This window comes from Accipiter gentilis, chromosome Z, assembly GCF_929443795.1.
Source record: "Accipiter gentilis chromosome Z, bAccGen1.1, whole genome shotgun sequence".
Lineage (NCBI taxonomy): Eukaryota > Metazoa > Chordata > Aves > Accipitriformes > Accipitridae > Astur > Astur gentilis.
Genome location: NC_064919.1, coordinates 81,655,280 through 81,727,368, shown reverse-complemented (window position 1 = coordinate 81,727,368; position 72,089 = coordinate 81,655,280).

Below are 72,089 nucleotides of genomic sequence, written 5' to 3'. Positions count from 1 at the left end.
ATAACTTCTTAGGTCTCTGGACTCTTTTTTCAGCTACTGAGTTCATTCTACTGACATTGTCCACTTGTCCTTCTGTATTTTATAATCCTATTTCCTCTTGGCAGTAAAATGGGCTGCCTAGAACTTTTCTTCCATTTTCATAGCTCGCTTTGACCTAAATTTTCACATTCTTAACCACTTCTTTTTTCCCCATGACTTCTGCAAATTGCCTAGTAGAAAGCTTGGGGTATTTTTCTTTTCCCAGTGAACATCTATCAATCTTATTTTCATCTCTTCAGATATAGCTAAAGTTAATGCAAAATTTTTCAGACTTTTCATAGAGGTTCAATGATTTGCCTAGGTAACCAGCATATGATCGTCTTCTGACTGGCCTGAAAATGCCCCAGTACATTGCAACCTCCTGCAGTGCTGAATGAACCAGGTACATCCCCATGTTTCAGAGATTTCAAAGGAAAGTTAATGGTTGATGGTAACACAGCAGGAGTGGCAAAGGAACTGTGAACCTTTCTATAAATACCAAGGCAAACAATTGAAGCACTAACAGTGTTGGAAACAAAAAGGTTCTTTAACAGATCCTGAGTCATCCATTATTTCTGCATGTTTTGTATTATGGCCCCCTGCACCCTACATATCAACAGCAAGATGACCCCATCGCAGAGATGGAAGGGAAAGTTTAAGGGCCATTGAACACTGTGATTTTTCCCACTGTATCACGATTACAGAAAACCTGTGCTAAATAACATGATGTTGGTTTGCTGTGAAAATTCACAGTATTTGTGTGCTAGCCACATTTCTTGCTGTCATTCTCTTTTGGTGCTTACGGTTTGGCTTGTGCTACCCATTTGTGTACAGCGAGGGTCAGACTTACAGACCGAAGGTTCCTATCATGCACCAACATACTTTATTGTCTTTTGCATTGCACTAGACATGAGCCCAAAGCAACTCCACAGACACAAGCCTCCTTGAATGCCTGGGCGCTTAATATCCAGAACCAAGTATGAACTTCATGGTTGACTGACCATGCACTGAATTAAGCCTCTGTATCTAAATGTGATAGATGCTATCTTGGCCAAGACACTGAGGTCTGAACTAGGAACTTCCAGTTCCCAATAAAAGCACAAGATGTTGCAGCTTAAGCAAAAACCTCTTTTTTTTCCTATATTGTGTCTTGTAACACACTGCTGGGTGGCAGATGCCTCCAAAATTAAATGCCAGTAAGCTCGGGTTTATCTGTGTTTTATCTTGATTTCACAAGCATTTTAACTTGTGTATCATCTAAAAATCATATTAGACTGTATAGCAGAAAATACTGCAGAAATTCTCACTTCAGAAAATCACTGTTAGGAGACTTAACTATGGCTGGATGTTACAGAAGACTCCCTAGTTCTCCCCATAAGGTGGCCAGGCACTCGTGTAAATCTTTTAAGGTAGCTGCTATAAAAATTAGGATTTTTAAATTCTTAAATGTCAGTATATTCTGAAAGAAGAGCCTAGGAACCTCTGCATCAATGGCACAGAATCAAAAAGAGAAGCAGAACTCATTCATTCTATGCAGATGGATTTATAAGAACAGAAAATAGTGTTATCATGATGTAGTTTAACCAATGAATTTCATTCATTTGCTTGTACAGCAAATACTTATCTGGTGGATGAATTATAACAAGTCCTTCATAGCGTGGAGGGAAATGAAATCTTGATGAAGTGACATTAGGTAATGGTGAGCCCATTACGACTCAAAGTTACTCTAGTTCTGCTGTTGCAAATGTGCTTTATACTAGGGAGGTCTTCCAGCCCCTGAAACTTGTTATGCTATGATTTCTAGCTCACAGCAGCCTCTGTGAGAAATTTTCTGTATGTATTGACTACAATCAAATCACCTCTTAGCCTTCTCTTTAATAAGCTAGGTAGACAGAGCTGCCTATAAGCCATGTTTAGAAGGCATGACTTATCCTTTTAGCCCTTTTTCTGAACCCTTTCCAATTTTCTCTCCATCTGTATAGCAAGAATAATAATGCTTTCCATATCGCATAAGATCAGGCCCTATTATTTCCTCCTAATTGCTAATCTCTAGGATTATGTTCAAACAGAAACATGAAATAAGTATATTGTTATTGACAAGCATTTAAAAAAGCAAATGCCCCATTTGTCAGATTTAATTGTCAGCTATTTATTTTCCCTCTTAGAGAAAGCTGGGGTCGGTGAGAAGCTGTGAGGATGGCATTGATGGTGAAAAACTTTTGTCAGTGCCCTCTGGATGACAACCAAATGTGCCCCAACAAGCATTGCTATCTGGGCAGTTAAACTGATACGTCTCCTCCCATTCCAGTGCCATTTGTTGTAACTCAGCAGGCACTTTGGGGAGTCTTTACAGCCAGCATGCAGGTGTAGGACATTACACGAATGAAGTGAGGACAGTTTGCGTGATGATCGCAGCTGCAACAGTGACAGTCATTGACCCTGGTTGTTGAGAGTTATTTGCTTTGCATTAATCGGTAAAGCACTTCAGCTATTTATTTTTCTCCACTTTGCAATCCAAAGACATTGACACCGGCTTTGGAATGATTGCCAGAATAGGCCATTTCACTTGTCTTTTCCACCTTCTCACCGGGATATTATTCTAAGTTAAATATATCTTTTGCTATGAGCCGCATGGAAGGGGCAGTGTCGCGGCTTTGCTGCAGGAGTGGGCTCGAAACCAGCTGCAATTTGAAAGCTGCCGATGACACAGCCTTCTGCCAGCACAGCTCTGTCAGTGAAGGAGTGTCAGAGATGCTGTTTTACTGGGAAAAGGGGAAATACACTTGTACCAGTATAAAGCATTTCACCCCTGGGGCTTCATCCTCTACCTTGCTGTAAGGACTGGTTTCGTGAGCAGGGCTATATCAGAACTTGGCCAGTCGAACACTATGCGAGGAAAATACACCAGCTGAGGCATAGTTAGAAAGTCACAAAATGAAACAGGGGCTTCTGAGTCCTCTCAAAGTTTGCTCCGTTCCTGTGATGAAGCTGGCAGCGACTAATTCCTTGCTAGGAAAGGCCAATATGGTGTGTAAGTCTCTGGTGCGTTCATGTTGCAAGTATCTCTGGGTTGGTCTGCAGGGCCCTGAATGTATTGGACCTTCACCAAATCTTCGTTTATTTCTATTCTTAAGAGCTCTAGTTTAACTTCAGGTGTCTAAACAAGATTATGGTGAAAACTACTGAGCTCTCTCTCCTGCCCCCTCCAAAAAAACAACTAGAAAAACACAACCTGTTTAAAATTTCTCTTTTACTGATGCAACGTTTAAGAGACAATTCTTTTTCCTGAAGTATCAAAATGAAGTTAAGCTTGGCTGCTACTAGGCTTTTTTTTTTAAGAAAGGCAACAACTAATAAATAGCAGAACTTACATATACACAGAGTTACTTTCCTCATAGAATTCAAGTTATTCTGCATAGTTTGGTAAGGTTTTTTTTATCAACATGAAAAATTAAAGAAAAAAACAGATATGAAATGGTTTGGATGAGTTCACACAGCTAGTGACAGTCTTTCTGGGTTACATAGTGTTTGACTCACCAAGTTCCGATATAGCCCTACTCGCAAAACTGGTCCTTACAGCAATGTAAGAGGATGAAGTCCAGGGCTGAAACACTTTATACTGGTAAAAGTATATTTCCCTTCCTTTCCCAGTGAGAACAGGTCATGATTTTTCTACAGCAAGCATCTTTGACTGGAAACCACTAATATCTCAAATCAACTTTTTTTTTTTTTTTTTTTTTTAATGTCTGTATAATGCTGATTTTGTGAAATTTTGTCAGACCCAGGATACAATTGCTGGCCAGAAACACAAAAAAGGGCAAACATCCATTTGCAATAGCACAGTGTGAAAAAAGTATCCCAAGCTCATGTATTCCCAGGGTCAATTTTCTCCACTGCATCTCCTTCTCTTTCTGTTTTTCTTCTTGCTTTCCCCACCTACCCCCTGAAAAAAAAAAAAAAAAAAAAAAAAAGAAAAAGAAAAAGGGGTGTGTGTCTCAAAAGTAGGGAAAAAAAAAGAAAAAAATCCTGAAATTTTCTTCTCCTTTGATGAAATAATGGTCTTGTTTTCTGGGCAGAGTCATATGGAACTGCAGTTGTGTTTATTTGGAACAGGGGAAAACGAGACTGGTACACCAGGAACCCTTCACAAGTGCATCATCTAGACCTCCAGGTTCTGAATTATTGGTAAAGAAGGAGCACAAAGCACAATTCTGCTAAAATCTCATGCAAATCTTCTAAAAATCTTGGAAGAGCAATAATAAATTGCTGGCACTGCCATAGTTTCATGCACACCGTATTTTCTGCTGAACTGATGTAATAAGAGCAAGAAATGAACTTCACAGGAATGGTATTTCATATCTGCTCTTTTGTATCTTGCAATATCCTTTCTGATCAAGTGCCCTATCTCTGGAGCATGTATTGATTTTCACAGCTGAAATACAATGTCTCAGCATGCTAACCCCCATTCACACACACTTCCCTGTTCCAACACTTTCTGCCTGTCTTATAATTACAAAATGTTAAAGGAACAGCTGTGCATTTTCTTTAAAGTGAAGACATTTTTTAAAACAAAAGCTAAAACAAAATGAAAAAAAAAAAAGACCCAACCTTTAAGGTTTTCAAGATTTTTGGTATATTCCAGATATCAACAAAACCATTTTATACCTTTCTAGTGGGGATTATTTCTCTCCTTTCTGAGGGAGTCTTTTGAATTTTCTCCAGTTGTTATATTTCAGATATCTCAATTGTGTATGTAGTTGTATGTTAATATATATACCTTTCATGGATTGTTAGGGATGTGAAGTAGATGATGTGTGTGCAATGTGAACTATACATATGTCTTCTACTTATGCCATTAAAGAAACAGACATAAGGCATTCTCCTATAGAAAGGCAACTAATTTATGCCTGTAGAATTACTATGTGAATGAGTTACGTATTTGGAATTCATATGCAGCCTTCAGCCCTGTTTCTTCCACTGTAAGCAAATCTGTAGATGTGATGAATTTTGCACATCTGTCTTAGGCCTATAAGTCCTATTGATCTGCATGATGCTAATGACAAATTTCAGTGAGAAAGAATTTGGCTTTCAGTAGGGTTAGTCTTTTGCAGTATCAATGGCAGCTGGAAGTGTTTAACACTAGATCCATTCAACCAACTCTCTTTAAAGACAATGAAAAAAATCCCTTTATCTTTCAAGGTACTTCATCAGGCAACAATAATTAGGCAGCCCAGAGGATAAAGCTCATTGAATTAAATCCTGAACCAACTTAAACTGTGAGTATTCAATGGTGTTGTGTTTTCACCTATTCTTTGTACTGGATCCTACTGTGTTCCTCATTACATCACTGTAAATCCAAAGGGACATCACAGAAGTAACAACTGTTACTCTGTTTCTCAGTGAAAAAAAAAAAGTGACCCAGACTTCATTATTATAGAGCTAAGGTGGCCCAGTGGTACCTAATGGCCTTCCAGAATGTAGAGAGTGCCTAAAATTAATCTTCTGAAAACCAAGTAATGAAGCGTTAAGGTACACGCCAATCCGACCTTAATTCTTCCCTCCTTGAGCGATGACCCAATACACTCCTAATACACAGACTTATTCTCTGCCTTTTTGGATAGTGCAGAACTTTCAGGGAACAGGGCTGCATAGGGGAGGATGGGATATGAAACCTTCCTTCTGCTAACTAAAACTGGCACTTCTGTGTAAGGACTGAAAACAAGTTCTCTCCTCTTGCTCTACCCAAAGCCGCACAGCCCCCCAGGATACTTGCACAACTCCTCTTTGTGCTTGTGTCTGACATGGTGTGTCTATATGGCCCTCATGAAACCTCTGCATGAATTCTGTTTCCCCTTTCATTGCTGACTTTCCCTGCAGGAAGCAAAGACATGGATTTTTTGACTACGGCATGACTCAGCAGACCACAGCCTTTCAAGTACAGATTTAGCATACTCATGGGGTGTAGGAAAAGCTGGAACTCACAGATCCCCAGACTACAAAAGCAAATCTGCTTTACTTCTCCAGCTAATCTCTCCTCCACTTAATACAGCTTTACTGAATTCAGCTGGAAAACAGATAATTCCCAGGGGCCGGTAACAGCACCCAGGAACTGCAGTTGTGTTTCTCCGCTTTTGGCCTGACTCTTCTTTCCTTCCTCCTCTTTTTCTACCCCTCTCCCTAGTCTCTCTCTCCTCGAATTTTACAGCAGTGCTTCTGCCTACCTCTAATTTATCCAACCACCCTTATGCCAATATATTCTTCTTCATAACTGGTATTAAGACAGTGTTACTCTGTCCAAAAATGTTGTTTTTCCTACTGAGGGACTGCATATTAGCAATGCTTGACCTTAAGCACATTTGGGTCCGCTGTTCAGCAAACATGATTATATTATCCTCACTGTCTTTCATCTTCTCCTCTAGTTAACCAGAGCTCTGCTATAATAATTCCCCATGTGGAAAGGAAGCAACATGGCCAGCAGCCTTTCTCATATACCCACCTTGAGAATGTGTAATTTATCACCTTTCAGAAATAGTTAAAGACCCTTCTAAATTAGTTCTACAAAATTAGCAAGACACCTTTCCAGAAGTCTTTTATTGTTGTTTTCTTTTTCTTTTTTTCTTTTTTTTTCTTTTTTTTTTTCTTTTTAAGAAGAAGAATGCAGCTCCTGTGAGACAGACAAGAGCAAGGGGATAAGATGTCCATCTCTAGAGGTCTCTAAGAGCACTTTGCGAGCAGCTAAGAGAAATGGCTGTGAGGAATTACTTCGTTAGACTGCCTTGTGGAGGAGAGGGATGACTTCATGTGCTCCCCTTCAGTCTTATTCTAACATGCCTATGTGTGGTTCTTACATTTTAACCAAGGAACAGATTCAAATTCAAAGTTTTAGTGTATAAGATCACCTCAGGGCTTAAGCAAAGCAGAGATTTCTTCTAGACAATAAACTATAAGGAGCAGTAGAAAAAAACATGGTTTCCCTGCTGTGTTTCTTCTGCTAGAGTGTGTGAATATGATTTGGTTTCAATGACATCAGCTTGCCCCTTGGAATCACCAAGTGGTTGCCACTACACACTGTCAGCAAACCTGCTACTTAGTCTTGCTATTTCTGCATATGCTTTTACAGAGAACTGAACACATCTTCTGATAACTTCTCCAACATTTTTTTGTTTTCTTCCTAGGAGTAGGACGAGCTATACTCCAGGTGAGATAAATGGAAAAGTAATCAGAAATGGAGCCATTGTTCTGAGTTTCAAACGTGTCAGGAAAAAACGCACAAACCAACCCAACCCTCAAAACCCTTTTAAGAAGCAGCTGATCTAAAACGCTAGGGCTGCAGTCCCATGTCTAAAATACCAAATATCAGAGTACTGAAATGTTTCCCCAGAGGCACAGCAAATTTCAGCCTGACAAAGCATATGGATTTTATATAGATACAAAGTCTACTAGAAGTGCCAGGGGGAAGAAGGATCTGAGAAGGAGAGGGACTGTTCAGCCACATGTTTTCCATGATGGTCTGTGATGCTTTTAAATAGAAAGTGGGTCTCAAAAGTAAACACAGGAGATTTGAGCTTCCCCTAAAGTAACAAGAGACTAATTTACTCATAGTTGTATTATTTTTGTATTCTGTTTTATCATTCGGTTACACATTTTGTTTTCATCAGTTTGCACAAGGACATATTTTAACCCCTTTAAATAGGTTTCGATGGTCTCAAACTCCTAGTGCATCGGAGGGTGCTGCCAGGTTTATTTCAGCTTGAACTGGGCAGATTCCATGAAATCAAGAGATATATTAAAATAGTTCACCTTTAAAACATAGTAAGTTCAATAAACAAAGCAAAGTATTACAACCCACTCTTTATTTAATGGATTTTCAATCAAGAACTAGAAATACCTTTGGAGTTAGAGAAATATGTACATGAAACTTAACTGCTAATTCTCCAGCCCTGCTCCTTTTTTGTTTTCCAGTTACATCTGTCAAATTTACTCATGGAAAAAAGAAAAAAAAAGAAAAAAGAAAAGGCTTTTTTTATAAACTTCCCATTGCAGAATCAATACAAGTCTGGACAAGAGTGCTGGATTCTTCTCTGCCTCATGCATCATCAACAAAATTGTCAGCAGCTAAGCTCTCTTTGCAAGATCCTCATTGCTGGCAATGGCGCAATGACAGAAGAACACGGCTTGATTTTCATATCCCAACTTGCAGCTGTACTACTGGCAGTCAAGGGGAAAAAAAAATCATGTTTTGACATGAATCAGGCACATTTGATCTGAAAGTCACTGTGAGAGTCTAAAAATGGCATTTTCTAGACACTTTTCAGATACTTTTTTTTTTTTTTAGTTTAAAACTACAGTTTAAGAGAATTCATGCTTAAACTTTCTATGATGTTTGATAAAATTACCAGTGATGGGTTGGGTTTGTTTTTTTTTGTTTTGTTTTGTTTTTCTTTCCATTGCTGTATTAGTAAAATTTTATTACTATTTTCTTAATATTAAGGGAACACTGCTGCTAGGGTGAACACCTCTCTCCCCTCTGACATTAATTTCATCGCTTAATATGATTATTCCAAGAAATTGAATAGGAAGCTTATCTCTTTGAAAGTAGTTAGCTTTATATATATATATAAACACACTGTAAGCATAGAAGTTATTAATTTGCTACAGTAAATAAAAAATTGATATGTTAGGATAAAAGTCAGGAAAAATCCTCTGCCAGCATGTTCATAATCTTATTATTAAACATTTGTGATATGTGATGGGGAATTATCCGTTAATCCAAAATATCCATGGAGTGCTTGCAATACCTGCTCTCCCCCAGATCAGATATATCCTTTCAAAGCAGGTCTTTGTTCTGAATGTAATTCATCATAGTTATCACATGTCACAAAGTGTTACACTGTGTCATTTTACATTGCAACGTGACATGACATGGTGTAATTAAGGGAACACAATGCAATAGCTCCTATTACCAAAAAAAAAAAGAAAAAAAAGAAAAAGAGGAAAAAGGGAAGTTATTTCCCGTATCAGTTAATGAGTTTCACTTCCAAAACTCTGTGTGGAGAAGAAAATCATGCTGATTAAAACTGAATAAGGGCCTGAGCCAATTCCCACTGAAGACAATAGGTATCTGCACATCAGGAAAGCATTTGTGATTATATTTTTATTAAAGCACAACTGTAAGATCTAAATTTTAAATCTGGATTCATAGGGCTAAAGAAAGGAATTACCAGCAGGATCTCTTCATTCTCATGACAAAAACTGATGTACCATTGGTATTTATTATTAAGACAGTTCTACAAGGACACAGCACTATCCGGTGCACTGGTTTGGTTCAGAAGAGAAGGGTAAAATAAACAAGCTTCATTGGTCCCCACAGTAAAAGAGCTTATAGGCTAAAGATACAACTATGAATTGCAATTCCTTTGTCTTTGACATTTATTAATCTTTGAAGGGGTGGATTTTCACCCAGTGTCTAATGTATTTCCAGCTTAACAGATATTTTAACAGTTCAATATACATCAGGGAGAGAGAAGAGCTTTTTAAACTAAAGGCCAATATTGGCACAAGAACAAATGGGTATAAACAGCCCATGAATAAATTTAGCCTTGAAATTAGAAGGAGGCTTTTACCATCAGAGGAGTGGAGTTCTGGAACAGTCCTTCAATGGGAGTAGTGAGATCAAACAACATAACTAGTTTAAAAATGGAGCTTGATAAATTTCTAAATGAGATTATACACCATGGTTGCCTACAGGAGGAGGCAGCTTGATTTTAATGGTCCAGGAAGAACCTTCCAGTCTTACAAACGCATGTAGGAGAAGGAGTGGCTACATTTGAAATGGAGAACTCCCAAGTGTTCAGCTCATAGCCATGCAGAGATGCAAATTTTCTGGATTTCAAATGTAGAGATGTTGCTCCAATCACCTTCAGTGACATGCCAGTTTAAGGAGCACCTTCTTTACCCTTTCTAACAAGGATATATGAACTTCCACCTTCATTGGGAGTACCGTAATACATGTAGGGCTCAGAATAACAAATTTGAGCAGATGCTAGGGCCGGGTTTGGTGGTTGGTTTTTTGTTTGTTTGTTTTTAAAAAGAACATATTTTTAGTTTGACATTACAGGGATTATTTAAATCCATTGCAGGGCTATCAGGACTTCAGATATAATAATTTAGATAAGATATTCTGAAGCCTTTAAAGTTTTTACAGAAAAGGTAAATAAGGCATAGTGTTAACTTTAAGCTAATGTAACATTTATGATTTCTTTGCTTCTCTCATCGTTTCACTTCAGAACTTTGGTCTCAGAAATGACTTTTCTTTCAGATTAAAACCTGAACAGAAATTATTTTTGTGGGAAATGTCATCCTGTGGGAATGATATTGACTGGGGAGTTAGAGGATCTGGGTTTTGCTCCCAACTCTGTTGCGTAGTTGTTCTATTTTGAATCATAGCTTCATCCCAGTTTTCCAGCTTTTCATACCCAAGAGCTGAGCTGTTTGGATAAAGCTTTCTTTTCACTATCTATTTCATAGGTACCTTGTATTGTACCTGTTACAGGTGGAAGTAGGAGAAAGCAAAGTATCTGACTAGAAGTAATGAAATCAAATATTATAAAAAAAGTTACAAACTTTCAGCAGAGGTACAACAATTGCATGCGTGTGAAGCTAGTCCACTACAGTTGCAAAGCAGAAGAAATTAGTTTACTCCATTTTTTCTTATGAAGACTTAATAAGATCCTTGGAAGTGGTTTAAACTAATCAACTTTTTTAATATGTATTTCCAATGGACACTGATCAATTCTTGCATCTCATGTGATAAGAAGTAACTCCTAAGTAATATTAACTCTATCCCTTGGTATCATTAGAAATGCAATGGATTTCAAATGACCAACACAAGAAAAATGTGGAATTTGTAGTTAGCTCAAGCCAAATGGAGTTGAATTGTTGCTATATTTTGAGCTATAACATGAGATTATTTTTTAACTAGGTTCTTGGCTCATCTTCCATTTTTTATTGTTCACATTTTTATTGTATGCCAGCTTCTAAGATCTTAAAAAAATCTAAAATATTATTACATAGAAACAAAATCAGAACATCTTTGGGGTATTTATGACACCCTCTTATAATGCTTAAACTTGACTAGAGTTTAAATATTTTTTTTTTTCTCTACCACTTTCTGCATCTTGACCTCAGACAACAACCACACAGTGGCACTAATTTAATCTGACTGCAAAAGATCTACTCCAGGTGTAAGCAGCTGTAATTGAGAGACACTCTAAGGAATGAAAATATCCCAGTACTGGTTTGATAGCACAGTTTTCTCACTGTTCCTATGTATAACAAGAAGGAAGGATGATCTGATGGCTAACCTGGAGACTGGTAAAACTGTTATATCAGATTCCTTATGTTCATCAGTTGTATCTAAGTTGAAAAGAAAGATAAGTGTTGCAGAATTAGACTTAACCATATCTAGCTAAGCAAATATGCTCACATTCATCTAAGGTATCTGACTTTGTCATGCCTACTCAATTGACAGTATAACACTGGACAAATTCATTAGGTTTCATAGTTCTTATATAGGTCTGTCAGGAGTGTCTTGCATGTGGTTTTGATTTTTCTTATTGTTATTATTTTTAATATCAGCTTCCAAATCTGAAATACAGGGATGCAAGCATTTCCTCACCAGGCAGGAATGTTCTCAACTTAAATACATTAACACTTACAATTTATTCAAATATTGTGAGAACAGAGACTGCAATTCTGTTGTGACAACCCTCCTCAGACTGCTGGCACTTAGCATCCTTATTGCAGCCATGAAAATAGACGACCTTTACACACAACAACAGCAAAACCACAGCATATCAGTATTGTTGTAGCCTCAGTTTCTGGCTGGATATAGAAGTCACTGCAGAAGTCCTGTTCTCTGAGCAGCTTGTGTGAGGATTGCATGAATTTTTTCTGGGTTTGATTTTAATGTGATGTCATTTTAGATCCCTTTTCCCCATACTCATGTATAGAAAACTGTCCCACACACAGTTTCTAATTGCAACTAAGGAGAGAATGGACTTCTGACTAAAGAGCAGCAAGAGGAAGAAGTATTTATTTTTGCAAAATCCTAGCTAAGGGCTCAGAATGCATCTTTACTTTTCAGGAAACAGGAACCCTTGCCATATTCAATCTGTCTTTTTTGTTGCCACTCTGTCCCCCCTGGCAGGAGATGTAGAAACACAGAAGCCACACTTTATATTATGGTTTCTTTTATAGCTTCTAAATGGTTAATAAATGATTAATAGAGGTTTTGATAAATGGTTAGAATAGGTTTTGGAGGCTAAAAGGTCAATAGTTGGCTTATAACAATCTATAACACATTCCACTCGTGTCCCTCCAGCCATCCATAACACAGATTTCTTATGTCTGTAGCTTCTAGCAATCATGTTTTAGTTCTTTGTAAACTGTTTATAGGTGGGGCCCTAGTATAAAATGTGTCAGGGAATTGGATACTATTTGCTGAAGTGCCTCAGGCCAAGTCCAATGAGGCCTCTCTGCATGGTGCCTAAATATTTTGATCATTACAGTCTGCAGGACTTTGGAGCTCTTTGAGTAACATTTATTGATTTGGGATTCCAAGCTCCCTTTTATTTGGGTTTGGGTTTTTTTAGAGTTAGGACAGCAGTTAGAGGCTTAGTTCTTACTTGCACTATAGGTAGATTGCAACTGTGATAGGCAAGAATTGCATTGGAATATATGCTCTGACATCAGGGTCAACTAAATGCTCTTGAAAACATTACTCAGAGGCAAAGATTTTGAGACTGAACTGCTTAATAAGAAGAGATGCACTAGGGATACTCAACTCATAAGGATTTTTTTTTTTTTTTTCCCTAGGAATGAGACACTGCAAGGATCTTGCCCTGCCACCATCACTATTAAAACAAATAAACAAACAAACAAAAAACACACACACAAAAAAAAACCAAAAACCCAAAACAAATTTTAAAAATAAATAAATAAATAAATAAATAAATAAAGATACAGAGGGAGATCTTATTTTCCTCTCACCACCACCCCAGACAGAGCTTTAGTATTTGATACATAAGAATTTTCGTACTCATCCACCATACTTAGCCTGTAGCCCAGAAATCATCAGACATTGTGCAGGAGGAGAAATATCTTCTCAAAAAGACTAATAAATTAAAGCGTACTTTCTGTCATTGGGATTACTTAGTATTCTGTTGTCTCTCCCAATTTTGTATTGCCTGTGTTGACAAGAAAAGCTTCCCACTGTCTGTATTTACAAGAAAAGCTTCTAAAGGTACATGAGTGATAAAAGGAAGACTAGGGAAAATGTGAGCCCTCTGCAGAAGAAAACGGGAGACCTGATTACCAAGGACATGGAGAAGGCTGAGGTACTCAACAACTTGTTTGCCTCAGTCTTCACTGGCAAGTGCTCCAACCACACCACCCAAGACACAGAAGCTAAAAGCAGGGACTGGGAGACCTAAGAACTGCCCACTATAAGAGAAGATCAGGTTCGACACCATCTAAGAAACCTGAAGGTGCACAAGTCCATGAGACCTGATGAGATGCACCTGCAGGTCCTGAGAGAACTGGCAGTTGAGGTGGCTAAGCCACTATCCATCCTATTTGAGAAGTCATGGCAGTCTGGGGAAGTTCCCACTGACTGGACAAGGGGAAAGACAATGCCCATTTTTAAAAAGGGAAAAAAGGAAGACCCAGGGAACTACAGGCCAGTCAGTCTCACCTCTGTGCCTGGCAAGGTCATGGAGCAGATCCTCCTGGAAACTGTGCTAAGGCACATGGAAAATACGGAGGTGGTTGGTGACGGCCAACATGGCTTCACTAAGGGCAAATTGTGCCTGACAAATTTGGTGGCCTTCTGCAACGGGGTTACAGCGTTGGTGGATGGGGGAAGAGCAACAGACGTCACCTACCTGGACTTGTGCAAAGCATTTGACACTGTCCTGCACAACATCCTTGTCTCTAAATTGGAGAGACATGGATTTGATGGATGGAACACTCACTGGATAAGGAATTGGCTGGATTGTCACACTGAAATAGTTGTGGTCAATGGCTCAATGTCCAAGTGGAGAGCAGTGATGAGTGGTGTTCCTCAGGGGTCAGTATTGGGACTGGTTCTGTTTGACATCTTTGTTGGTGACATGGACAGTGGGGATCAAGTGCACCCTCAGCAAGTTTGCCGATGACACCAAGCTGCGTGGTGTGGTCACCACTCTGGAGGGAAGGGATGCCATCCAGAGGGACCTTGACAGGCTTGAGAGATGGGTCTGTGCAAACCTCATGAAGTTCAACAAGGCCAAGTGCAAGGTCCTGCACATGGGTCAGGGCAGTGCCAAGCACAGATACAGGCTGGGTGATGAGTGGACTCAGAGGATCTGTGTGGAGAAGGGCTTAAGGGTATTGGTTGATGAAAATCTCACCATGACCTGGCAATTTGTGTTAGCAGCCCAGAAAGCCAACTGTATCCTGGGCTGCATCAAAAGAAGTGTGACCAGCAGGTTGAGGGAGGGGATTGTCCCCCTATACTCCACTCTCGTGAGACCCCACCTGGAGTACTGCATTCAGCTCTGGGCCTCCCAACATAAGAAGGGCATGGACCTGTTGGAGTGAGTCCAGAGGGGGGCCAAAAAGATGATCAGAAGGCTGGAACACCTCCTGTATAAGGACAGGCTGAGAGAGTTGGGGGTGCTCAGCCTGGAGAAGAGAAGGCTGCAGGGAGACCTTCTAGCAGCCTTCCAATAGATAAAGGGAGCCTACAAGAAAGCTGGAGAGGGACTTTTTACAAGGGCATGTAGTGATAGGACAAGGGGTAATGCCTTTAAACTGAAAGAGGGTAGATTTAGATTAGAAGCAAGGAAGAAATCCTTCACTGTGAGGGTGGTGAGGCACTGGAACAGGTTGCCCAGAGAAGTTGTGGCTGCCCCATCCCTGGCAGTGCTCAAGGCCAGGCTGGATGTGGCTTGGAGCAACCTGGTCTAGTGGAAGGTGTCCCTGCCCATGGCAAAGGTGTTAGAACTAGATAGCCTTTAAGGTCTGTTCCAACCCAAACCATTCTATGGTTCTATGATTAGACATGCACCAAAAGTGAAGCAGAGTATTCTGCAGAAAACTGGAAATTGAAAAGAAAATCTCAAGCTGTCCAAAAAAAAAGCTAAGCTTCATTTGTTGAACTAGGATCACAAGTGCTAAAAACATCATAAACTTGTTGCAACAAGTGGCTTGGAATGTTAACTTGTGCTTGTGGATCGTCACCAAAGTCAGACAGACTGAAATGTATTATTATTTATATTTCACGAGTTTCCCAGTAGCAGATGAGATCAATGTCCCACCGTGCCAGATTTGTAAAAGGGCTTACTGCTCTGAAGGCCTGAAATGATAAAAAGTCAGGCAGGCGAATCATAGGAAGGACAAATTTCCCTACCTCAGCAGACTCCCATCTGCAGTCTCAGTTTTGGAGTTCTGAGATGGAAATTTGCATCTCAGACAGACCAGCCACCCACCAGCCCCCAAGTCTTATTCTCATGCTTTTGTTACAAAAGCAATCTTTTTTGCCCAGTCTTTTCCAAATATAAATGCATTGGATCCCATTCCCTTTTGACTTGGTCGTGTAAAAAAGATTTAAAAAAACCCACTTGCCTGTAGTTATGTGCTTGATAATTAATTTTAGGTACAACAGTTTGCCAAAGTGTTTATAGCTCCTTCTTCTAGAGAAAGGTACCATACTGACACTAATGTAACTCAAACCAGGATCAGCCTCAGAACACATTTTTCTGTCTGAGCCTCAAGGAAGGACATCATTATAACTTAAAGAAGAAGCATGTTTACATGTTTTGGGGTGATCAGACTTCAGATATTGTAGTGTTCTGGTTATATTTCCTAGAGCTGCTCCTGCTGTTTATACTTGTCAACCAAAGAGAAAGGTAGAAAATGGTGGCAAAGGTGAGAAAGAAAGAAAAATAACACCAAATTAAGAGTAAATAAAATTATTTCCAAATCCTCCCCGCAGGGTCAGTAGTAGTCTACAACCCTAACAATGTAAGAAGCAGAAAGAAATTGGGGGGAAAAAAAGGGACGTGAGATGGGAAAGAAGGCTCTATAAAAATTCAGCTTCATTAATGGGAGATACTGCAAGAAGGGAGTTCAGGGATTCATTATCTCAAAAATAGCAGTCCAAACTGACAGGAGTGGGTGAAAACTTCCTGACCCCATGGACTAGTGGATTTCATAGTTCCTTGTATTTGTCTTTTAAAAAGATAGGAGGTGGGGGAAAGAAAAAGAAAAGGAATAGCCTGTTCTCTGAAGCCTTGGGGCTTTTCTGTTACCGTGGAAAGGAAGTAGACGGAAAAAGAAGCATAAACAAACTAGAGCTCCTGCCCGCAAATAACCAATAGAGACTAAAAATACTATTACAACTGTACAATAGTTTAAGGTCAATGTATTCCCTTTTCTAAGCCTGTGAAAACCTGACCCACGTAAGGTATTAAAATTCATAACACATGAAAATTAGGAACTCCTGGAAGCAGTTTCTCCTTCTATAAGTACAAATTTTCACTGCCTACATCTAGCATTTAAAGGAAACCATCCAGATAATTAAAATGCCTATAAATGAAATGTCAAAGTTAAATGTTTTTCTTCTTTTCTTTGCCTTTTTTTAAAAAAAAAAAAAAAAAAAAAAAAAAGTCCTAATGCTTAGGGAAAGTGAAACCTTTATTCTAAAATAATATGCCTTAAATACCAGTATCTTTGTAAAAGAACAGAATAATTAAGGTTTGCCAAGTAAAATGGGTCTATAGGTCTAAGCATTTCACTGCTCAGTATGTAACCTTTATGAAGGAGGGGAGGTTTATAATAAGTGTATATATTGTTTTAAATACTGCCATCATTTCATTATTTTAAACATGAGTCAGAGTGCATGTAGCTGTCAGTCCAGTGTTCTAGGAAGAAATTAATCATATACACTGAAAAAATTAATAAAAAAGTCAGTATTTGGCAGCCTTCAGATTCCTTTTCATAACTCTCATTTTTCTCTGATAGATGGAGCTGATGAAACAAGGAAATAAATCATGCACAATTAAAATGAGTAAAAGCTGAAAAGACTGTATCAGTGATTGTGTTAAAGAAAATGGGAGGTGGAGGAAAGCTGTACCATTAATAGAATTCAAACATGGGTTGGATTCCCTCATTTGTCATTCATTGACACTCATACCTGAATTTTAATTGAAACCTCCCATGTGGTTGGCATCTGTCAGGATGAAGTAGTTCTTCAGCAGAAAGAGGGGCAAACTTGGTTATGAGCTGGATTTCAAGAGTGACAAGAAGCGATAGGAGCCCTTCTTATCACTTGCCGTCATGGTAGCCTGGGAACGATCCTGGAGGCTTAGGGCGTTCATCTTCCCTTTTCATCATGAATGGGACTCAAGTAACATACAACATTCTGTGTCGCCTCACCTTGTCACTTAAATGGGTATATTACTTTTTTTATCATGGGAGCTGCAATCCATTCATGGAACCACAGCTGTGATGAGGAATGGCAATACAAGTCATCAGCCCAAATACCTCTGAGTTGTTGTGTTACCATTTGAACAAACATATCTAAGATGTAATTTTTTTAATTATTATTTAAAAATTGGGGGGTGAGGTGGGCAAATCAAAATATTTTTTATGACAGACCCATTCTTTTTGCATTCTTTTTCTCCTTATTTATACAATAATTTAATTACTCTCCATAAAGAATGTTGTGCAAAGGAAAAAAAGGGTCTGTTTTTAAAGGAGAATCCTTCCTGTTGCTGGTAAGAACAGGGGCACTGCTAGATTTGTCAATACTATGGTCTTCCACTCAAAAAAACCCCACCCCAAAACAAAATAAAACACTGTAAATTTTGCCAAAGAACTAAGCAATCAGGTTGATAGAGTTTAACAGGTTAATTCCTTCTGTGGGTAAAGAATGGCACTGATTGACCAGTTGGTTTCCTTTGTGTGTGCTCTTGCTTTTCAGTTTGAAAACACTCAAGCCACGCCTGCCTAATTTATTCTTACTTCTGCTTGGTGTTGTAATACTGTGTGGGAAGTAGGTAGGAACTTAATGCTAATTCAGTCAGGTTGTCTTGCACTAATGCCTTTGGGTAGCAAAGTCTAGTAAGGAAATCATTCAACAGAGTACTATAACATTTTCTCATCTACTGAGTGATGGATGAGTTTTACTACCATTTTTCCCCACTTATATCAGAAAGGAGGAAGGATAAATGTGACCGTTATGGTTTTCACAGTATCAAAAGAAAACTCTATCACCTGACTAAAGTGAAAGAGTAATTTATCTGATACTATGCTACAGGTGATACTGAAACAAGTCTCAAGTTACACCCAAGAATACAGAGGGAGGGATTACCAAGGTTGTCTGTTGAGATATGAAAACTCAGTTCTCACCAGAAGCTTAAGGGAATTAAGCTTCAAAGCCAAACACATTCAACGGCTTTAATAATCATCCATCAACTATAAAAGGAAAACTGAGCCAGCTGTTGAGAAACTAAGCTGAAACTCAAAAAATCCAGTTTCCTTGTTTAACTGATACCACTAACTTCAACATTTTCCAAGTTATTTTATCTCTTACTTCTTCAGTATTCCAATGGTAAAATGGGGATAATCTTACTCGTATCTCAAAATAATGTTGGGAGTATAAGTATTCTGTTTTTCTTTTTTTTTTTTTTTTTTTTTTATTATTATTTTAATAAGCTCAGAATCTCTGGTAATGGAAGTGACACAAAAGGATAAGATAAGCAAGACAAGTGAGTATACAGGAAAAAAATATATTTTCCGCAGACTTATGGTATGCTTTCAAAATCTCAACAGAATCCATGAAACAGTTGGGTGTTTCCCAGGTTTGCATGTGACAGAGGGGTAGCTTTCAATCCTCACTTACTTTTTTCATTATTACTAGATGTCTTGACTGGGGGAACATCATTTTTCTCATAAGGAAATTTGGTACAAAGGAGAAAAGACTCTCCTGGGGTGATGAGCAATAAAGAGCATACAGCATTTTGTTTGCACTCTGAAACCTATAGAGGAAGCATCACTGAAAGGCTACACTGTCGCTAACAAGTGATAATATAAAAATTATTGCAGTTTTAGGTAGAAAAATTATTGGAATTTGACATTTCTGATCACCGTCTCAGTATTTCCTTCTATTCTTTTATCAGAGAAAAAGAATAAGAACCAGAAAAAATGAAGCCTTTATGAATAAAAAATGGGAGGGAGTAGCTAGTCTAACATCAACAGAGGAACTATGCATAAAGCATTAACTGATGTGTCATGTCATATGCAGAACTTGGTCTTCATAGACTTGGCAGGGTCAGTTTTGTGGTATCCTACAGTTGGACATTGCACAATGGATATGTTTCACAAAGTCTGGGCATTGCAATTCATTTGAATTAAGATGCCTATGGATAGATTCACAGAGACTAAGAAGACGCTACAGGACTTTAAATTAAAGGTGATGATAAATAGTGGTGTATTGAGTTGTGGGAAAGAGTCTAATGACGTGCCTTAAGGACTAGCACTGGGTCCAGCTTTATCTTCACTAATGATCTGTAAATGAGAGTCAATAGCACAGTTATTAAATTAATGGATGCAACTAAATTGGGAGGTGTTGCAAAGCCGAATGAGGTGAGAAGAGTAATGTAAAAGGATATATGAGGCATGGTGATAAAAGAACAATCCACAGCTCAAAGCTGTAGTAGGCTGAAAAGCAGCTGAATAGGTAATACTGGGGAGAAAGAGAGGGAAACTTGGAAAATAGTACAGCAAAAGGAAAATAAAATAAAAGAAATAACATTGTTTAGCAGAATGGATGCCAGTTTGCAATGCGATATAATACTTAGAGCAGACAGAAAAACAACAGATGCACTTCTGTTTGCATATACCGAGATATTATTTCAGGGACGAGGATGTAGCAAATTACCTTTCTGTTGCACTGTAAAGATAAAAGGTTTTGAGCTGTGCAAGTAAGCAACAAATTTTTACCCAGGTGAAAAGGTGTTAGTAAGCCTTACTTTAGTTCCTCTTCACTTGGTGAAAGACCAAGGATTAGATTCTTCAGAGTATTCAGGTATTTAGATAGATATGTGCCTAGTGAGATTTTCAAAACCATCTATGCATTGATTTTGATGGGAATTAGGCATATGTGAACAGTTGGAATACTCATTTGATGTCTATTTGCCTCTTTATGCATGTTAATAGCTATATAAGTGTTTAAGCTACTTCTGAAAATGGATCTTAGCTATTTAAATGAATTGGGTCTTACGATGCTTAGGCTGAAATAGCTTTAAAAATCTAGGCATTAAAACCTGATTCCTGATATTTCACTTAGAGCTAAACGTAGGACTCATCTCCCCTAACACTGGTTGCCTAAAATTTTAGCCTCCTGTCTAAGCTGCATGTCAAGGCTTTCTCTAATCAATGAAGGCAGTTAGATACCTCCAGAGGGTGATTCATCCTAAAATGGTGCCTAAGAGAGGTGACCCATTTCCACCTCTCTCCATTAACTACAGAGACAAGCTAGACAATGATCCTTGCCCAGAATTTGGCTTTTAGACAGTGTAAATTAGGGAAAATCATCCCCACTGCTATAATCCTCAAAGGTAAACACCCAAAACATTGACTTCAGGTTAACATCACCAATAAAAAAAGAAAAAAGTTTTGATTTCAGCAGAGAGAGGCAGGAGGTCCATTACAAATATCCAGAATTATGAAGGAGAATTTTTTGTCATCGATACTGGTGTATAATTAAGCTGAAAAATAGTAAGACAAAAATTAAGTAGCAAGTGTTATGTGCCCCAGGTAGTATAAAATAATGCTTATTTTAGATTATTTAAATTATTTTCGAAGTAGTCAACCCCATTTGTGGTCTTTTTGGCAAGTACTAACTCCCTTTCTAAGCTAATTTTTAGCACTATTTCTTTTCATTGTCTTCATAATGAAATCCAGAATAATTATGAGAAGTATTTGTTAGGTATGTCTCTCTTTATCATATGAAGTAAATATCACCCCTGTTGTCCCAGACATTTGTTATTCAGCTTTCAGCAGGTAATCCAGGCGAAACAGGATCTTGTTCCCAGATAAAAATAAGTTCCCCAGGCAGAGTTTGGAAAGGGGAGGGAAGCGCATGTGACTGAAAGACAATGCTGCCAGCATGGTGTTGTGTGCTAGCAGACTGCCAAAAATAATAGCAACAGCTTTACCGTTTTTATTTTCTTTTTTAAGGAGCTGGTTACAGAGGACCTTTTATGTTTAGACAAGAAAAAATCTATACTAAATTCTTTTTAAACTTTACTGCTTTGTTGTGTTTCTTTAAGTCTATGTCCACAGGGAGATGTAGTGCCTGTGGTTTATGGAAGATGGCAAAGATATAATTAAATTAGCCCCCCAGTTTCAACAACAACATCAAGAAAATTTGTCACAGTGCAGTAAGGTCTTCCAATAGAATGTGTAGGGGAGGAGTTTTTTGTTGCTGTTGGGTTTGGGTGTTTTTGGTTTTTAAATGATTGAAAACAATCCTTATTCATTAATACTACTTAATTCTTCCATACTAAAGGAGCATTTGTCCAAAGAGCTCAAACTCTTTTACAAGGATACCAGTGACACCAGTGTTTCCTTTTGTGGATATGAATATTGAGGCAGAAAAGATTGTGAGAGTTGTCCAAGGTTGCACAGAAATTCGGGGAAGGGGAAGGCTTAGCAGCGACTTGTATGCACATTGGCTTCACAGAAGAGGAAAGACAGCAAAACTTAGGTTTTGGGAAACCAAAGTGCCTACTATAACTCAGGTTTCATAGCACCACAACGAAGACCTTTGCATGCTCTTTCCTTTCTGCATCGATGTTTTATTGCTGCTTTTTAAGAGAACTGTTTTCCTTCATGTAGCCATGCACTTTCTTTTTCTTTTTTTTTTTTTCACAAATCATACCCTTCACTGTTATTACTCTGAAAGCTAACTTATAGTTGGGCAAGTAAGTCACAGAGCACTTAAAAAAAGTAGCTGCAAGGCTATGTGAGTACTGAGGAGTTGCAAAGGTGAATCTATGCAGCATGGGCCTTCCTTTGGGAAGCTTGAATATTGGACTTATGGTTCTAATCTGCATTAATTCTATGAATTACATTTTTCAGCATAAATCTAAAGTCACAGACAGGTTATGAACAAATAAATGATTGAACAGTGCTTGAATGCTAATAGCTTTGACAGGATATCCAACTGGGGTTATCCGTGACCTAGATGTGGAAACCTGATGTGTTCTGTAGCCCTTCTCTCATCCCTGGGGACAGCCTTCTAAAGGTGTATCTCTACTTATATCTATATCAGGAACATTAATCTGAGGGTTATACCCTTAGGCCATCGAAATTACTTGTTGCTCAGAGGGATGATACTGTCAGATACATGCACAATTACCCAATCTGCATATGCAAATTCAGGCTCTAAATAATGATCTTGACTAAGTGAGCCCTTTTGGGTTAGTCTGATAGGATTTAACATACATGAATAATGTCTATAGAGGTGTTTGAGCATCCTTAATTTTTTTTTTTTTTTCCACAGTTTAAGCTATCTGTGGGAAATTACTAAATTACTTGCCTCTAAATTTGGGGAAACTTCTCAAATATCTTTTTAAGAACAAGAAACACAATGATTCCATCATCCTTTGATGGTGTGCTCCCTGCCCCCCCCCCCCCCCCCCCCAACCTGACCTTTATTTCCCATAATGCTGCTCAAGTGATAACCACCAGTGGCAGTCATAATGGAAGCGTCTGGTCAGTCTGGCTCAGAGTAGATTCAAGGGAGACAGATAACAACACAAAAGACACGGGCTAGTTGAGCATGCACCAACCAAAATACAGCTGGTATGCAAATATGACCGTAAGTCAATCATCTTACTCCGTTAATAGTGGACAGCCCAGGGCCCGTTGAGCTCTCCTGCACGGCAGTGGGCCGCACGCCAGGATCTCCCCCTGAGTAGAGATGCCTCTCAAGGTTACTCCTCAAGGCTGAGAGATTTCTTGCCGCAACAGATTCTCGGTAAGTGATTAATAGCACGCTAATCTTTGAAATCTCAGCTAAGTGATATAAAGGATTGATTGCTCATATACGTTCCTTCAGACTTAAACTGCTGACCAAGTCTGGGACTAGAACTGGATCCAGCCGCCCCTAGACTCCTCTCTGAGAAGGACTTTAGAACACGAGGGGATCCATTCTGAACCTTGTGACCCAATGGGAGGGTCTCCCTCACAGTTGTGTCTGACCCTGTCCTCTGTACAGTAAATACTCAAGTGTACCTTGCTATAGAAGCTTGTTAAACGACAGCCACATTTACTATCAAACTTTGTTAAATTCCTGCTTTATGTCAATAAACATATTGCTACTTCTCTCTTACGAATATAGTGCGTCACTCCATCCGCGACACATACCCCTTCGGTTATGTATTTCCACAAGCAAGCTTTGCACTTAATTACCTTCTTATAATGGAAAGAACGCTGGATTTTGAGAAATGAAAGCCCAAACCATGTAAAACTTATTGAAATGGGCAATTCACTTCAGAAATGAAAAACAATTGCCTTTTACTTAATGTATTAAAGGGCACTCAATTATTATTATTCTGCTTGGAATAAATGCACTTATTTGTAGTAACAACAAATAAATTTACTATTATTTAGATTAAACCTTGTTTCCTCTGTCTGTATGTGCATGTTTTTTTATCAGGATATTATTTAGTCCTTTTTAACGTATAAGCAGCTTCTTTAATTATTTGAGTCTTTCATGTCCTCACAACTGAAAGAAGAAAATTGGAATCAAACAATGAGACCAAAAGGTAAGAATGCAGAACATAAAAAGCTGGAACTGAATTGTTATGGTCATTTCTGAAATCATTGTAGCCTGTTTAATCATTATTATTGACTACCTTCCACATACATGTTTTTAAATGACATACCTTTCCTTCATCATTGTATGGACAGGATAATTTTAGCAAAGAAAGTGCATCCTTGGTTATTAGACACTCTCATGGATTTCAGCTGCACGTTGGGGCAGTCTGTCTTCTAAAATTTGGACTGTAATACGCACCCTAGGGAGGTGAGAAAGGATGAATCAGATATTATTCTTGACAGGAAAGACTTGAGATGACTCTTCAAATGGGAAGGGAATCAGAAGAAATCAGGAGATTTAATTCCTTTCATTGGGTCTCAATCTTTGAATTTTGGAGCTGTTTGAGTGTTGATGGAATAAGTGACTCTTAATTATATAGGTTATACCTTCATGTAAAATTGAAAAACTCTTTGAAGGAGGAAGAGGGGGCACATGTTTGACCTATGCTTACTGTGGCTTTATTCTAACAGAGAGTTAGAGTGAAATAATAAAAGTGGACAAGTAGAGGTGAATATGCACTAACCTGGGAATAATTCAGGATCTCTGACAGTCTTGTACTGTGATTATTACTCTGTGCTAGTCTATACTACAGTGTATTTGCTGTTGTTATCATCTGAGCCAGCTAGACAGAAGCTCATACAGTTATTTGACTCCAGTTTTAAATTAACATTCTTTTTGACAAGCATCACTTAAAATGCTTTTGAAAATCTCAATCTACATCATTAAATAATATCTAAATCCAGTGCCCACTTGAGTTAAGTTTAACAGATATTGGATTAGGCCCTTAAAATGCAGTGCTGCAGCCTCTACTTAATTCATTAAGGGTATGATCCAATGCCCAGTGATATCAATAATAGCTTTTGTATTGACTTCACTGTTTTTTTGATCAGGCTGTAAATCCTCGATCCAAGCGAATCTCTTAAGCTTGTGCTTAAATTCATTGCTGGATCCAGTCCTGATTCATTACAGATAACGCTTGTTATAGCTCTCTAGATTCTTTGTGCGGTTTGTCTTTTATTGCTGTGATTAAAATGTTGAATGGGGACAATATTTTCCCAAACTCTCTGATGTGTGTACAGGTGAAAGTTACTTTCCCGACTGTTTTACTGCAGGAAAGAGCACAGGATGGATCGTGGCAGATCTATGGACTCTCTAAGCTCACAAAAATATATCACAAAATATTTCATTAAAGCTGAATGTTATTTCATTTTATCTGTTTTCAGACCCCTACATTGTTAAAAGAATTGAGAACTATATTGCACTAACTGAAAGGAAAAAAAAAAAAAAATTACTCCTCACCCACAAGTTGTAAGAGAAGTTAGCTCAGGAAGAAAAAGCTTTAGATCTAGGTTACAATAGAGCTGCAAATACCGACAGATGACAAAGCATGGACTCTGAGCAGTGTTAGACTCTTCTAATGTTATAGATTTTAACATAATTATCAATGCTTTCTCTTCAGCTATTATGCCATTTTAATTGCATGCAGCTTATTTCTGTGGTTTATAGAGCTATATTTGCAACAAGAAAATGAAAGTAGCAAAATGAAAATGGAAGAATTATGCTAAAGAATCTTCTGAGTTCTGAATCAGTGCTTTCTACTTTATATGTGATTCATCTTTTCTGTTTTTGCCTTTATACTGATGGTTATTATAGGTCAATGACTGTCTAGGTGGTTTTTTTCTGTTGAAGAAGTCACCTTGCAAAATTGTCAAGCTCCAAAACTTCTGAAATGTCACTTGTCAAAGTCACATTTTCCATTGCTTCATTTTATTAATTCCTCTAAATAATCAAGAAAACTTTCAATTTTTTTCTGTGTCCCTTTCATTCATGTCATGGTTTCTTTCCCACTCCCAACTCCAGCTAGATGTTCAGCACTTAACCGGGAAACTAAGAAATGTCTCAGTCCCTGTAGGAAATGCCTCATCCAATGCATTTACCTCTATTTTTCCTCCATCCAGTGATGTTAGTTCATTCCATTATACTCCATGGGAGCACATTTCAAAACACCTGTGTCTCTATGCTTTTTAAACTTGAGCTGGTTGCTTCCTTAGTTTCACTGATTGCTGGGGTTTACAGAGCTACCGGCTGAAGTGGAATCGTTCTTTTCCTCTTGCCTTTACACAACCACATTAGCAGCCTAGGAGTTTAGTCCCGATTAATGTTATCACAAAGATCACCAAAGGAATTAATAATGATTAGATGCTTATTGCCAAGCTCTGTGTGGCGAAACCGTCATCTGCAATGTGTGTGCAAAACATCTAGCTCAAGAAAAGCCCACCTTCATCTAGAGACTTCCAGGCACTACGGGGGGTATATTGAAAGTGATATTATCTATCCACAATATGTGCAAGAATTTGGCCTGCCCTTGCTCCGAGCCATGCAGTTTGCTGTTGAGCTCTGAGCCAAAAATAATAAGCTCTGGTGGGAGGGAGACTGAATTATCTTGGGCTGAACAACACAATAACTCCACCACACAGCTTTTAAATTAGAGTTGGCTTGGATCTCACACCATGGTCAGAACTATCTCATATCTGCCCCAAATCAGCCAGGCAGATCGATCGTAACACATACATAACTGTTAATAGTAATGGTCTGTTTCAGTGCTTTTATTACAACAACATTATATTTACCCTCCAGGAACTGATATCAGAATCTTGTCCCCTGTTTATATGTACATGTATAAATATACTAACTGCCAGCAGGTGTGCTGAAGAAAAATAAGAGGGTTAGAAAATGTCTTGCAGATAAGAATTTCTTTTTAAATGTTAATTTTTTTAGTCTTCCCCCACCCCCCGCTCCCAGTATGTCTGACTGTAAACTTCATCTTTAAACTTTTTTTTATTATTATTATCGCCATCATAGCTGGAGCACATACAGGCAGAACATCGGTTTAGTGTGACCTTTCTGAAATCATAAGCAATTCTTCCTCTTTGTCATAGCGATAATAGAATGGATCAGATACTTCCTGAAGACATTATAATAGAGTTCAACTGTCTAAGGTGTACACTAATGAAAAATGTAAAATCCATCTCTTCTCTACAGTGGTCTCTAGTAGAACAGAGACGCTGTCTTGCAGAGAGCTTTCCATATGGTACATTGGGATCTCTGATATTTCTTGTACTGTATGGCAGATTTCAGCATGGGCAGGCCATTTTTTTTCTTCCCCTTCTGTGTGCCATTTCTATAAAGACATGAATGTATTAACTAATAAGCTTTTATCTGTCTTCACCCACTCTTTCCTAACTTCCCTTGCAATAGCAAACTACAGTGTGATACATTTTCTGTCTCATAGAGATGGAAGAATGTGATAAATGCTTAACTCCTTTGACTTTTTATACTGAATCTAATCCTTCAGCAGGTGTAAATCAGTGTAGCTCCACTTACTTCACTAGACATTTGCAGCCACACCAGTTGAGCATCCATCACATACTGTTTAAAGAAATTACTCGTTTGGTTTTGTCTTTATGTGAAAAAAAAATGAAAGTGTTTTAAACATTTTAGATGTAATTTTTTTTTTACAAATACTAAAGGGCAGGACTGAAACTTCTGTAAACAGGATTCTTCTGTCCATTTCTAGAGCAAAATTAACATTCCTAGTAGAGCTGTCTTCTTTTATAAAAAGAAAACAAACCACAACAGCTTCTTTTTCAATTATATTTTTTTCTTCTTTTTAACAGATATGTCATCAGTGTCATTCCTTTTTCCTTCTTCTCCTTTTAACCATTCGATTTGGTGGAGGAGGAGAGGAAGATGATGAAAGATAATGTAACATACTGCTTGAATTGACAATTTTATGAAGTCAAAATGATCAATGAGCTGTTGCATGCGGATTGAGAATAGTGAATTTTGCATTGTGACCTTTCTAAACAGACAGATTTCAAAAGTTTTTCTTCTGTAAAATGTTCATTAGTTTGACTTTTCTTTGTGCTTCAGAACAGAAATGTATACTGAAATACCAGAGGTTTTTACTGGACAGGCACTCTATTTTCAGGACAGTTCTAATTTCAGTTCTTGGTCTCTGGTAACACTGCCAATAAGACTGCTAATTAGTGTCCATTTCGATGGTGACATTTCTTATCTATATCTCTATATATTAACTTTTTAAAAGGAGAGGACACTGTGTTCCTAGTACACTTGTATACGTCTTTCATTTCTGGAATATCAGTTAAGTAATTCTTTTGTACAGCACTTTTTAGGATGTTCTGTAACTATGCAAGGTGCAGTTTCAGCGAGAAATTTGGAGACTGAATTTTCCACCTCTGCCACTAGTTCTGTACCTTGCTTTTGATATTTCAATTGGCTTCTGTTCCTTCTTATCTCATTTTTGAATTCAGCTAGTGTATCAAAAAATATCACATCAGCTATGATAATAGTGAAATTTAAACTTTTGTTCCAACAGCCTGAGGAAAGAACTTAGGGGTTTATTTTTGTCTTTAGTTTTAGAAAGCAGCATGTGGGACATGTAACTGGCCACTCTGATTTTCATATGGATTCTCCCTGTTGATTCCTCTACAGGCTCAGCTCTGGACTGGCAGCATTTTTGTAATTTTGGCCAGATATGATGAGAAAGAAATATGATGGAGTCCTGGTTACTGATTTCTGCATGAGATAAAAGTGATCAATCTGTAACATTGGTTTGCATAACTAGTCAGAAAAGAAACCATTGTTTTGCAACACCAAGGAGCTAAAATTGGGGTAGCTGAAAGACAAGATTTTGTTTTGTGAAAAATGCCAACTTATGCTTAGTTCTGAGTGTCAGTGACTGAGATCTTTCAAACTTCACACCAAAAAACCCGAAGTCCCTCCAATGGCTTAATAACACTCCTTCATTTATGCCAGGCATGAGAGACACATTCAAAAAAATCTACCAGATTTGGTTACATTTTAACATAGCAAGTGAATGCCATTCTTTGAACAAAAAATTGTTCTTTTTGTTCCTCTGAGACATCCTGAATATTTGTAGGAAGAAAAGTAGATTCAGCTGAGAAGATTCAGAACTTAATTCCAGAATAGCAAGTATTCTAGAGGTTAAAATAGTGAATTATGACAATGGAGGCATCAGTTCACACTCTAAATCAAACAATATAGGCCTGAAAAATGATTTAATCAATGCAGTGAATTGCTAGAGAAACTAGACTACTGACCGAGTGAGGAAATTTGATAGAGTCAGTAATTTTCAATCAGCTTGAGTGAGACATGCCAACCAAAATCAAGTATGTGATGAAACATGGGAAGGATTCAACCCAACTGCAGTTTGAAGTGGAGCATGGAGAACATCAGTTTGTGACCTTGCTCCCTTGATCACAAACCCACGTCTTAGTAAAAAACAAAGGCAAACCTACCAACAACAATAAAATTCTTACACAGGTCTTCATTAGCTTGATTTGCAAAAATGACTATATATTTTCTGCAGTGATGCTGCTCCAAGGAAAGGAAAGAAAGTCTGATTGTCCTTTGCACCTGAAAGACATTTTGTAGAAATGAAGCATGAGAAGAAAAACAAGAGCTCCTTTAACTGCCTCCAGCCAAAGGGAAGAGAGCACTTTCTTACTAGCAAACTTTCAAAAGATAAGTTCTGATTTTCTTGTTGCTGCTCATAAATTGTAGTAAATTCTAGAGTAGTTGAAAAGCCTATACTTCCCACTTTGAGAAAATAATTTTTGGTTCCGTTTTCTGATCTTTCACTAGATAATGGTCTAATTCATTGGATCATTGATGATAGAACTTAAAAAGATCCTCAGAGGGCATCTAGTCCTCTCTTCTGCCCCAAAATAAGACCAACAACTGCAATGTTGTTCCTGACAGATGTCTGTTTACCTTTGCACTTACTAACTCACATGGAACTTCTCCTAACATCTGAGTAAAATCTCTCATGGTGCAATATGTTTCTTGTGCCAAACACAGAAAGTGGATTTTACCCTACCTTTGCATCGACATTTCCTTTACATATCCAAAGTGTGTTTCTTAATTTTCTTGCTATAATAAACAACACTTTTTTTTTTTTTTTTTTTTCTTAATTAATGTTTTCTAGGCATCTGACAGTTCACGTTCCTCTGGGCTTTTGCAAGCTGATCCATGTATTTCTTCAAATGTGAGACCTCAAACCAGCTATGGTACTTTAGTTGAAAAATGGCCAATAGCAAGAAAAACAGAATATGTGTATATCTTGCATGTGACACTTTTACATGTACATGCCAATATTTTGGTGGGTTTTTTTTTTGCTTGGGTTTTTTTTGTGGCTTTTGTTTTTTTTTTTTTTTTTAAGTCTGAAATTGTTGAGTCATGTTAAGAATGTGACTTAGAGAAAGCATCAGACCTATTTTATTCAGAAATTTTACCTGATCACTGGTTCATCTTGTATTTGTGCAGTTAGTTATTTTTAAACGCATATGTCCTTTTAAAACTGCATCATATTTTTCCAGATCATTTCCTCAATTTGTCAAGATCATTTTACATTCTAATCCTGTACTCTAAAGTGCTTGCAGATCCTCCCTGCTTGGTATCCTCTGCGTATTTAATAACCATAATCTCTCTTCCATTATTCAACTCTTTAATGTTTCTTAAAGGACCAAGTAGTGAAATTACTCTAAGTATGTCTCAAAACTACAATATCTACAGAACTTCCCCGTATTTTTTTAAAACATACATAGGACAACAAGTTTCCATTAACCCTGTGGCAGTTTAGAGAAATATTACACACTAATCAGACTGCCAAAACTGCTGTTTGTCTAAAACAAACAAAGTGTGATTACTAATATTAACTACGGATGCAATTAATATATGTGCTGAAGGAAAAATGCTTAAGTTTGGAGAATTTGAATGGCTGAATAATACCAGCCCATATTTTTTGCTCAATGGCAAAATCAATGGTAGGTTAATTATATTGTGGCAAGGAATGACAGGCAGTGGGCCAACATGCTCTGAAAGGTGGCCAGAAAGCATAAAAATGGCTTTTTTTTTTTTTTTTTTTTTTAAGATTATAGCCTTCATTTTGGATCTAGTAAAGACCAAAATAAAGTTTCAGAAATGTAGCTAACAGGACTGACTATTATGTATATAGTGCAGTTCTTCAACATTTGCTAAGTTCCTTTTGTGTACTTGCAGTAATGACCTTCAGTTACCTTTACAGCTCAGATACCTTTCAGTTGGCTTTAGATATTGAGCAGCTAACTAACCCTAACCCTACATTACAGTAGTTCTGCCACTGGTGCTCTCTGGTTGATATTTTTTTAACCTTGAAACTCTCTCAGTGTATTTTTGCTACAGACAGAAAAAGTTCACGGAGTATGAGGCTATATTAATTTTATTTATTTCTTCAGGGTTTTTTTTCCCAGATGGTATTTTTTTCCCTCTTAAAATGTAGAAAAAGAAAACCGTAGCAAGCAATCTTTCACACTTAAAAAAATAAATAAACCAATCTATACTTCTTTGTGTAGGAGAGAAATATAAACTCTATATCCGTGAGCAGTGTGAAATTCTCTTGCCCCTAGAAAAGGATGTATCTTGGGTTTTTCAGGGTCTTTTTTATTTCATAGGCAAAACTCCATCGTTTCTCTCTTTTTTTTTTTTTTTTAATGCAGTTGTTATGATTTAAAGAAGAATATACAATGAATAAGTTTGGACTTTTTATAATGGATCTGGGGAAAAAAAAATCCGAAAAGATAAACTACTGTGATAGGGCAACTTATGTTTTAATTTCTCAAATTGTAAATGCCAGAGAAAATAAAATAATAAATACTGTATCAGCCATTGCTGAAATATTTTACATTAAATTTCACCAGGTTTACTTCAGACTGATAGGCACCATGCAACAGCCCAGGTGGAGGGCAAACAGATAGAAAACAGCTTGGAAGCAAAGGTTGCAGGTTCTTGTTGGATAACAAGTTGAACACGAACCAGCAATGTGTCCTTGCAGAGAAGTGGGTCAGACACATCCTGGGCTACATAAGCAACAACATAGTCAGCTGCTCCTGGGAAATATTCATTCTCCTCTATTTGACCCACTGGAGACTGCACCAAGAGCCTTACTATGTCCAGCTTTGGGGTCTCCAGACAAGAAAGATGCTGAGAGACTGGAGCAAGTCCAGGGGAGACCACCAAGGTGGGCAGGGGGCTGAAGCACACCATGGACAACGAGAGGATGAGAGAGCTGGGTTTATTCAGTGTTCAGTAGGGAATGGCTCTGGAGACAAAGGAGAGAAAGACAGAGATCAGAGCAAGTCTCTTCTAGAAGGTGCACAACACAATGGAAAAAAAGCAACATAAGTTACAAACCAGGAAATTCCAACTAGGTACAAGGCGGGGGCGGGGGGGTGTTATTTTTTTTTTTTTTCCCACCCCTCACCAGAAGGTGGTCAAACACTGGAGGAGGAGGGCTCAGAGAACATGTGAGAACTCCATCCTTGAGAGACTTTCAGAAGTCAGCTGGATCATGCCTGAAAAACTTGCTCTGACTGTTTCAGATATGTGCAGGAGTGCGGACTAGAAGACCTCCTTAGAGAAGTACATGATTCTGTAATTTTATATATTCTTTTAAATTTGAGGGCTTTGCCTGTATTACAAGGAAAAATCATAGAATCATAGAATGTCAAACTGGTACCTTTCTCTAGAAGAAGGAGCTATAAGCACTTTGGCAAAATGTTGTACCTAAAATTAATTATCAAGCACATAACTACAAGCAAGTAGGTTTGGGTTTTTTCATCTTTTTACACCACCAAGTCAAAAGGGAATGGGTCCCAATGCATTTATATTTGGAAAAGAATGGGCAGAAAAGGTTGCCCGTCACTCGTCACTGCTCTCCACTTGGACATTGAGCCATTGACCACAACTATTTCAGTGTGACAATCCAGCCAATTCCTTATCCAGTGAGTGTTCCATCCATCAAATCCGTGTCTCTCCAATTTAGAGACAAGGATGTTGTGCAGGACAGTGTCAAATGCTTTGCACAAGTCCAGGTAGGTGACGTCTGTTGCTCTTCCCCCATCCACCAACGCTGTAACCCCGTTGCAGAAGGCCACCAAATTTGTCAGGCACAATTTGCCCTTAGTGAAGCCATGTTGGCCGTCACCAACCACCTCCGTATTTTCCATGTGCCTTAGCACAGTTTCCAGGAGGATCTGCTCCATGACCTTGCCAGGCACAGAGGTGAGACTGACTGGCCTGTAGTTCCCTGGGTCTTCCTTTTTTCCCTTTTTAAAAATGGGCATTGTCTTTCCCCTTGTCCAGTCAGTGGGAACTTCCCCAGACTGCCATGACTTCTCAAATAGGATGGATAGTGGCTTAGCCACCTCAGCTGCCAGTTCTCTCAGGACCTGCAGGTGCATCTCATCAGGTCTCATGGACTTGTGCACCTTCAGGTTTCTTAGATGGTGTCGAACCTGATCTTCTCCTACAGTGGGCAGTTCTTCAGTCTCCCAGTCCCTGCTTTTACCTTCTGTGTCTTGGGTGGTGTGGTTGGAGCACTTGCCAGTGAAGACTGAGGCAAACAAGTTGTTGAGTACCTCAGCCTTCTCCATGTCCTTGGTAATCAGGCCTCCTGTTTCCTTCTGGAAAGGGCCCACATTTTCCCCAGTTTTCTTTCACCACCTATGTACCTATAGAAGCTTTTGTCATTGTCCTTGACATCCCTGGCCCAATTTAATTCAATCAGCTCTTTAACTTTCCTAACATGATCCTTGGCTGCTTGGATAATTTCTCTGTATTCCTGCCAGGTTACCTGGTCTTGTTTCCACCCTCTATAGGCTTCCTTTCTGTGTTTCAGTTTGTCCAGGAGCTCTTTGTTCATCCATGCAAGCCTACTGGTGTTTTTGCCTGACTTCTTCTTTGTTGGGATGCATTGCCCTGAGCTTGGAGGAGGTGATCCTTGAACATTAACCAGCTTTCTTGGACCCCTCTTCCCTCCAGGGCTTTATCCCATGGTACTCCACCAAGCAGATCCCTGAAGAGGCCAAAGTCCACCCTCCTGAAGTCCAGGATAGCGAGCTTGCTGTGTGCCCTCCTTGCTGCCCTAAGGATCTTGAACTCCACTGTTTCATGGTCACTGCAGCCAAGGCTGCCCTTGAGCTTCCCATTCCCCACCAGCCCCTCCTTGTTGGTGAGACCAAGGTCCAGCATAGCACCTCTCCTCGTTGGCTCCTCTATCACTTGGAGGAGGAGGTTATCCTTAACACACTCCAGGAACCTGCTGGATTGCTTATACCCTGCTGTGTTGTCCCTCCAACAGATATTGGGGTGGTTAAGTGCCCCATGAGGACCAGGGCTTGTGAACATGAGGCTGCTCCTGTCTGTCTGTAGAGAGCCTCATCTGCTTGGTCTTCCTGGTTGGGTGGCCTGTAGCAGACCCCCTCTGTAATGTCACCTGCACCTACCCTCCCTTTAATCCTGATCCATAAGGTCTCGGGCAGCTCTTTGTCCCTCCCCAGGTGGAGCTCTGTGCACTCCAGCTGGTCATTGCCATAGAGGGTGACACCCTCTCCTCGTCTCCCTGGCCTCTCCTTCCTAAAGAGCCTGTATCCTTCCATTCCAACACTCCAGTCATAGGAGCCATCCCACCATGTCTCCGTGATGCCAATAAGATCATAGCCCTGCAGGCGTGTGCACGTCTCTAACTCCTCTTGTTTATTCCCCATGCTACGTGCATTTGGTAGAAGCATGTAAGTTGGGCCCCTGATGAAGCTGATGATGAATCCTTTTGACTGCAGTGACTATACTGATAATTTTAATGCTATAAGCAAGAGCTGAAGTTCTTTTACAAATCAGAAACACGCATCCCTGAACTGAACAAGCATCAGTCCATCACACACTAGCCAATTTGTAGTTTTAAAGATTTCAGGAAAATATGGTTTCAAGTTTGATGAAGAAAAACATGAAGATTAAATTTAGAAACAAATCTGTTCTGCCATGTTATTTTTTCCAAGTACACTTAAAGGTTGGTGACTGCTTTTTTTGCTTGCTTTCATTTTATTGTTCTCATCATATAAATTCTATACAATACAGATGAAAAAAAAAATTGGGAGTGGGGGCAATTTTTATAGTTAGACATAGTTGAATTTCACTGAAATCAACTGCTTTATACCAACTCTGAGTCAGATACGGTACATGGAGTAAATAATAGGTAAGAGTGGAACAGAAAGATGAGCAGCAAACTAAATGGAGCTAAGTACTTAATGAGCAGAGAGCTAATGAGTTTGTGAGTTAGCAATCTAATGAGCTGAGGTTCTCTGCTGCAAAAAAGTAATATGTATTTTCCAGGTTATGGATTATCTTTAGCTACCTATTTCTAACTTTAGCAATACCTTTTCCTAAAATGTGTTACTTCAAAATAACTTCTTGTCACCCATGTGAAAACTAGTATGAGAATCTTTCCCATATCCATCCACCATAACTGGGACCATGGGGAACTATTTATTTATGCTTTGAGAGAGTTTTTCAACATTACAAAAATGCATAAGAATGTGTGAAAAATACTGTGTGAATGTATGTTTGTTCCTGTGTTTCTCCAGTTGACGTGATGTCCCTTCCCTTAATATCCCCGGGGCTATTTCTGATCAGGTGTGGCAAAGTTGATCTCAGAGGCTCTTATGGAAAGTATGTATATAAAAAACCCCCGATATATTAAAGATAACCATTGTATTGGCTCAATTTTTATCACAAGGGTGATGAATGCCTTAGCAGAGGGGAACAAAAAATGTGTCCTTCTCATCTTACAAGAAATAAAAAAATTAGGTATGACTTGCAGAGCTGTAAGAAAAAAAAATACATTATTCATTTCCTCTGCTAATAGAGGAATTGATCTTGATAGTCCTGTAAAAATCGGGCCTCTCGTCATAGCTTGTCACCCCTGTAGTCAACAGAGAAGGTCTGTTGTCTCAAAAGGCATCTCAAACCTTCTGAAGATAAACCTCTAAACTAGGTGAGATGATTAGCACTCTGGAGCTAGCCATCTCTGCCATGTGAAGGATGCCTAGGCTCCCAGAAAGAGCCACAGTGATAAGTTTAAAGTGAAGGCTTAACTTTCAGATGGCTGAAGCTGGATGAAATGAAAGAGGACACAAGGGCTCCAACTGAGGAAGCTGAGCAGCCTGCCTAACACGGGAGGTGCAGCTGGGGTGCAAGTACCTCTCTACAGCATTTAATAGTCAACAAAGTGAACTGAGTGTGAAAGCAGCAGTGGAGATGAGCAGAGCTCTAGGAAACGTGACTGACGAGGTAAAAGAACTGGAGATATTTGTGTTCAAGAAGTGAGGGATGTGAGGGACACTGCTGCATGCAGGATAGTCGACTCGTTTCTGTGTTCAGAGTGGACACTGAAAGTTGTGGAAGACTTGACATAACTGGAAAAGAATTGGAAGAGTGAGGATTTAAAGCATTAAAGAGATGTCCTGGGGATGCTACAAAGATAACTGAGGCCTGAGGATCCTGGAGATGTAACTGATCCCACTTTGTGAGAGGGAAGTTTGCTAGATGATTCCTCAGGACCTTTATTGCCTTGCTTTCTGACATTCTGAGACGACAACAACAGCACACATACTTTAAGGATGAACAGTAACAGACTGCTGTTGATTTCAAAGACAGAATCAAATCCTTGTTTTCCTAGTTTCTTAAAATGTTACAAAGGAACCCAAATACTTTTTAAGCTGCTGTGGTTTTTATCATAATTTTAAAAAGTGGAAGAACACTGGTCTTGTTAGTGGAGAAAAAAAAATCTATATAAAAAATAAAAAATGATATGATATCCAGGATATGAGAGATTCACTGAGATGTCCCTGTCCTTAATGAGAAATCACAAGGAAGATTACTGCCACAGCTTGCCTATATGCTCTGACTTATCAGTTGGTCTGGGAGTTTAGGCTCCTGCGATATTGAATGAAGATTATAAGCCAGATGGGCCACAAATTCTGTCAAGCCTTCTTGGCAGCTGCTCTCATTACAAAAGCCAGCCAGCCTTTTCCAAAAATAAGAATGTGAAGCAAATTGGGCTTATAGACCCTTATAATGCAATTGCACGCAGAGATGGGGACCTGAGCGGGCAGGCAGAAATATTATTGATGGCTGCTGAAAACAGGGAATAAGATGTTATTAAGCCAAGTCAGAGATAGATATCGATAGCTAATATAAAGCCTTTATTGGTTTACAGGCTCCAGGAAAGAGGGTTCAGAGCTTCGACCCTTTGCTTTGCTTTTAATTTCACTGGAGATGCAGGGTTTATGAATAAAACATATCTTCACTCATGATTCTGATATTAGTCACTACTTTCTGTGTCCCTCGTTCTCTCAGAGCAAGCAACATGCATTAACTACATAAACTTTTAAAGCTCTGTTTTACAGAGGTGGGGATAGATGCAGACTGACAAAGAGGGAGTGGTTTGGGAGGAAAGAAAGAAGAGGAAATATAAGACAAAAAGCAAGAAAATGAATGATAGGCTAAAACCAAGAGAAATAGGATGAAAAAGAGAGGAATACAAAGGAAGTTCTGGGAGACATAACACGATAAGAATGGATAAAAGAAAATGGTTGGAAGAATTCACATTGCCTTCCTCCTCTGACAAGGTGTGATGGCAGATTGTTCTTCTCCTGCTTTCCATCTGGTACTCTCCATCTGGATTTATAGAAAACACAGGATTCCCTGCAAGAAGTATGGGGGATTCCTAAAGCCATGTAGTGCATACCTTGACTCTACATCCTATTATCTTGGTGTATCTGTAAGCATATATACAATTACGAACAATGTTGGTTAAAAGGTTTTTGATCCTTTCATAGACTTCTAGGACACTGTCCTGAAAAATCTACAAAATGTCCCTAGAGTGAAGAATATTTGAGAATGCTAGTAAGGATTCAGAGAGAAGATATTTACAAGACAGCTAATAAAAATAATTTATGATAACCTTTCCAAATTATTAACAGCCCAAGTCAGTGGGTATGTCTCAACTGGCCTTAGCTGTGCAGCAGAACACACCCAAAGATCCTACACTCCACAGTAGACTAGCATGAGATTTGGTTGTAAATACTGTCAGTGATGCTAGATTTGTTCATACAGGTTTGGTTTTTTTTTCCTTTGGTAACAAATACGCAGGATAAATGCCTAGTTTCTGCTGATGAAGCTTTAGACCATGACTAGATTTATACCTTGGATTAAAAAATTCAAAATGATCCAAGGTCCCCCAATTTAGATCCAGACAGTGTGGCTTCAGTTCCTGTGTCTCATCTAGTCTCATCCAGGACAGGCCTACTTAGATGTATTAAAACAGAATTAAGCTCCTTTTCTCACAATTTAAGCTGTCCAGAACACCTATGTAGTTTCCATAGAGTCATACTAACATAGCAGTACGTTTGAGCTAGTGAATCCTCTAAATGTGATGAGTGAGGAAGGGTATAGCATTGAGCTATTGTTCCGAACCAACAGAAGCCCCCCCCGCCCAAAAAAAAAAAAAGGAATTAATTGATGAGATCAGATTTGGATAAAATACTGACTTTGGACATAGCTGAAGAATTTATCAGAAAAGAAACATAAATTCTGAGATACAAATTTTGTGGTCATACAAAATCTATATGAAATTATTATTTCATACAAAATTAATAATTTGAACCAGTCTACATACTCTCCAGCACAGTGTCAGCAATGGATTTTACCCCTGTGAAACTAATGATGTTCTTTTTTGTGTTGGCAAATATTTCAGAGAGCACCCAGTTCCAATCAAAAGACTCCACCATGGAGCTGACAGGAGTAGAGATGATGGAAAGGTCCAGCTGTTTGTCAAATGCCACAGAGAATAACTACATGCTGGTATTAATGATCATCTTATAGATATTGCAGTAACTAGCACTGGAAGAAATAACTTGGAACACTTACAGGAGATATTATAAGTTATGTAGGTTTTGGCCCTCTTTTGAGTGGATGGTTGCAAAATAAGATATCCATAACTCTCTTCAAACCTGAGGTATTGAATATTTTTTTTGACTCCGTGATTTTCCAACACTGTTGTCACAGTTATGTCCCAAGTTGTGGAGAAGTAAGAAAGAACCACTTCAGACTTTAGGGTCCTCATTTGCAAAGTGTGCAGGATAAAAGCAACTGTGTCATTCAGCCGCTGCTTCACAAATGAAAATAATAGCTGAAATGTATGCCAAATTGACTAAACTAATCAACCACCCTTTTGATGGAGCTATTATGCAATCACTACACTTTCTTCCAGAACATTTATGAAATCACAGACGATGCCATCCAGTTTTTATAAGTATTAGTTCAGAAAATAGACTTTAATTCCACCACCTCTCTCCCTCCCTTCCTAGTATGTTATAATTAATAATGAGCCTCAATGTTGTTTTGCTTTTCACAGCTTTAAAGTCAGAACTGAGGCTGCTCTTCCATCTTCTGTTCAGTTCATAAATTTTACGGAAAGACAACTCAGGTATTAAAATAATCATCTAGGGTTCAGGCTCTACTTCCTTGCTCTTTAATCTTCCCATTTCTGTGAAACAGGGATGATAACACCTTACCTTTTTCCTTTTTTGGGCTTTCTGTTGTATGCATCCATCAGAACAAGCTATGACACATCCTAAGCAGGGAGAGCAAGTAACTGGTTATCGAAATAGAATGACTGATTCTGTGAGTTGCATTTATTTTTGCCCTACTGTGAAACAACAGGTGGTGAGGCACTGGAACAGGTTGCCCAGAGAAGTTGTGAATGCCCCATCACTGGAATTGTTTAAGGTCAGGTTGGATGCGGCTTCGAGCAACCTTGTCTATTTGAAAATGTCCTTGCCCATGGCCTAGGTGTTGGACTACGTAATCCTCAAAGGTCCCTTCCAACCAAAACCATTCTATGATTTTATGATTCTATGAGAACGGTAACAACACAATACAAGCAACAGTAATAATGAGCATCACAGGAGGTCCCAGTGAGTGTTAGACAGCTTTAGTTGAAGCAAGGGAGAATTTGTCAGTTTTAACCTTAGACTGTGTAGAACACACCCTCTGTGTGCTGGCTGTTATGACAATTGTTAAAAGATGTTAAAAGACTACTTGTATGTACTTCTATGGGAAAAGGAAAATCTTTTTTTGATAGTCTGTAATGGAATCTTTGTACATGTTATCAATGACTTGTGGTCATTCATCACATTTCTAGGTGTATTATTACGAACAACCTACATGGAAAAGTACTGGTTTGACCACTACAATACAGGGAACAGAATTTGCCTGAAGAAGGAAGATTAGTCCTACGAGTCATATGAGTGAACCATATCGCTCCAAGATCTAACACTAACTCTGAACATAAGGGTATCCAGATATGAGACTTTACAGCACTATTACAAAGTAACCCAGTAGCAAAACTGGTAAGACAAGAATTTAGCCTAAGAGCAAATTATGGCATCTGCCCTTTAGTATAAACAAGCAATAAAGGCAGCTGGCAAGACTTGGCCAATAGCATGACCTGGGTTGTGTTTTGTGTTTGTATTCAATTATTTTAAATGAAATGCAAATGCATTAGGGGAAAAAAAAAAAAAAAAAAAAAGAAAGAAAAAAAAAAAGAAAAAAGATTAAGAAATGAGTACCTTCCAGTCCCACAGAAACCCATCTGCTGCAAAGCTTCCCGGCATGTGGCACTGTATGCCCTCAATGCCGATAGCTCTTCTTTTTTCAGCAGCAGTGACTAAATGTTTCACTGCCACAGCTGCTTTTTGGCTCAGCTGCTGCTTGCTGGTTGTACTTCAATTTCTTTTTTCATTTTAGATTTCAGTGGCCCCTTTTCCCATTATACTGAGTAATATATGAGTCTGAATGATATGTGTAATGGGAAACTGATGTTTTGTGTGTACTTTATTGACACAACTGACAAGAAAAGCCTTAGCCTACATCTCTAAGTAGTGTAATTTATTGTTCACTATCCCCTACTCACCCACATATAATAGTAAATGAGAGAAAAAGAAAGAAGAATTGTAATATTTCTCTTTCACCAAATACACCCAAACAAACAAACAAACAAAATCATTAAACCTGAAACAAGTGTTTCCTGTCTCTAACACTGCACGACTACAGAGTAATGCCTAAAATTTTGCCCCCAGACAGGGAGGTGGATGAAACCCCACTTTTTTTCATTACTTGATCTAAGTCTTGAAATGATTATCTGTTCAGGGATGAATGTCAGCTGTTTCACTGGAGTTTTTTTCACTGCTCCGCAAACACCGTACTTGTCCATAGAATGTAGTTTTAAAATGGAATTAAATTCCATTAAATCCAATAAATTGAACGAAATGCAGTGGCAGAGACACTGACAGCATTGGCAGATGATCATTAACATGGTTTTAACAAGTCAGTCAAGCTGTAATAACCAACAATATGCTTCATCTTAGTTCTTTATATCTTCCTAAGACACCTTTCTATATAAGATCATCAATGATAAATGTATTATAGCTTTTCCAAAAAAATCTCTTCTATAGGCAAAATGATTGATGACATAAAGAAAACCTAGTGACACAGTCTGGACTCCCTGCGTTCTAGACTCCCCATAATGAGTAACTATAATGGCTCAAGTAAACCATTTTACTTTTCATTTGCAGCAGGCTAGAAACATGTATAGGTTCCATTACTGTAGCTCAGCTGGTGAGTGGAGACTTTTGAGATATGGTAAATTTTGTTTGTCCCCATATAACCCACTGGGACAAGAAATCTTACTTTAACAAACATAAGGCAACATCAGGCTGTGGATTTGTACCTTGTGAGCTGAATTCTATATCTCTATCCTGCAATGGTTCATTAATCACTTCCCAATTGCAGAGTGTCCAGGATGGCAGCGGTTGTTGTTGGCATGTAGTTACACTACCTTTTCAATGATTTTGCATAGTGAAACAAGTTTTTGGTAGGGTTAAATCAGATCATCAATTGCTGTGGCAGGTAAGGTATAAACTGCATTAATGCAGCAACTTCTTACAAAAATAATCTACACAGCTCTGAGCTTCCAAATTAAGATCATCTCCAAGATGTGGTATGTGTGTATGCATATACATAAGAAAATCAGAATTTTTTTGCATTTTTTCCCTTCCAAGCCATTTTTATTATTTTATATTTCCTTTGGGATTTTAGAAAACTTTTGGATTATGCCTCTTCTGCTTTGCCTCTGTGGCTGTGTGCTCCCCCTACCCCAAACCTGACCTGTATTTCCAGTAACCCTGCTCAAGTGATAAACACCAGTGGCAATCGTAATGGCTGCATCTGGTCATGATGGCTGCATCCAGCTCAAAGTGGATTTGAGGGAGGCAGGTAACAACACAATAGCCAAGGGCTAATTTGAACAACCCACCCACCTAACCACAGTGCTGGTCAATGTCCAACTCAAGCCAAATTTGGGAAAAGCTAACATCTGTAGTCGGTATGCAAATATGACTATGAGTCAATTAACTCACTCCATTAGTAGTGGACAGCCCAGGGCCCGTTGAGCTCTCCTGCACGGCAGTGGGCTGCACGCCAGGATCTCCCCCCTAGCAGGGATTCCTCTCAAGGTTACTCCTCAAGGCTGAGAGATTTCCTGCCGCAACAGATTCTTGGTAAGTGATTAATAGCATGATAATCTTTGAAATCTCAGCTAAGTGATATAAAGGATTGATTGCTCATATACGTTCCTTCAGACTTAAACTGCTGACCAAGTCTGGGACTAGAACTGGATCCAGCCGCCCCTAGACTCCTCTCTGAGAAGGACTTTAGAACACGAGGGGATCCATTCTGAACCTTGTGACCCAATGGGAGGGTCTCCCTCACAGTTGTGTCTGACCCTGTCCTCTGTACAGTAAATACTCAAGTGTACCTTGCTATAGAAGCTTGTTAGAATTTGCTATCAAACTTTGTTAAATGGCTGTTTTATATCAATAAACATATTGCTACTTCCTTCTTATGAGTGAAGTGCATCACTCCATCCGCGACAGCCTCCGTTCTACCTGTGTGCTTCTCCACCTTTATGTATGATTTTTAGATTCATTGGGTTTACAAACACAAAGGACCTTGTGGATAAGTAATCTGACCTGCATGAGTCACAGCACAGGCTTTCACTGTTCCTATACCTCCTAAAACTTGTCATTGAACTAGAACACACACTGGTGAAAGACACTTAATTTTGATAAAGATTTCAAGATTTCAGCAGTGAAGAATCCGTTCATTATAAGGCGTGAGTAGAGACACTATGCAAAGATGTCTGGGGATTTGCATTTAAAATAGGAGTAAAATCTCTTTTTTACAGCCGAAAGATTGAATTTGCTCTCCTTCTTTGGCATAATAACATTCAAACTGAATTTTCTATGTTCTTTGATTAGTAAAAGAGTCTGTAGCTTCTGCATAGAAAATAGAAAGAATGTTTCCTTTGTGAAATTATTCTGCTTTCCTCAGGTTTCTTTAGGCTTCTTTTAAAATGCAGCTAGTTAGAAGACCAGAATATTTCCCACATTTCCCCATTTTAAGATGCTCTTTTCAAGTTATTCTACTGTTCCAGAATGAAACTAGGAAAAGGTGGTGCTATTCCTTCCTCCTCCAGTTCTTTCACACTCACAGACTTTCTCACATTGCTGGAAAGCCATTAGAAAAGGTAAGAACAAATGTTAGGTGTTGAAACTGTTACTTCATAAAGTTTTTATCCTCCAAATGCTTAAAAACTGAGTATTTAAGAGCATAAAAACATTTAATAAATAAATTCTCATGAAAACAATAAGTTGTTACTTTTGGATTAAAAAAAAGTTGTAGAAATATAACATCTGTATTATTTACAATACAGGTAAGGATTCATCTGGACAATACTTCCAACAGAGACTGAGTTTGGGGAATTCAGATATTGGAGTTCTTTCCTTAATTTTTATAAATGAATATGGAATGTCACCAGAGAAAGCTAATTGTTAATGTCCCCAGCAATGCTTTCTTTCTAATGAAGGAGAGAGATGTAGTCTGCAAAGGTCTCTCTCCTTGACCATTCTTTACTGGCCTGTTTTCCCAGCACCCTGCAGTATTAGCATCCACCCTTCTGACAAAGCAAGCTCATTGCCATGACACAGGAAACATGCCCTCATTAATCTCATGAATTCAAAAACCTGCCACTTAATTATTTCAAGCCAAAAAAAAAGGAGAAACTTTCCTTATCATAGAGGGTTTCCATTGTCATGAAGAACCATGGGCATTTGCTCTGTCCTGGCATTGAAAAAAGCATCTTAAAGCCCTTTGGGGATATCACACTCGAATCCATTCAAAGGAAAACACATTTCTGATTTCTAAGACATTAATACCTTTATTTAAAAATCACATACAGTAGCTTATTTGTTGAGGATAACAGTAAGTGCTCTGAGTTTAGCAAAATAATTGTACAAACTCTTAGGTTCCTTCCACCGGCACTTTACCTGTGCACTCCTGCAGCATGGCACAGACCATCTTATCAGGAGGAACAATCAGAAGGGGTGGGAGGATCTGGGCAGGGATTCGAGGAGGACAGAAGATGGGAAATGTTTTGCTGTAGGAGTTCTGCTTCGCAGCTACAGAGACGTCAGTGCACCGTACATGGTGCAGGCAGATTAAGGTCAGGGCTCAGGAAAAGAACATGAAAGAACTGGAACTACAACTGCTGAGACACTGTGGTGACTCACATAACTTTGGTTAGTGTGGGAATCGAATAGCTCGTGACCATGTATTTCCTTGCGTGGACATGAGCAGGTATAATTATGTTGCTTAGATAACCTCAATTCTGACATTTCTTATTTTTGAGTAAATTTTGCATTAACAAAATTTATTTTTTTAGTGCACATAGACTCGTATAGACATACACTTTTGGGATAAAGAATGATTCATAGGTTATAAGGAGTTAAAGATACGTAGAAAGATACTGAGCATACAGCAGTTTCCATATAAATTGTTTTAAGGGAATATACGGTTTTAATGAAGCTAAAGTAGATATAGGTGAAACAAAACACAGCACAAGGACACTCTAGTGATCACAGATCAGTTCCACTAAAAACTAAATAAGGTAAAAAGGAGGTTTTTTTTCTTACAATTTTAATTTCATTCTTAACACTCATGGTTTTCCAATTTCAGCTTGTCTCACTCTAATTTTTCCATCCCGTCTCCTTATAAGCATTCTTTTAAAGATCTTGTTATTCTTACTATTAAAAGAGAAGCACTTCCTAGCATTGAATTATTTGACACTATTTCATTTTATTTCTCTCAGGTGCCACAAAGAATAAAATATATAGGTGTGAAATGAGGTTGAAAACATTGGGTATGGTGCTGAGAAGAATTTAACCTTGTGACAATGTAACATGAATCATTTCACTTACATGTAAATGTTTCTTAAAAAACTTGCTGTACTGTGCTCATTTAGAAATTCAAAATTACTGAACATATAGTTTTCAGATGTATTTTAATTACTGTGTCCTTGCAAATTGAGAAAACATGTCTCTGCCTGAAAACTCAATAGTCCATTGCAGTCACACCTACATAACACAGCATTTTCTACACAGAAAATCAGTGGTTTGTTTGTTTGTTTTTCTCCTTTAACAAGGTAATACCTTAAATTGCATTATTTAAATAGTTTTCTATGAAATTTGAACCAAATAACTACAAAGCAAGCTAATATATGCACACACAGTTTGTCATACCCATGAAATAAAATATTGAATGTTTGAGGTCGACTGAAACATATTACTAAAATCAAAATATATCATTTTGACTTCATTTTTTTATTAGATGTTGTCATTTTTATACAAAGAGTCATAACAACTTTTAAAGTCAGTCTGAGATGGATATTAAAATTCTAAAAATTTTAACAATCCTAAAAACTCTGGAAATGTTAGTTTTAGCTATCTTTTTCATTTCTTTTTTTTAGTGATATGTCTGGAAAAAATAGACCTTTTGTTTCACTTTTGTTTAATACTTCACAAAACCATTCTGCCAGGTTTTACACTCCAGAAAGTATCAGAGCAGCTCACAGCCATGACGAATCTGCCTGTCTCCTGAGAAACAGAACAAGGAGGTTCTACGGGACTAAGAGCTACATCTCCTAAAGACTGCAATGGCAGATCACAAAACAGGAAGAATCAAGTGGGCCCAGACCGAAAGGAAACATAGCTGCTCAGGGCTTGGATGGGTGTACTCTTTGCTGGGTAAAAACTGGCTGGATGGCCAAGCCCAAAGAGTTGTGGTGAGTGGAGTTAAATCCAGTTGGCGGCCAGTCACAAGTGGTGTTCCCCAGGGCTCAGCACTGGGACCACTTCTGTTTAATATCTTTATTAATGATCTGGAGGAGGGGAGCAAGTGCAACCTCAGTTAGTTTGCAGATAACAACAAACTGGGCAGGCGTGTTGATCTGCTTGAGGGTAGGAAGCTTCTACAGAAGGATCTGGACATGGAATGGGCCGAGGCCATTTGTATGAGGTTCAACAAGGCCAAGTGCCGGGTCCTGCACTTGGGTCACAACAACTCCATGCAGCGCTACAGGCTTGGGGAAGAGTGGCTGGAAAGCTGCCCAGCAGAGAAAGACCTGGGGGTGCTGGTCGACAGCCGGCTGAATGTGAGCCAGCAGTGTGCCCAGGTGGCCAAGAAGGCCAACGGCATCCTGGCCTGTATCAGAAATAGTGTGGCCAGCAGGAGCAGGGAGGTGATCGTCCCCCTGTACTCGGCACTGGTGAGGCCGCACCTCGAGTCCTGTGTTCAGTTTGGGGCCTCTCACTACAGGAAAGACATGGAGGTGCTGGAGCGTGTCCAGAGAAGGGCAACCAAGCTGGTGAGGGGCCTGGAGCACAAGTCTTGTGAGGACCGGCTGAGGGAATGGGGTTGTTTAGCCTGGAGCAAAGGAGGCTGAGGGGAGACCTGATCGCTCTCTACAACTACCTGAAGGGGGTTGTAGTGAGGTGGGGGTCGGTCTCTTCTGCCAGGTGGTTGGAGACAGGACGAGAGGAAATGGCCTCAAGTTGCACCAGGGGAGGTAAATTGGGTATTAGGAAATTTCTTCACTGAGAGGATTGTCAAACATTGGAACAGGGTGCCCGTGGAAGCGGTTGAGTCACCATTCCTGGAGGTATTTAAAAGATGTGTAGATGTGGCACCCGGGGACATGGTTTAGTGGTGGACTTGGCAGTGTTAGGTTTATGGTTGGACTTGATGATCTTAAAAGTCTTTTCCAACATAAATGATTCTATTAGTCTATGATACTCTATAGTTGTAGGTTTGAAACTGTTCAAATTCATTGAACATTTAATGTTTATATTTACTACTCAGACTGACCTGTAGTGTTTTAAGATAACTTCATGACTTTGAGAGGTTTAAAAGTATGATGGTTTACTGCTTATGAGTATATTACTGCATCTTTTTTTGTCTTTAGCATTTTTCTGCTTTGACAATTCAGCAATATAAGCCCAGTTTCACTTCTCACCACTTAATGCAGAAGTACATGAAAACTATGCTTTGTTTCTCTTCTCTTTTTATCACAACAGTGGTTTCTTTGTCAAGGTAATGGAGACAGACATTTCACAAGTCTCAGTCTCTTACCCACATCGTTTTATGATGTGACTATCTTTTTGGTTCATTTCAGATGTCTTTTAAAATCTTTTACTGGGCTTCATCTTGGGCCTTGAGCTGCTTAAATATTATGTATACATATCCTTTACTAAACAGAGAACTTACAGTTTAACATATTACATTCCTCTTAATCTTCATAACCAAGTCTCAGATGATGTCTTGCTGTTATGCCTCTGTCTTCAGGAGGATCATTCTGTTTGTTTGCTTTTTGTTTGTTTGTTTTGTTTGTTTGTTTTTGTTCTTTTTTGGCAGCACAAGCCTTTCGATTCACTGCTTTGTCACTCAGGACAATCTTATGTCCTTGCAAGCAGTCCACATCACTCACAGTGAAATAATAGCCACCAACTTTAAAAAAAAAAAAAAAAAAAAGAAAAAAAGAAAAAAATACCCCAAACACTCATAGGATCAGCCTACAAAGGGGTATGGGATTTCTTGTGACTCTTTTTTCTCAGATGAGGTGAACCTGGTTGCTGTCTCTTTGCAGTAAGCGGTGTAGCTATTTTCCTTACTTTCATCCAGGTGTTGAATTTATGGCACACCCATGAATTTCTTTGAATTCCGAGCTAGGTCTGCTACTTCCGTATCTATTTTGTGTCCTAGTGAACCAACTGAGGACTTTGTCCAGCTGCTCATTCTCTTCAAAATATTTCTTGCCACAAAGACTTTTAAATGGGCGCCTCACCCAGGAGAAGTAGGTGAGAAAAAGTGACATGATCTTGTGTGTGTTGTTCAGTGTTTTCATCCAAGGAAAAGAAATATTGCAGGGGTGACCAAGCGCTTTTCTGACATTACAGTACTGCAGTGAGACCTCTGTGGCAAGTCTCTGTGACACTAGTGGCTACTTGTATTCTCATAAATGGAAAGCACCTGGGATTCTTCTTGGGTACTGAAAGCAACAGAATGACCCTGACCTGTATTGGCTTAACTTGCTTATCCTCTGAAACAAAGCAATTGCATGTGAACTACTCATTAGAAATCATCTCTGGATTAAGCTAACTCCTTATGCATGTCTGAGAATTGATTCAAAGAGTTCTAGGTGGCTTAGGTCAAAAATATGTCACAGGCAGGTCTAAGTATATAACGCTGTAGCTGATCAGGTTCCTGTGCCCAGATATACTCTCTGGCACTAAAAAAGTTCAGTTCATTTGTACAGATATTGCTACAGGATCCTTGGTAAAAATTTAAATTTACTATTGCGGTGTGCCTCATGCTGCCATATATCTTTTACCCCAGATGCTTCTGAAGACATTTAACTAGAAAGAATAACACACTGTTCCTAGAGTAGAATTCCTTTTAAGTCCCTGCAAATTCTGAAGTTATATTTGAGAACAGAGTAATCTACTGGAGCTGAGGATAAACACATTGCTCCAGTGGAGTCACCTCTGAGGTAAACCATGGGCAGCTTCTGAAAGAAAGGGAGAAAAGGAATCTGTAGCCAGCATTCAGGCCAAACTCTTTTTCCATGGCCTGATTCTGTTTCTGTCTCATTGTATTAATGTCATCTCAGCTCCAGATAGTGTCAGTGTCAGTTACATTCCCTTCAGTGAGCCACAAAAAGCACCTACAGCATTTTGTGCACTCAACCTGGAGGCAATCTGCTAACACTCAAGTGCTCATTGAATGGAAAATGATGCAACAGTTGGGTAGCTGGAAACATTATACTATGCAATAAACAACATGCTTTTCTGTTGTCTCCTCTCTGACCCATCACAGACAGGCAACCCTGAATGCATCGAATTCATGGGAGACTAGAGGGTTAAAAGTCAGGTAATGTAATAGAGAATAAAAACAGCTGAGGATTAACATAACCAGCTGAATATGTCTTCCTTAGGTTTTAATACACTCGTGTCCCAGAGATTGTGACTCCACTCAGAGAGAGAACATGACTATCTCTATTTTATCCTCTTCCTTCTCAAATTGCCAGAATATTTGGGATGTTTCTTTTAACATTTTAAGGAGATTTATTAATATCTTGAGATGTATATTGCTTTGTTTTTCTTAGAAAGGGAAATGAAGAAAAAAACCAAAATTTGTTTAATTTTTCTCCAGGTTATTGCTTTATTCTTTTTATGTGTTTGTACACGCCCTCTCCCCCGTAAAAATCCTCCCTATCCCATTTTGAATTGTTCCAGTTAAAAAGACAGACCACCACCACCACCAAAGCCATCCAACCAACCAGCCAACAATTTTTTAATGAAAATATGGTATTTTACATCAGCTTTTTTTAGTAGAATACACTCTTTTAGTACCAAGAGGATTCCTGTTACTCAGTGAGAATCATGGCAGTCATTGATCTTACCTTTTCCCTATGGTGCCAAGTCTAGTGTGAAAAAGACCGAGCTTTGCCACTTTTTTGTAAGGAAGTTATGTCAACAATGCTATCTTCTAGCATGGTCTACTTTTGAAGATATTAGTAATTGTCTTGATGTAGCAAGTTCAGCTTTCAAGTACAGTTATGAGCCTTACCATTATGACAAAAACAAAAGATCACAGCTATTGCAGCAAGTGGCTGAAAAATGAGAGAGTACCTAAGGGATAACCAGGACACCTAAGACAGTAAAAAGTAATTTTTTCTTGTATAGTCCAGTAATTCCTTATTTCCTCATCCTAGCCACCTTCCCTTCAGAGGTGCAGCTATGAGTTGCCCTTGCTCAGAAGGTGTCATGGAACAGTTCAGTGCTATGTTCTGAGCTTTGGCACCTTCTTCCCTCTCTATTTCCTCTCTCTTTTACATTCAACAGAAAAATGGTTCAAGTCTTTAAGACTATGCTAGGGCTTGCTCAGGTGACAAGTACGGTGGATTGTAAAATGTAGTAAACACCGCTGCTGTTGAGCTTTGCAAATAGCAATCAGATGTTCCTGCCCCATATGGTTTGAAAGCACCTGCCCCAGAACAGATGGTTTAATCAGCATCTGATGTGCAGTTTCACTTCTCTGACTGCCATAAAAAAGTGACACAGTGTGGATTTCTTATGTGGAGACAGGCTTTGAAGCTGAAGGCCAGTCTACAATGCGGAGAAGCCCATGGCATATCAAAGAGATGGGGCTGAAGGCAAGTGTTGTCTCATGAAAGTCAAGTCAATCCAGGGTTGCTCTCTGTCTGGAATATGCTGAAGGTAGGTCTTGAAACAGACATCTGGCTGAATATTTGAACAGTGGCCTTGCAACCCCACAAAGTAGAGAGAAGTTTTGTCCTCGGAAAGTAAACGTCAAGTTTTCATACACAAAGTTTTGTGACTTCACTATGGAATTGTCTATGCTATATCCACAGTGGAAGTGTGGGATTCCTACAACTGATGAGATAAGCGGTATTGGCAAAAAGTCATTTTCCATAAAGCAAAAACATTGATAAAGTCCTATGTCTCTGTTAAAGCACTGACAAACTGCTGGCCAGTAAGGCATTTCAGGGGACACATGGTTGAAGCTTCAGTCTTTAAGCCTCTCAGAATTGTAAAGGGTGACACTGTGACAGCTGCAACTTTCCAGCCCAGGCTCATCTCATCTCCTTTTAACACACCCAGATGTCCAAACAGAAAGACTAAACTGTAGGTCCCTTCCAGCTGAAATATTCCTATTCTATTCTATTCTATTCTATTCTATTCTATTCTATTCTATTCTATTCTTCTATTCTATTCCTGTGCTAATTTTTCAGAAAAATAAGAGAACTGGGGGTGTCTGAAGGGTTTTCAGACCCTGGATGGACTGCATCTTTCCTTGGAGGTGGCTGTAGAGACTAGGGCCACTAGCCTCCCACCTTGAGTGCCTGAGCCGTGTACCAAAAAGTTAGGTGGAATTTATCCAGGCCTTCATACAAGGTTAATGTACAAATGCCCCTTCTATATTAAATCCTTTACAGTATGTTGATGTAATTCTTTAACTACTGGGCCAGTACTTCTCCATGTTATTTAAGCTTAGCATCTGTGCGATGTAAAGTTCTTGGCTGCTCTGTAGTTTAGTGTGCAATGTATTCAAACCATCCACAGTTGGCATCTGCTGACCAAGACCACTTAAACTCATGAGACCAAAGATCCTGCAAAACTAAGGATGAATAATCAATGAATAATTAACAGTGATGCAGATCATGTAAGACAGATCCATATATATAATCATAACAGCAACCAGCAGACACACACACTGCCATACAATTGGCATGGACCTTAAAATAATACTGAATTTGCCAAAATATATTGTTGCAGAATTCTGCCAGTAGTAAAATTTTGACTACCACAGCAACATATTTTAACTAGTAGACAAGTTCAGTGGTATGAATAAACAATATTCCATGTGTAGCATAGTTTTGAGACTAAAAACCTATTATTTTAGATAATGCTAACATGTTGGATTGTTATAATTTTTCATACAGTTAATTGGTTTGAGGTTCCGCTCAATTGAAATTCCAGCATTTTTAGTTGAGTAAGTGCTGGCACAAGGCTGTGTACCTTAAATGGCAGGTAGATGACTAAGATAAAAGAAACATATCACATGGTCTTCACAGGATTTACTTGTTGCTGGGTACTGTTCGGCAGTTAAAAAGAAGCTAAGTTTTGTCATATGTAGTTTCTTATTGGAAAGAAAATAAAATGTGGATAAGTGTAGTATAAACCATTTTCACCCTTAAAAATGTAAAACTAATTTGCAATGTATGAATATTCATCATTAACTAAAATGCTACCTGATTGTAAGTAGTGTGAAACAGTGACTAAACTGGCAGAACCAATTTAAAGGGAAAAAAATAAAAGGAATTAACTATCAGCTCAGGAAAACCTGATCCATAAAGAAACTGTAAGTGAATGTTTCTCTGCACATTCACGGGCCACAGTCTTAAACCCAGTCCTGCTTTGGTTTTTATTCATTGATGAGAAAATTGACCCTACCTAATTTCCCTTCTTATTTATACTCTACTGAAATTTCTCTATCCAAATTGTAGGCAGTTTATCTTTGGGACAGGATAGTTTCTTCACCCTAAAGGGTGCCCAAATGAAGTGATGGCAGTAGTGATCTACTATTTGTTCCCTTGCCTACAGAGCTATGCTTGGTAAAATAAATCTGTGTAAATCAGGTTCTCAGAGGTGCTCCACACACTGTCCCCATTGCCTTCCTCTTCCTGCTGTTGTGTCTTCCACTTTTCAGCTCTTCACTGCTTTTCAAAACAACATTTCCTATGTTTCAGGTTTTTACAGAGTAGCTTGGTAGCAGACAACATCCCAGCTGCATGTTCACCACAGATTCCCAAGCAAAGGGAATTTTATTTTGATCCTTGTTTTGCTCAGATCTCTTTGACCTCACTGCTGAAGGCAAAGGTGGGCTCCTACTAAAAAGCATTGAAACCTCTTGTCCCAGCTACCACACCACAGAAATACAATTGCTTTTTGGCCCATTCAGTTATAACCTGTTTTCTTTTTTTTTTTTTTTTTTTTTTTTTTTCCCCCTTGAAAACTTTATTTCCTCTAAAATTTGACAGTAGAATCTATCAGAACCTACGATACAACCATACATGTACTTTTCCTGTAGTTGCCATTAACCAAGCTGGAAATAACAGCCAGGTGACTAGTTGGATGTAACACAGCTATAAAATCTACAAAGGTCCAAGGGAAAAAAAATTTTGCCCAGTGGGAAAAAAAAAATAAAAATCACTGTAAGTAGAAGTTGAAGACAACTTGACATCTCTTAACATTTTAATTTTTGTTCAACAAAAAATCCATTCATAGTGTTTCACCAGCACCTCTTTCTCCAGATTTATAATTATGTATGTGTGTGTGTATATATATATATATGTATGTGTTTGTGTGTATATATATATAAAATGTTAGATTACATTTAATAGATACAGGATAGAATCAATGATCTAGAAGAAAGCAGTAGAGTAGCATTTCCTAGATGTGATTACATCACAGAAAGATGGTTTTGATACTGTTGGATATTGGTCCAGAAATTGTTTCCCTTCTTTGTAGTGATCTGAAAATATAAGACCAGATGATCTCCATAAATGCCCCGATCTGTGTCTCTCTGATTTAATTAGGACCAGTTCCTCCATAAATAATGGCTGCATTTTGATGACTTAGGGGAAGTTTTTCTTAAACACTGACACTATTCCCTGAACTGTACGCAGCATAAAAATGAGCAATACAGGAACAGTCAAACTGGGTCAGAAAAACTTCCTGTTCAGTCCAGAATTCTGTACATAAAAAAAGCAGTACTGGTGTTTTCAAAGAGGAAAAATATGCAATGGAAAGTTCTAAGTTTAATAGGTAGATCCTGGCTTCCACTCAGAAGCAAGAGGGTTTATATTGGGACTAGTTGGACAATCAGATTTCTAGCAAGGACAGCAGAGAAAAAATGTGTAAATTGGAGATAAAACATACTTCTTGGTAATGAATGCATTTTAGCAGGCCCCCATGAGGTATGGAAATGCATTTATCTCCATTTTACAGATAGAAGCTGAGGAACAAAGAGAAGAAGTGACTTAGTCAAGGTCACACAAGATCCTTACAGCAATGGTGAATTCAGTCTTTGGTGCCAGATTCCCCTGAAGTAGGACTACCATTTGACTGAATTTCTCAGACATATTTCCAAGGAGGGGAAAAAGAAACAAACAAACATAAAAACAAACAACAAAAAATGAAGACTTTGTTCTGACAGAGTAATTGTTTGGAACAGGCTATTGGGTACCTGACGTTCTGGCCAAAACATCACTGTGGACACCTTAATCAATTTTATGAAGCTTGCACAATACAGATGCACCTTGAAGGCACGTATCTTCAGTACCCTAACACTATAAGATTGCGTGCATAAGTGCTGTAAGTCCAAAGGCTTTCCACATGTGCCAAGCTTTCTGCCAATCCATTTATCAACTGTGCAGCACATACACGGGGAACGTGATGTATCCTGGAAGCCCTTGATTCTTTGTATACTATACACTGTGCACTGTATACTATACATTGTGCTATCAGCTTCTGCATGTGCCTTATGGCCAACATATCCCAATTGTTTATCAGAGTACAAACCCAGGGCATCCGTGCAGTAGGTTGGACCCCTCAAACTTCTTACACAGTCTTTGGTTGATGCATAAATCTCAGATTAAAATATGGGACCCCTTCCAAATATCACATAGATATTCCCCTCCTTGATCCAAAATATTCTTAGAAAAAACAATGGAAGACAAAAGCAGTACTGAAATCTAAATGATGCCCACTTAAAGGAGACATTATTCCTTTCTTTCGAGCATATTGTTACGATGAAGTCCCCAAACACAGACTGCGCAATCCCTGCTTACAGGCACATCCCTTGCCTGTGAACTTAGATAATAGGTGCTGTAAAAGCCCAGGAATTTATATGGAGTTTATAAAAAATTCTCATGATTTAGCCCCTGGTCTCCCCCCCTCTAAACATTAAATACTATTTTACATTCATCATCTCAGAACTTCTTATAATAATCTTTTGTTGTTCATAAATCTCACCGAGCCACTGTGCTTCTGATCCCTCATTTCTGAGTTCGGTCTCGTCAATTAACCTTGTGGAAACGATGGCTGTATGACCAATAAGAATAAGATGGAAGTAGAAGCTGTGAAGCACAATTATTGCTTTGTCAACAATTTGTTAGATGTGGCCTAAAATATACACTGATCTGAGTACAAACACCAAGGCTACTTGATTAGAGCAAAAAGCTAATTCATATTTTGAAGGGCGATAAATAAATAAATCAGCATAACAATCTGTGCTGTGTATGTCAGAGAGATCTGAGGAGATACTTCTTCAAAGCTCTTCAGGATCATTCAGCTGCCAGACCTGTAACATTCAGTCTGACATGAACCACGAAAGTCATAGATAAATTCATAATAATTGGTAATGAGGTGGGGCATTGTGCCAGCACGAAATAGTTCTGAGACTGCAGGTACACACTGCTAAACGAGTTTCAAGACCTATTGCCAATGAGGAGAAATCTGCCCACAGGACCACCATACTCTGTGAGTAATGTCTCCCTGGGGTGCCAGTTTTCTCTTTGTCCTTTCATCTGCAAGACACCTCCTTCACTTAGTTTACTGGAAAATGTTGCACATACAGAAATCCTGCAAGGTAATAATTACTGGTGTCATGTGGTGATTTCCATGCTAAGGGTTTCCTAAGGATTGTAAGGTCTGTGTATCCCCACTAGAGATTGATTAGGCACTATCTCAGAGAAAAACAGCACAGAATAAGCGTGAGAATAACAGCTCCTGGACCCCAATGTAAAATCTCTCAGACATAGGGTGTAGTCTCTGCTTGCTGTGGGAAACTCTAGAAATGAATTCAAATTATAGAATGTTTTTATCACTATTCTGTAACACTAGTTTAGCACTGATTTAAAACAATCAAACAAAAAAGTCTGATGAATAGAGAATGAATACCTGAAACTTTTGGTTATCCTTGCAAGATTTTCAGCTCAGGACTAATCTCAGCATTGCTCAGTAACTGTGGTTAGGAATCTTTTTGTACAACAGTTTGGGGTTTGTGGCCTTCTGCTTCCATTTCCTTATTTGTGTGCAATATGCTTACTTTTTAAAGTCAAAACTTTTCTTTGTAAAGCATATAGGTTTTCCTATGCAAGGTTATTTTAAAAATCAACATTTTTCAAGTAGACTTAAAAAGTAGACTTAGTTTGCTTCTCTTAAGCAAGGAAATTTGTACATAAAATAAAGTGAAAAGGAATTTGGGTTAAAAATACTGATACTGGTAGGAAAAGATTTAGAATAGCTGATTGACACAAACTGATTAATCTTACTACTTTTACTGTAGCTATAGTAAGGGCAGTATTTTCAGGGGCATTTTTGAGATTTTGACTTTTTTATTTTTGTCAATTATTTTGAACAGGGAAAAATCATGAATCCTTGAAAATACCTGTGGGAAGAAAAAAATGATTTCCTGTAAGCCTATTATTGTATCGGAGGCATCATGCAAAAGAATCCTTCAGTAAGAGGTATGTAGATGATAGAAGCTAGGCAAAATTTCCTAATTTTTATTACTATGATTAAGAGATTGCAATCACTTTACATTGCACATGTGATGTACAGTTTGTAAATTTTTTTGTCAGTTTCAGGGCACTATTCACTTGACCCACTGAGGTGAATCATGGCTCAGTGGTAACCTAAGCTGCATAATTATGACCTGAACGTACTAAAGATGCAAGGACGTTCTGCTGTGAAGAATGTATTAATGCTTTGCCATTTAACTCAAAATCACAATTCATTTCCTCTTATAATTTGTATGAATATTTCTTAATTGCATCACCTTTTTTTAAAACATTCCCCAGTAGTGACAATAGAAAGGTCTGTTAGTCATCCAAACTTTCTGCAGCATTGCTCTGAACCATCTGAAGATCATTAATGTGCTAATCACAAAAGGAAGGAGAGAAATTTGCAGAACTTTATGAGCAGTTAATGCAAAGTTAGAACCCAGGCTGTCATTTTTAAATAGGAGCAAAAAATGCCTAATATGCATAACTTCTCGTATCATATGGGGAAAATAGCATGACTGACCAGACTGGCCACCAGCCAGTAGCGCAAAAGTATCACTCTTGGCAGGTGGATTCACTCATGCTGCATATGTGACACATCTTACTGATGGATTGTAGAAAACTACTGATACGATGTCGGAGGTGACTTGTTTCATCTCCGCTAAGGTCAAGGTTGGTTCAAGCTCCATATGGCTCAGGACCTGGACCAAAGCCCAGTGAAGTTAATACGACCATTTCCATTGACTTTGATAGGTTTTGAATCAGGCAGTGTAGATAGAAGCAGTTGCTGGAATTCAATCAGGGAAGAAAATGGGAGTAGAAAAATGAAGTAATGTGTGAAAATCTGTAGAACTCTCACAGGTTTCAGCTGAGGTCAAATTTGCCCCTTTGTTGAATTAAATTCCTTAATAGTAAACATCTCAAGTTTGGATTAACAACAAATGGTTAAAACATTCAGTAAACTCAGATTGTTATCAACAATCTATTTTTATCGCCAGTTGTTCTTTTTTGTCTTTTCTATGGATTTCACAGAAGAAAATAACTATAATATTTTGAGAAATAAAACCAAATGGTGACACAGATGACACATCCTCCATCAAGCCCAGAAATGCCCACGTGTTCCCAGGATTACTCAAGGTTGAACTCCCTTTAATTGTTCATTTCAAAGCAGCAGGAAAGAGAAAGTTCGTTCACAGTAGGTATTTAGAGAAGAATGAGAGGCTGAATGTGGACTACTCTATTAAAATTTCCTGGAGTTTAAATGCCATTTCTTCAGAGACAAAGATACCATACTTGTGTGTGGGTAACAGCATATTCTGTCTATAATGAGAAATGCCATGTAAAGAAGGCATCCTTAAGCAGCTGAGTGAGCCAAGGAATCAAATGGACAATTAACTGTCTTCATTCTCTCCTTAAGTGGTTGATAAATGGGGAATATAAAGAGGGAAAAGAGGTGCTCCAAGGTAGGGACTGAAGAGGAAGAAAATAGAATATAAAGGCAATAGCTTTCATGTTATACCATGTTATTGTTATTACCTGAAAAGGCTTGCCAAAACCAAACAAAAACCCAAACAAAACCCTATAATACATTTATTAAGAACAAAGAGATATGGAGGTAAAAAAGAATGGGTCCCTCACAGCAGTGATACATGTCCTAAGAGGATGTGGGATGCATCAGTGGCATTATTATGAAGAGAAGAGCACATCTCTGGGGTAGACATTTTCTGTTTTAGTTCACCCAAGCACATACATGCATATAAATAAGGAATGGTACAGGAATATTCATATGGATGTGACCTGGAAAAACACATCAGGTATCTAAGAAGTACATTACAGAGATACATCACTTTGGGTGAGTGTGTGAAGAACTGCTTATATGATTGCATTCTTCCTGGGTAGAATTTGGTAGAGAAATCGGAAATCACAGTAAACAAGTCTGAAAGTTCCCTCCCTTCCCCTAATGCCTTCTCAGGTCACATGTTGCAGCAAATAACACAGTCATTCCTGGAAGGACTTGTCCAATATACCTTTAAAAATCTTCAGAGAGAGAAATCCCTGCAGTGTTTCCACACAAACCCAGCTGAAAATTCACCTGAGACTTTATCAACACTGAGTATGCCTGAAGATTTTCATGTGTCTCCTGTTTCTACATTATTTTGTCTTTTCAGCATCATCTACTGCCTGAGCAGTCATTCCCATATCTGTGGTTGTACAGTTGGTTGATTGCCAAGCATGAAACTTTGAATCGGAAAATTCTCTGTTTTCATTAAGGTTTTTAATGGAAATGTGAAATAGTTCTTGATCCAGGTTGTTTCATAGTATCATATGAAACAACATCAAAAGACTTAAATCAAGAATCTTAGCTCTATCATTCCCTAATAGTTAAGGCAAGGAAAAACTGAGAAATGCCTCTGAACTTTCTTCTGTCTCTTTGCATAAGAACACACTCATCCAGAGCATTAGATGATGTGATAAAGGAGGAATATAGTAATTATATTTTCCTGCAAGTGCAAGAAACTTGACAGGTCTTCTGATATATTCTTTCTCTTCCACAAAACCAACCAACCAACCAACCAAAACAAAACAAAACCAAACTGAAAACAACAACACCCCCCCTCCCCAGCCTAAAAAACTAAGACTCATAAAAATGCCCCAGAGACAATAGGCTTTTCCTTAAAGGGTGTGGTAGCTCTTAAATTTTCTGTATTTACTCAAAACTATTTATAAGTTACCTTATAAACAGGTGTTTTAATTTATGACTACCTGTGAATGACCATTCATTTTCAGCTTTGTGGTTGCCATTATGAAAAGGAAAAAAAAAAAAAAAAGAAGAAAAAATATATTTTCAAATTATGACAAAATTTTTTTAAAGAAAGTTAAGATACTTTTGTCTAGCCTCTGGTAGGTGAGCTTTCCGAAATGGAAGCACTCTCTGTAGCTGCAATAACTACCCTGAATCCTTCCTGCTTAGAGGAATAGGGAAATAATTTCATTCTCATCAATAGCAGAAGCAAGTAATAACTCTTTTTGTTCTATATGCAAAACAAGTGGGGAGAATAAAAACTTCTACCCAGATTCAATCCAACTGGTAACATGCCTATGCCAAAATCTAAATTTAAGGAGCTCATAAGGGACAGAAATGTGTCCCTATAGTGCAAACAATACTGCCCAAATTACAGTCTGACCCTTCTTAGTTAAGGCACCCTCTGCTATTGAAAAGAGGTACTATTTGAGTGTGTCAGAAACATAAGATCCAAAGGAAGTGTTAATGTAGTACTAACTATTTTTATGCTATTAAAGTGCTAGTCAAGTGGGAAAAGTAAACTGTGGTGCACTGAATGATCAAGGAAACTTTTCTGGAGAAGATTATGCACTCCTGACAGCCCCAATGTGATAAGTATATCAAGATTTAGTGTCCATTTATTAGTTTCCCAGCACAGGAGAACCCTGTGGCTGCCAAACCTGAATCATTACCCTCATTTTTCATGATATAATCAGTATGAAAATGGTCACTACCTGGATATTTTCCTGGACATGAGGTGTTCTAACTAAGTACAGCTAGATCACCATTATTGCATCATTGACTGATTATCATTCTGATTAATGTCTCTTCTTTATTTTCATTCCCTGTACTGAAACAATGCATATGTCACTGAGTAATTATGTCTAGTGCCTGCTTCTGAATTATGCCCTTGACAAGCATGTACCTTTGTCACTGTTACTCTAGCTTTACCCTGTTCCTTGAACCCTTTCCTTCAAAAACAATTAAATTAACACTTGATGATGTTTAACCAAGCTCAGGGTCAAAAATTGAGAATATTCCCCTTATTCTCTGCTACGTGCAAATCCCTTGCGGCTAGTATTTTCCTTGAAAATTACATTCTTCCCTGAAAGAATCTGTCCGAGAGGCATGCTTATTGGGTTATATTTGGATGCATTCAGAATCTGCTTCTTTCAGCTTGAACGGTGGGAGTGTTGATGTGAAAGTTTTCCGCATACTTTGAAGCTGACTGAACAGGCAATTCCTACAGTCAGTCTCTCTGCTCATGGATTTGCCACCATTTTGAAGGTCTGAGGTCAGCTTTTCCCATAGCAGCATTCCCATTTGCTGCATCTAAATGAATACATCTGTAAGGCACCAAGGACTTGATTTTCATTTGAATCTGAAACTAAACCATTCCTGCAAATTTTAATATTAAAGAGCATCCAAAACCATTATTAAGAACTCACATCTGCAGTTTAATGAAGCAACCATTTAACAGCACACAGTGTTAACCCCCGTAACACCTATCCTCCATTGGTGTCATCTGCCAGTATCTCTACTGATTATGCCTGCATACATCTGTTGTCAATCTGACCAACTAATCTGTAATAAATTGCCAGAGTAGAGGAAAGTAGAAAAATCTTTTGCTAGAAAGTGTAAAATACATAAAAACTGCTCCCATTATAGAATACCTTGCTGAAAAACAACCAAGCTGACCCAGGAGATTGTGAAGTTCTCCACTATCATTCTACCTTAATCATGACAATTTCCTTTTGATCCAAACTCATACCATTTCTACTCATTATAGTGAAAAGATGACATTTTACTTTCAGTTACGTAACTCCAACAGAATTTGATCTCTAGTTCAAATATTTGGGCTTAAGAAATGGTGGTCATAAACGTGACATTCTTGGCAAAGTAACGAAAAGCTATGATGAGACTTATCTGTTAGTTGCTAAGTTTCATCTACCATTTACATTCAAAAGCATGGATCTCTTGGGTTACATTTTGAAAGGAGAAACAATGTTGCAGTAAGCAATTCATGGACACTGGTCAGTAGTTGGAAGTTTGTCTCCAAAATTTCCCTGGAGGAGGGTGTTACAGATACAGGAAGGAAATAGCAAGTCTTCTTACTAGCCATATGCAAAATAACAACAGAATTGCTTCCACCCCTTCAGTCCCCAAATCCATCTGTCTCCAACAACCTTTTCATTCAGACTTCAGTCCCAGGTATCACTTTATTCCCACTCCTAATGAGATATGCATTCCTTCACCTGACACCTTTTTTTTCCTTTAACAAGAAAGTTGAAGTCACTCAAAGGTACCTTCCTATGTATCAGTGTACACCTGTTTTAATATTTTAATTAAAAAGAGGAGACTGGCAAGATCAAGCAAGTGGCCTGGTAGAGTCATGCTGAAACCTTTGCTGAAATGAATGCCACCTGAAGCTACCTCATAGGGAAATTACAAATAACAGGCTTGGCATGCGTTTTCCTGCCAGCAAGGTAGTGGGAGATCATTTAGTAAAGTATTAAACAAGCAGATCTACTTTGGGTTTTTTTTGTATTTTGCAAACTCTTTTCTAAAAAAGGAAAAATATGGAGTTCCAAAAGAGGGAGAAGAAAAGAAAGAAAAATATTTTGTGAGAGAAAGTCAATTAAATACTGTCCTAAGTTTTTGTCTTAAGTTTAAAACAAAAAACAAACAAACAAGTTGCCATCTTAAAGTGATAAATATCTTTAAACTAGGAAAAGACCTTCATAAAGATCAAATCACTTCCTGGAGTTTACTAGAAGTGATTATCCCTTGCTAAAACTCAAAAGCAGAGTTTCTGACATTAATATACTTTCTTGGATGTTACTATAAAGAACATAATGGAGGTCTGTCTGGGCTTTAGGAAGGGAAGAATTTCTGATAAACTCATCTTGCTTTCTTTGAGTTATGTATGGGTAGTGCTAGTGGCTCCTAGCTGACATTTTGCTGATAAATATGTGATTTCCCCCTATATTGGGTTTGCGTGGCGAGGTTTTGGTAGCAGGGGAGGCTACAGGGGTGGCTTCTGTGAGAAGCTGCCAGAAGCTTCCCATGTCCAACAGACCCAATACCAGCCGGCTCCAAGACGGACCTGCCACTGGCCAAGGCTGAGCCCTTCAGTGACGGAGGTCATGCTTCTAGGAGAACAGATTTAAGAAGCAGGGAAAGTTAGTGTGCAACAGCAATTGCAGATGGAGAGGGGAGTGAGAACATGTGAGAGCAACAAACCTGCAGACCCCCGGGTCAGTGCAGAAGGAAGGGGAGGAGATGCTCCAGGTGCCGGAGCAGAGATTCCCTTGCAGCCCGTGGGGAAGCCCCTGGTGAGGCAGGCTGTCCCCCTGCAGTCCAGGGAGGTCCACGGGGGAGCAGATCTCCACCTGCAGCCTGGGGAGGACCCCACGCCAGAACAGGGGGATGACCCAAAGGAGGCTGTGATCCTGTGGGAAACCCATGCTGGGGCAGGCTCCTGGCAGGACCTGTGGCCCCCTGGAGAGACAAGCCCACGCCGGAGCAGGTTTTCTGGCAGGACTTGTGACCCCGTGGGGGACCCGCGCTGGAGCAGTCTGTGCCTGAAGGACTGCAGCCCGGGGAAGGGACCCACACTGGAGCAGTTCGTGAAGAACTGCAGCCTGTGGGAAGGACCCACGCTGGAGCAGTTCATGGAGAACTGTCTCCCGTGGGAGGGACCCCACGGTGGAGCAGGGGCCAAGTGAGGAGTCCTCCCCCTGAGGAGGAAGGAGCGGCAGAGACAAGGGGTGAGGAACCGACCCCAGCCCCCATTCCCCATCCCCCTGCACCGCTCAAGTGGAGGAGGTAGAAAAAAATCAGGAGAGAAGTTGAGCTTGGGAAGAACGGAGGGGTGGGGGAAGGTGTTTTTCAGATTCGATTTTATTTTTCATTACCCTACTCTGATTTGATTGGTAATAAATGAAACTAATTTCCCCAAGCTGAGTCTGTTTTGCCTGTGGTGGTAATTAGTGAGTGATCTCTCCTGTCCTTATCTCGACCCACGAGCCTTTCGTTATGTTTTCTCTCCCCTGTCCATCTGAGGAGGGGGAGTGATAGAGTGGTTTTGGTGGATAGAGCATCCAGCCAGGGTCAGTCCATCACCTCCCATTTGTCCACCACTCATTTAGACCAGGCTCAAATCTTTTCTTGAGATTGCATAGTGTTAGAAACCTCTTCCGCAGCTTGGTGACTCAGGCTGATCTGTCTAGGTAGAATTCAAAAGCCGTTGTGACATGTAAGCACAGCTCAAGGAGCAGGCTCCTCCGTGACAGTGGGCTTTGCTCTCCATGAGGACATTGCTTTGGCTCCCATAAAAGAAGACATGCATTGCAAATGCATGCCCTAAGAAATATTGAAACCAATACCGAATGCACTTTTGGAAACTTGATATTTTTATCACATGCCATCTAAGCTAATACACTGCACTGTTTACAGTCCTCCACTACAATATATTTTGAAATGATTACCTTGCTCTGAGTCATTTGTGTCATAATGGTCTCCATAGGTGCCCATAAAATGAAAATGTAAGCCTCTTTTATTGGTGGCACTGCATCTTAATTGAAAATATTAAAGGCTATTGCTCTCCTACTGGTTTTTTTTCCTTTTTTTTTTTTTTTTTTTTTTTTTTCCTTCTCCCTCTTTGTTTAATTGGCTAATCATATGATTTTTTTTAATGGAATAATCATGAAAGAAAATATGAAGCTAATTTAAATTCAAACCAGATTTGGCGATATTTAAGTGATTATCCCAAAGTAGCAGAGGGTGCACGAGGCAATAAACATCTGCTACGTTCATGACCACTGGCCTCACTGTTTATGAGCTTGGGAGATATTTATTTTCAAGAGACATGCTTCTCTTTGGGTTATACTGTGTTTTTTTCCCCTTGTTTTGTAGTTATTTCCCCCCTTGTAAAATTTTAAAGCAGGGTTGTGGGTTTTTTTTGTCCTTTCCTCACCCTTACCTCCATCTCCTTTCGCATTAACAGCAGAGTGAAATTCAGGCAAAAGAGAAATGTATTCCAAGAAATCTTTCAGCCAGTAGGGATGGGTGGCTTAGCTGTTTGTCCACTTATGAACTGTGCGGACTACTCTGGGTTTATGGGCTGAAGAAGTTAATAGGAATTCTATATTGTAGATGGTTCATTGTCCAGCTGCCATTCAATTGTATTTGTTGTATGTAATTGCAGAGTTAGGCTGTAACCTTTTCCTTTTCTCTTTCCTCACATGCAATAAGGTCTAAGAGCAAAGTTGGAGAACTAGTTGTAATTGAAAGTTAGAGGCAGCTTTCTGGTTTTGTCATTTTAGTGAAGGAAATAGAAGAGCAAAACAAAGCAGACTGCATTTTGAGATGTTTGGAGAAGAACTTAGTTAAGGAGACAACAAGACAGCTGCAGATAGAAATGACCTTCAGCAGCTGAGGCAAAGCAGTGTTTGTAGGAAGAGACAGTATCTATTATTTGAGCAGCTTGAGTAGTACATGATATTTTAGACATACAAATACTTCTTCAGATCTGAAACAGAATAAGACAATTTCAGATTCAATATCTTTAGAAACTTGAAAGTTTGCTTTAGATGCTTCTCTGGGTATTCTACATTTGAATAAAGTCCGTATTACTTTTAATCTATTTTCTATAATGGCTTTGAGATGCCATTGTGGCAGCAAGCTGCCAGTTAGCATATGGTGACACAGAGTGTAATTTAGGGAATTTCATCCCTAGGATTGCAATAGTTTCTAACAATCAACTACTTGGAGTAAATATCTACAGTTTTATAATCATAATTGTAAAGGGTCTGCATAAAAAAAAGATTTAGTCTTCTGGTTTCTACATATAAAGACTAAAGTGGATGCTGTGGCTCCTTTCTGTTAAACTCCCTATCAGCCTGATATCATTTAGTTACCTTTGCATATAATCTCAGTCAAGAATCATGGTTTTTCTCTTTTTACATTTTGTATGAAATTTATACTCAGCGTGCATACTGTATTAAATATACACAGTCCAGATTTCTTAATTTTCATCCCTGGGAAGGCATTGGAGCCACCTATACTACAGAATAAATTTGTCATGCAAAGAAAGAATCTTAAAGTGCCCAGAAAGAAGTCAATTTTCTTTTTTCTGTAGGTAGGTAAATGAATGTGGGCAGTTCTGTTATGGTCTATGGCAAATTTAACTTAGTACATGTAGATCCTATAGAAAATATTATGAACTTCCAGCCACTTGGAACATAGTCGGTGAGCATTTCTGAGTCAAGGCCTTAGATTTCAGATTTCCATCATTCATGAGTTTCCTAACTTGTTGGTTATTAGAAAAGAGTTGGATACCAAGATCACAACAGTTGAAAACTTGGGCCACTGTAGAGAGCTTTTTAAACTGAGAGACCTGCATGAACTGAGAATTCCTGAAGCAACATGATATGTGTGAGATTCAGGTTTACAGTTTCAGATAACTTAAAATTTTATTATTTTTTTTAATTTTTATGCTTAACTCTGTAAGTTTGCTTTTTTTTTTCCTTTAGAAATGAGCATAAGCATATGGAACAAAGCAATAATTCTTTACCTTTTCAAACACTGAAAATAAAATATATCAATTTATTCATTTATTAGGGATTGACTAAACTGAAGAATATTCTTAAGGTGACATTGCAATATTCTCTATGACAATTTTGCTGCTTCTATACTCATATTAAGTCTGAAAAAACTGAAAAGGTGCTTAGTGCTATAAATGGGAAAAATCTAGAAATGAGAGTTTCATTTATTGACAGTATTGTAGGTGGACTGAGCTACAAGGAGGGATGTGTCATGATGTGCGTGGTATTTTTGCATAGAAATTGTATGTATGGTCTAATTCTTACCTAAAAAAAAAGAAAAAAAGCAGCACATAATTACTCCAGATGAAGGAAGTGTTATTATTTGTAATTTACAGATTGGGAGAGCAAAGGCAGAGATCACATCCTTTAAAGTGACAAGAGGCACTGGGGGATCCTGGCTTAAGTGACCTGAACACAGTAGAAAGTGATTTGAACTATTCACTCCAGATTTTACTGCAAGAATAAGCTTTTTTATTTTTCCTCTCCAAAAATTATCTTGGAGCATGTAATTAGTGTAATTTCATTTCACAAAGAGAGACTTACCTGAATTATGAAATTCACTTCCAGATTATGCTTGGAATGTGAAGTTTTCTAGCTCATGGAGAAATTAGGAAGTCAAAGTGCTAATATGCCTTCTCTTCTTTTCCAGACAACTTCACTTTCCGATGCTTTCTGTCTGTTAAGTTTAGTGCAATGCTTATCCAAAAGATTGCCAGTACAAATAAAATGTCATTATGTAATATCACCATAGGTTTAATAAACATCCACACATCACAGAACACTGAGCCACAGGCAGACATTTTGAGATGGATTTTGTTAGGAATTTGCTTTTTTTTTTGTTCTTGAGTTTTTGTTCTTTATTTATTGATTTGTTTGTTATTAATTTTAGGAGGACAAAACTTCTCGGGGCACAATATCTTTGTGTATAAGCTGAAGAGCAATTAGTTTGCCCCCAAAATTTCCAACAGACTGAAATAGAATGTACATTAGCAAAAGGAAGACAAAAAAAAAAGACACATTTTACCCCCACTTACATGTAGCTCATGCAAACCTGAGCTGCAGCTCTAGGGCACAGCTCAAGATTTGATTTTAAAGTGTTTCATTTACAACAGTTATGCTCAGGATTAGATTCCACTGCTGCCTCGCTTAACAGTACAGTATCTTGATTTCAAACAACTTGATATAGGTCGGTCGGTTGGTTGGTTGGTTTTTTTTCCATCTCCTCTCTCCTTTTCTCCTCTTTTCCTGTCCCTTAGAACCATCTCCGCCTTCATCAAAACAATTTCATTTGTACTTATGAAAGCATTACAGCCGGTAAGCGGAGAGTACAGAATAAGCTTAACCATTGTAGCCTTTTTCCCATCTGAATATCACGAATCTTGTATCTCACCATGGTGTAAGGTCTCTGATTACATCAACCTCTCCAAATTATGCTGAAATGGAGGCCATTCAATTTGCTACAATCAGTAACTTTCGAAAGAGCCCTGCATAATTGATTTCACAGTAATATAGGCATAGGTGAATGAGTTCCTCAGCCTCGTTTATACAATGTTTTCTTTCATTCCAAAGTGCACTATTCAATAGAAATCACATTTTTTTCCCAACAGTTGGCAGGTAAGGCTTTTGGCATATACAGAGTTGTGAGAGAGAAAGGAAAAAAAAATAGTGTAGAAACATGAAAATTGAAATTAATGCCCTGGGTGAAATACTAAATGCAGACGAGCCTTGGGTGAAATGACTACTCTTTTCTATGTGTCTGATCAGCATGAGGAACAAAGGATTCATACGGGATACGAAAACCTGTTGAAAGTTAAATGCAGTCCCAGAGTGCAATTTGTTGGGGGGGGGGGGGGGGGGGGGGGGGAATGTCTATTTCAAAGCTGATCATTCATCTAAGGCTGAAAATATCTGGCTGGGTTCATGAGCTAAAGACGCTAGGGACACCTGGTTGGTGTTGAAGTTAGGGAAACAACTTTGGAAGCTGGGTAAATGCTGCACCCGTGAACAAATGAAAAGGGCAACTGCCTTAACACTAGCACATTACATCATCTCTGCCAGTTTCTCCCACTGCGGAGAACCAGTCACACTGCCTATTGCTCAGTGGACCAACTTCTTTAGCTCCAAAGAGCCTATGACTACTTGATAGACCTATGGTTGAAACCTCATAAATGATGCATCACAGGGCATGCAAGATTACGTGAGTGCTTCCCGCTGGGAAAGAAATAAGGCCAACAGTGAAAAATAAATAAATAAATAAATAAGAGGATAGATAAATAAATAGATAAACCCAGGTAGCAAATGTGAAGCATTAAAGTATTGGGGCATGGCCAACAGTTTAAGTTATCAAGAGGAAAAAAAAAGTGCTGCTGGATATTTGCAATACAAAGAAAATGTAGGAAAATTAGATAGGAGTTCAGAAATGAAAAAAAAAAAAAAAAGGTGTTTTTTAAGTTGAGAGAAAAACAAGGAGGGCATCGCCATAAAACAATCAGTCCCATCTACTACAGAGCTCATTTCAGATGGACCAAATCACTGGTTTGAGCTGTCTGTCTCTCTACACTGATTCCAGAAGAAACCTGGCTAACCATGTCAGAATAAGCCCTGAGTTTTGTATATCTGAATTTAAGCAAGAATGATGCTGTTCATGAGGTTGATGTTTATTATACAGAAGGCAGTATATACTTACGGGAGTGGTAATATCACAGGCAAACCAGTGGTTTAGATTACCTCTTGCCTTACAGTTGCATCTGTTATAGTCTCCCTGTTCTCCCAGAGTTCAGAGATCAACTGCAGGATATATTCTTCTCAGGAGAAGGGTCTGCGTAGCTGTACAGCTTTGTGTTTGTGTGTGTGTACAAATTCCTTGCAAAAACAAAAAGTTACCTGTGAGCAGTCCCTGTTTAGGAAGAATGCAGCTGTCTCTGTATATTAGTACTCCCTTGTCTGCAGAATGGGTGGTTTTATGTGCTTTTTGCCACAGTTTGATTATAAACCACTGAGGAAACATGTTCACTCTATCCAAATCTAAGAAGCACTAAAGTTTATGCTGCTTAAATTACTTCTGAATCTGAACTATTTGGATCTCTGAATTTTATGATAATATTAACAGAGCTTCTGGTGAATCCCAATAGTTTGGGTTTTTTTATTGTTTAATTTTACATGAGTAAATATAATTACTCCTTTTGTCAGAAGTTCTAACACCAATTTATAATTCATGGATTTAATTATGTTAATGAGAAGGCAATCATTTCTCAACTCTCTTCCCTCTAATTTTAAAGGATTTTTATTCCCCCCCCCCCCCCCCCCGCCCCTCTCTCTCTCTCTCATTCTCACCTCTCTTACAATTTCTCTTCCAGCCGTGAAGTGGGAGCATACACAATTCATCTGTGATGTAATTATTTACCATGGCAACAGTTTGTGAATGGGATTGTGAAGTTGCAAATAACTAAAAAGAAGCTTAAGTAGAACAGTCTGAAAAAAATATCCTTTTCAAGACAAGTGAAGAGTCCTTTGAGGTCAGGAAAGCTTTTGTCTCCCCAATATGTTAAAACAGGAGGAGGTGAAAAGAAGGATAGTTTGGGGGCTTGTTTTTCCTCCTTTGCTAAAACCTTTGCTAAAATCTGATCAACAAATGAAGATAAGTACTTTGTATGTGTTTGTGTATGTGTGAATTGGTTGGGGGGGGGTGTATATGTAAAAGTTACTGACAACAAAGAACATTTAAACGGACTTGAAATGACAAGCTCTGAATCTGACAGTGCCCAGCAAGAATGAGAGAAGCTTTGGAAGATCAAATATTGAAAAACTATGGAAAAGAGAGTCATACTTGTGGTGGCTAATTTTTCTTGTTATATTCCTGAGATAAATAGATGGCTCAAATTCACACTTGTATGCAAGACCCCCCCAAAGTTTAGAGTCTTAGAGGCAGACAGAGGAAATCTATTGAAATCTACTAGTATAGTCTTTGTATTTTGCTTGAGGTTGCTACTGACAAACCTTTCCCTCCAACCCATCCTATTCAATCTTCTATTGAGTATTTTAGCACCGCTGGTCCAGAATCAAAGAAATCTATTGATGTTCTTCAAAGGCACACTGAGCTGCATATGAAAAGAACAACAATAACAACAAAACCTCTTCCAGATATGCCATGGTTTACAGTTTACCCAACTGGGAGAAAAGTTAGGTGCCATATTTACCCTGACTCACAGTCATAATGATTTCAGAATCAAAATGTCGCAGAGGAATAGATTAAAAGCCATCAATACACTTCACTGAATGCTAATTAATCCAAGAACACTTTGAAAAGTCTCCTGCCCAGTTGGTGGCATGAAGGGGGATTTTGTAAGATATCTCTCCAACTTCCTTTAAAAGTCAGGCTAGATATGCCTCCACCCTTGAGAAAGATCCTACTTTCCTTGACAGATAAGCTGAATCTCAAACAATAAAGGTCTTTTTAATGGCACCAGTGGAGTTAGGATCATGGCCAGTAAACGAGTACACAAAGCAGATGCATAGAAAAGCATTCATGGCACATATTTTCTCTGGCAGTCAGGAAAGGTGATATTTTTGCCAAGTAAGTATGTTTTCTTAAACGATATTACTCAAAAGGACCCTTACAGGACTTTCTTGAGGTACATCACAGGAGCAGAAGACAAAGCACATTGATTCTAACTGCCCTTTCAGCTCTGAAAACATCTGGTAACAATCCTGAACAACCTCAAACAGATGAAAAATGTATCAGCCCCTGGTGATAGAGCATGTGATGCTTGGTTTCCTACAGCTTTGTGGCATGCTGTTGGGTTTTCTAACAAGAGATGAGCTCTGACTGAAGATTATCCTGAACATTGGACATCATTAATAAAATTTAAATCTGATCTTTGATTTTCTCATGTCTCATAGGAGTTGAGTTTGCATGTCTGCTTCTCCCTCAAAGGGGTAAATAATGCAGTTTCACTCCTTTTATTAACTATTTTATAAAAACTAGGAATTGAATATTTTGTCATCACTGCATCAGGCAGTTCAAAAATGGTTATGAAGAGGTAGTTGAATAGACAGATATGCATTTATAAAAAAGATGATCATTTAACAGGGAAAAAAAAAATAATCTTGTTGCAATTGTCTTTTTTTTTTTTTTTCCCCTTTTCCTTTTCTATTCCCCTCACCCCACCCCAACAGAATTCTTCATTTTCTCTTAAAGTGTCACCCATGTCTGACATGAAAGCTGGGATGTGTTTAATCTGTATCAGTGACAGATTTAGGGACCTGTGTTTCCCCTTTCATGGATTGCAATGGAAGTAATTATACAATAGAAAAGGCAGTTTTCCACCTTCCCGTAAGAATTAGGGCTTCACAGTCAGATTTAAAGCTGTGTTTAGGTTCCAAAGGTGCAGGGAGACACCTAATAGGATTTACAAAAGTACGTAACCACTTTTGGAAAGCAAATGGAATTAGGAGCCTAACTCTTCTAACTGCATTTCTAGATCACCTTCAGGTGTTTATTTTCATGTTTTGATACATTTTTAAAAGCCACCTTCTGTTCCCATCAGTGAGATATTCTGGGATTTCAAGCAATAATTCTGAGCATGATGGACTACTTTGTTTTTGTGTAGGAAGTGCCTTTTCCATTAAACCAGAAGGGGTGTGTGTACTGATGGGCATATAAGCTTACAAGCATGTCCTGATATTCACATATACTCATAGAACATACAGTAAAGAAACAAAAAATCAGTTGCTTCTTGGAAGTTTTCATGTAAAAAGAGCCCCTGGTAAGACAGAAGAAAATGTCCTGCTAACTTATTGCTTTGTGTCTCAGATTATGTTGATTTTGGTAATTCACTGTTCTGTTATTGGGAAACTAGCTTCATTATAAAAGAAGGATGTGTGTGTGTCTTGCAGATGCTGTGTCAAAAAAAAAAAATTAGAAAGTTTGCAGGGCTTTCAGTAGTTTTGTTGCAAAACTATCCACAGGATGAACTGCCAGCACAGTTCCAGCTGAAGAAAAGAGATACAGCATTTCAAATGTCACTGTCAATACTAATTTAAGTGCTGTATGTATATGAGAAAAAAGAATAAGCTTCTACTGACACAGCAATGACAACCTGCCTTGGAAAGGTCACCTTGGTGGCATTTTCCAAAAAATTGGGAAAAAGTTTTTCCAATGACTTGGGATCCTTTTACAGGAACCAGCACATCAGGCATACTTTCTCAGACACCTGAAGAGTGTTT